This window comes from Cibotium barometz, chromosome 6 (assembly GCF_041138505.1).
Source record: "Cibotium barometz isolate CiBa-2024 chromosome 6, ASM4113850v1, whole genome shotgun sequence".
Classification (NCBI taxonomy): domain Eukaryota; kingdom Viridiplantae; phylum Streptophyta; class Polypodiopsida; order Cyatheales; family Cibotiaceae; genus Cibotium; species Cibotium barometz.
Window position 1 is genome coordinate 56,601,114 of NC_141051.1, and position 72,089 is coordinate 56,673,202.

Below are 72,089 nucleotides of genomic sequence, written 5' to 3' on the forward strand. Positions count from 1 at the left end.
GATTCAGTTGAAGAATGAGCTTCATACTATGAAGAAGAAAAATATATCTGTGAATGATTATGCCTTGAAGATCAAGGGCATTGTGGAATCCCTTGCATCTATTGGTATTTCTGATTGGATGATGATGATAAGGTGGAAGTATGTCTACTTGATCTCGGGCCACAATACAAGGCATTCAAGACATCTATTCAGACTCGGGAGAACATTCCCAACTTTACAGATTTGGTGTCTGATCATTGAAGAAAAGATTTTGGGTTAAGACCAGTCTTCACAAAACAAAGGCTGTTCGAAGCAATAGGTCTTCTACACAAGTGCAGGTAGAGGACAAGGTAGAGGCCGAGCCGTGTGGCCAAGGTGGTAGCCGAATAGGTAATCAGAATTATGGTCAGCAGAGCAATAGTTCCAGGATTCACAACAACAACACACAGGTAGAAGAGGCTAATTTAGAGGCAAGTCATGGTAATTGGCAAAGACATGCAAAGACATCATAATGATACACGAGGCTGTTTTTGCTATGGAAAGCCTAGACGTGTGCAGGAGGCAGATCGCTATAAGAAGCAGAATGACAAGCGAAATGGAAAAGTGCAGCAAAATAACTATGAATCCTCTTTCAAAAATAATGAGGATAATGAGAGGTTGTTTGTTATGCAACAATGCTGTGTCTAGAAATGATGTAGCAATATGTCAGGATGATGTATGGTATGCTGATTCAGGTGCTTTGAACCACATGACAAGTCATAGTGAGTAGTTCAAGGAAATGAAGAGTCTTGAAAGACAAGGTTTTGTTGAAATAGGGGTCGACATTGCCTCATCTGATTGCCCATGTTGGAGATGTACCATTGTCTATGTAGGATGGTAAGGTGAAGTACCTTGCAGATGTACTTCATGTTTTTTGAACATTACAAAGAATCTGGTTTTTGTTGGCCAAATGATTGAGCAGGGTTTGCAGGTGCAGTTTAACCCTAATGGTTGTTATGTAGAAGACTTAAAAGATAAGTGCATGTTGGTTGCAAAAGGCAATAGAGTGGGCAAAATGTTTACATTGAATGTAAATATGTCTGAAGTGAGTGCTGCAATGTTTGCAAATGGTTCACGAGTTGTTGCAAATACATACATTTGACATAAGAGAATTGGGCATCTATACAGACTAAAGAAATTGTGACAGGGCTGCCTAGGTTTAAGGTTAAATGTATGCAGAAAGTATGTGAAGCATGTCAATTTGGAAAGCAACCAAAGCATGTATTTCCACATGACAGAAATGTGAGGAGGAATGTACTAGATGGTGTGCATTCAGATGTATGGGGTCTTGCAAAAAACTACGTCCATGGTGGCTACATGTATTATGTAACATTCATTTGATGACCACATGACGAAAGTGTGGGTGCATTTCATGAAGGAGCAAAGTAAAGTTTTCACTCATTTTCAGAATTTCAGAGTGATTGGGTGAAAAGCAGACAGGGAATTATGTGAAGTGCCTAAGGTCAGATGGAGGGGGAGAGTACTTCTCCAATGAGTTCTCGGATTTCTTACAGAAGAATAGTATTCAGAGACAGTTTACATGTAGATACACTCTACATCAAAATGGCGTTACTAAGCAGAAAAATAGGCACGTTATAGAAATAACACAAGCATTTATGAAAGAGAAGAATATACCACATCGCTATTGGGCTGAAGCTATTTCTATAGCAGTTTATATCACAAACAAGACTCCTACTGCAACCATACATGATGTAACGCCAAAGGAGAAGTTTACTGGCAAGAAACCTGATTCGTCTCACATGAAAGTTTTTGGATGTATTGCATATGTGCATGTGCCAGATGAGTTGCGTACTAAGCGAGATCCAAAGGCAAACAAATGTGTGTTTATTGGGTATTCCCTTGAGCAAAAGGGATATAAATGTTATAATCCTGCTACACGTGAATTGAGGGTAAGCAAGGATGTTGTATTTTATGAGATGAGTAGTTGATATGCTACTGAAAGAAGATGTTGTTGGGGCTGATGTAAGTGGAAATGTGGTTCCACAAAATGCAAGTCATCAATCACAGTCATTGAGTGGACCAGGAGAGTCCTCATGGAGCGGTTTTGTTGATAGACCATGGAGTGGCAAGCTGCGTCATAATACCAGTCCTGGAAATGTAGTTGGTACATCACATAAAGGCAAAGAGAAAGTGGTTGAGCCCCTTGGTATGCCTGATATTTCTGCAAGACATTCTTTTGTTGGTAGAGAGTCTAGTGGCTCAGAGATAAGCCTTAATGAGGAGCTTGGGAGGAGGACATTTGGTGTAAAGAAGGCTTTGGAGCCCATGAATATAAAGTTATAACGATTTGGAAGAGTCAAAAAGCCTATGGAGAGGTTGACTTACGATGGTTATGTGGCACATCACTATGCTTACATGGAAAAAGTTGTGCAAGTGTGTTGTAGAGTCCACATGTTTTGATGAGGCTATTGGAAATGTGTATTGGGAGAAAGCTAATGGATGAGGAGATGGATGAATTGTATGGAAATGAGACTTGGGATTTGGTGCCATTACTGAAGGCAAGAAAGCTATTGGATGTAAGTGGGTGTATAAGGTGAAACATAACAGTGATGGTAGCATAAGTAGGTACAAGGCTAGATTGGTAGCCAAAGGATATGTGCAGACACATGGGATTGATTATGAGGAGATATTTGCCCCGGTTACAGAGATGGCAACTGTGAGAGCTGTGATTGCGGTGGTTGCAGCTAAAGGCTGGTTTTTACATCAAATGGATCTAAAAAATGCATTCTTGCATGGTGACTTGCAAGAATAAGTGTATATGGATCAGCCACCTGGTTTTGAGGATACAAGTCACCCATAGTATGTATGTAAGCTTTTTAAGTCCTTGTATGGGCTCAATCAAGCTAAACAAGCATGGCATGACAAGATTGTTGAGTATCTTGTCACTATTGGTTTTCATATGGTAGATGCATATAACTCTTTGTATGTGCGCAAGAGTGATAAGGGTGTTGTGTGTTGAGATATCGAGCTCCAGTGAGGCGGTGGACACTGATGACCCGCCTGGGGGATAGGCCCCGCACTTACACCACTGGCATGGTTGGTGAGATCTTGGGTGATATGCGGCCAGTGGGATGACAGGCTGTGTGACAGCCACTCTAGAGACTGGCATAGTTATAGCGCCAGCTCATTTAGTCGGGTTCACACTATAGAGAACCCGTGTATGTATTGGTTGAGTACCTTTCATATTGTGTGTACTCTTATCTTGTATATGGTGTGTTGAGTATTGAGTAGAGAAGAAGAAGATTTTCAGCCTCTCACCTTGTGTGTTCTCTATTAGGGTTTTGTGAGTGTGTGTGTGTGCTTGCAAGAGCTCAAGCTCTCTTCCCCCCTGCATCTTTTCATGGTATCAGAGCCTGGTTCGTGCTAAGGGCTGAGCTGCAAGCAAGAGAACCACAGGAAGCGGTACGAGGGTAAGAGCTTCAACTACTCTTCCCTATTGTGTTGGTGACTACACCCTTGTCGGGAGCTCTACGGGAGGCACCGGCAAACGATCTCCGATTGAGGAGCTTTCTTCGCGGGAGTGAAGCTATAGGGCAACTATACAGTCCTACGGACTTCAATTTTTGGGCCGAAAAAGCATTTCGGGCGCGTCTGGACCTCCGTTTTTCAGAAAGCAGGCGATTTCGAGCACTGCGGGTAAGTCATCGATTCTCTGCAGAACTCTGTTTTAAGAACTGCAGGAAGATAGATTGACTGTGCAGACACTGTGGGTGCTGCAAAGAGGTCTACAGTTGCCATTGGGTGTATGTATGTGCATTGAGGTCACTGGTTGTGACATTTGAGTGGATTGCAGTACCGCTGTGCAGAAAATACAGCAGTTTGTGCAGAAAAAACCAGAGTGCAATTTCTGGTAAATTTGTGTGTTTGGCAAGATGTCAAATGATGGGATAACTCAGATTGTGGCTGAGAAGCTTGACAAGAATAACTTCCATGCTTGGAGGTTCAGGTTGACGAATTTCCTGATGGGAAAAGGCTATTGGGACTACATAGAAGGTGAGCATGAAGAGGCACCGGAGATACCGGATATAAATCCGACTGCTGCAGATGTGAAAGAGTTTAAAGACTGGAACCAAGGAGCCAGGAAGGTTATGTATTGGCTATCCATTAGTATACAGGACACCATGATTGGGCACATTCAGGATGCCAAGTCCCCCAAGGAGGCGTGGGACACCTTGGTAAAGCTTTATGAAACAAACACCAAGGCACGTAAGATACAGTTGAAGAATGAACTTCATACTGTGGAGAAAAAGAGCATGTCTGTGAATGACTATGCGCTGAAGATAAAGGGTATTGTGGAATCCCTTGCATCTATTGGTGTGTCAGTAGATGATGATGACAAGGTGGAAGTCTGTCTACGTGGTCTCGGGCCACAATACAAGGCATTCAAGACGTCTATTCAGACTCGGGAAAACATTCCCAACTTTACAGATTTGGTGTCTATGCTGATTATCGAAGAGAAGAACTTGGGTGAAGACCAACAGTCTTCACAAAGTAAAAACAGTTCAGAGCAACAGGCTTTCTACACGAGTTCAGGAAGAGGACGAGGTAGAGGAGGCCGTGGACACGGTCAAGGAGGTGGCCGAACAGGTAATCAGAATTATGGCCAGCAGCAGCAGCAACAACAACAGTCCCAGAATCAACAACAACAACAACACGCAGGTGGAAGAGGCAAATTCAGAGGCAGGGGGAGTCAAAGAGGCCGTGGAAATTGGCAAAGGCAATATAATGATACACGTGAATGCTATTATTGTGGTAAGCCAGGACATGTGCAGTCAGAATGTTATAAGAAGCAGGCTGACATGCAAAATGGGAAAGTGCAGCAAAACAACTATGCATCCTCAAGCAGAAATAATGAGGACAATGAAAGGTTGTTTGTTATGCAGCATGTTGTGAATGCCATGTCTGAAAATGTTGATGCAGCACAAAAAGATAATGTATGGTATGTGGATTCAGGCGCTTCGAACCACATGACAAGTCATGGGGAGTGGTTCAAGGAGATGAACCCGGAAAGACCAAGTTTTGTGGAAACAGGGGATGACACTGCTCATCCAATTGCCCACGTTGGAGATGTGCCATTATCTATGCAGGATGGCAAAGTGAAGTACCTTGCAGATGTACTTCATGTACCGAACATAACAAAGAATCTGGTTTCAGTTGGCCAGATGATTGAGCAGGGGTTGCAGGTCCGGCTTAACCCTGATGGGTGTTATGTTGAAGATTTCAAAGACAAGTGCAGGTTGCAAAAGGCAACAGAGTGGGCAGAATGTTTACGTTGGATGTAGACATGCCTGAAATGAGTGCTGCGATGTTTGCAAATGGTTCAGGAATTGTTGCAGACATAGACATATGGCATAAAAGAATTGGACATGTAAATGTTCAGAGATTGAAGTCTATGCAGACAAAAGGAATCGTGACAGGGCTGCCAAAATTTAAGGTGGAAGGTATGCAGAAAATATGTGAAGCATGCCAATTTGGGAAGCAAACAAAGCATGTGTTTCCACGTAACAGATATGTGAGCAGAAATGCACTAGATGTTGTGCATTCAGATGTATGGGGTCCTACAAAGACCATATCTATGGGAGGCTGCAGGTACTATGTGACTTTCATCGATGACCACACAAGGAAAGTGTGGGTATATTTCATGAAAGAGAAGAGTGAGGTGTTCACTCACTTTCAGAATTTCAGAGTTTTGGTTGAAAAGCAAACAGGGAAATATGTTAAGTGCCTAAGGTCAGATGGAGGGGGAGAATACTTCTCCAATGAGTTCTCTGAATTTTTGAAGAAGAATGGTATTCGGAGACAGTTCACATGCAGATACACTCCGCAGCAAAATGGAGTTGCTGAGCGGAAAAACAGGCACATTGCTGAGATTGCGCGAGCATTGATGGAAGAGAAGAATATGCCGCATTGCTATTGGGCTGAGGCTGTTTCTACAGCACTATACATCATGAACAGGACTCCAACTGCAGCCATACATGATGTAACTCCAGAGGAGAGGTTTACTGGCAGGAAACCAGATTTGTCTCATCTGAAAGTCTTTGGATGCATTGCATATGTGCATGTGCCAGATGAGCTGAGAACTAAGCTGGATCCGAAAGCTAAAAAATGTGTGTTTATTGGATATTCCCTTGAGCAAAAGGGATACAGGTGTTATAACCCTGCTGCACGTGAGTTGAGGGTAAGCAGGGATGTTGTCTTTGATGAGATGAGCAGCTGGTATGCTGCTGAAAAAGAAGCTGTTGGGGCTGATGTGAGTGGAAGTGTGGTTGCACAGAATGCAGGTCAGCAATCACAGTCTTTGAGTGGACCAGGAGAGTCCTCATCTAGTGGGTCTGTTGATAGACCATGGAGTGGCAGGCTGCGTCATAATACCAGTCCTGCAAATGTGATTAGTACATCACAAAAAGGAAAAGAGAAAGTGGTTGAGCCCCTTGGTATGCCTGACATTTCTGCAGGGCATTCTCATGTTGATGGAGAGTCTAGTGGCTCAGATATGAGCCTTGATGAGGAGCTTGGGATCCCAGCTATGAGAACACCTGGTGTAAAGAAGGCTATGGAAGCCATGAATGAGAAGCTGCGAAGATCTGGGAGAGTGAGAAATCCTGTGCAGAGATTTACCTATGATGGTTATGTGGCACATCACTATGCATATATGGCAAAGGTTGTGCAGGTTGTTGAGCCCACATGCATTGATGAGGCTATTGGAAATGTGTGTTGGGAGAAAGCTATGGATGAGGAGATGGATGCACTATATGGAAATGAAACTTGGGATTTAGTGCAATTGCCAGAAGGCAAGAAAGCCATTGGATGCAAGTGGGTGTACAAAGTTAAACATAACAGTGATGGAAGCATAAACAGGTACAAGGCTAGATTGGTAGCCAAAGGATATGCGCAGACATATGGGATTGATTATGAGGAAACTTTCAGCCCAGTTACCAAGATGGCAACGGTGAGAGTTGTGATAGCAGTGGCTGCGTCAAAGAAATGGTCTTTACATCAGATGGATGTAAAGAATGCATTCTTGCATGGGGATTTGCAAGAAGAGGTGTATATGTTGCAGCCACCTGGATATGAGGATGTGGGTCACCCCGAGCATGTTTGCAGGTTGAAGAAAGCCTCGTATGGCTTAAAGCAAGCACCAAGAGCGTGGTCTGACAAGATTTCTGAATATCTTGTCACTATTGGCTTTCATGTAGCCAATGCAGATTTCTCATTGTATGTGAGACATGGTGATAGAGGGGTTGTGCTTGTTGTCATCTATGTAGATGACTTGATCATTACGGGGGACCATGATGCAGAGATCTTTGATGTAAAGATCTTGCTTAGACAGAAGTTCGAGATGAAGGATCTGGGGGAGCTCAGATATTTCTTGGGCATTGAGGTGATTAGGTCACCACATGGTATTGGATTACTGCAGAGACAGTATGGCTTGGACATGTTGTCCAAGTATGGTATGACAGGCTGTAAGCCTATTTCTGTGCCATTGGATCAGAATGGCAAGTTGAGTGCAGATTCAGGAGAGATCTTGGAGGACCCTACTATGTACAGACGCATAGTAGGAAGTTTGATCTACATGACGATCACCAGACCAGATTTGAGCTATGCTGTTGGATTGGTGAGTCAGTTTATGCAGGTTCCACGGAAACCGCATTTGGATGCAGTGAGACGCATACTGAGGTATGTGAAGTCTACTTTGCATTGTGGACTATTCTATGAGACTGGGATAGAGATATGTGTACATGGGTACACAGATGCTGATTGGGCTGGTAGTATCTCAGATAGAAGATCTACCAGTGGATTCATGTTTTCTTTGGGGAATGCTGCTGTGACTTGGAGCAGCAAGAAGCAGCCTACGGTTGCTCTATCGAGTACGGAGGCTGAGTACAGAGGAGCTGCTATGGCAGCATGTGAGGTAGCTTGGTTGAGAAAGCTACTTGCAGATTTGGGTCTATCAGTGGATAGACAAGTTGTCATTTTCTGTGACAACATTAGCAGTATACAGTTGGCCAGGAACCCAGTCTTTCATGCTCATACAAAGCACATAGAGGTCCACTACCACTTCGTCAGAGAGAAGGTCTTGGCAGGAGACCTTGACCTTGTTTATGTCAGCACAGAGGATCAGGTAGCTGACATCTTCACCAAAGCATTGGGTACAGAGAAGCTCCGCAGATTCAGGGCTTCGCTTGGTGTACATGAGATGGAGTTGAGCTCGAGGGGGAGTGTTGAGATATCGAGCTCCAGTGAGGCGGTGGACACTGATGACCCGCCTGGGGGATAGGCCCCGCACTTACACCACTGGCATGGTTGGTGAGATCTTGGGTGATATGCGGCCAGTGGGATGACAGGCTGTGTGACAGCCACTCTAGAGACTGGCATAGTTATAGCGCCAGCTCATTTAGTCGGGTTCACACTATAGAGAACCCGTGTATGTATTGGTTGAGTACCTTTCATATTGTGTGTACTCTTATCTTGTATATGGTGTGTTGAGTATTGAGTAGAGAAGAAGAAGATTTTCAGCCTCTCACCTTGTGTGTTCTCTATTAGGGTTTTGTGAGTGTGTGTGTGTGCTTGCAAGAGCTCAAGCTCTCTTCCCCCCTGCATCTTTTCATTGTGATCATCACCATCTATGTAGATGATCTTATTGTTGGGGGGGTGACAACTTGGAAGAGATTATGTGAAAAGTCTTCTCAAAAAGAAAGTTTGATATGAAGGATTTGGGAGATCTGCGCTACTTTTTGGGCATTGAGGTCATTTACACACCTAATGGTATTTGGCTATCACAAAGACAGTATGTATTGGACATGTTGTCCAAGTATGGGATGGATGGTTGTAAGCCAATCTGAGTGCCATTAGATCAAAATGGCAAGCTCAGTGCGGTTGCAGGTTATGTGTTGGATGGTTGTAAGCCAATCTGAGTGCCATTAGATCAAAATGGCAAGCTCAGTGCGGATGCAGGTTATGTGTTGGAGGACCCCACTATGTAAAGGAAGATTGTGGGGATTTTGATCTATGTTAGGATTCAGCAGGCCAGATTTAAGTTACATTGTTGGCTTAGAGAGCTAGTTTATGCAGGTTCTACGCAAACTACATCTTGATAGTGTGCGATGCACACTTTGATATTTGAGGACCACTGTTGATTATGCATTGTTTATGGAGCAGGTGTACCATTGGAGCTATATGGGTACACAGATGAACTTTGGGCAGGTAGCATCTCAGACAGGAGACCTACTAATGGATTTATGTTTTCATTGGGGAGTGTTGTTGTGACATGGAGCTACAAGAAGTAGCCCACAGCTACCTTTTCAAGTAGAGAGGCATAGTACAGATGAGCTGCGGGCGGTGGCAGCGTGTGAGGTAGCTTGGTTACGCAAGCTACTTGTGCTAATTTGGGGTTGCATGTGGAGAGAAAGGCTGTCATATATTGTGACAATCTTAGCAGTATACAGTTGGCCAAGAACCTAGTTTTCCATGCGTTGACGGCACATATTGAGGTACACTACCACTTTATCAGGAAGAGAGTCTTGGTAGGCGACATTGACTTGGCCTAAGTTAGCACACAAGATCATATCGCTGACATCTTCATGAAGGCCTTGGGAGTTGAGAAGCTCCACAAATTTTGAGATATGCTTGGAGTTCATGAGCTAGAGTTGACTTGTGGGGGAGTGTTGAGAACCTCCTTCTCTCTCTTACACACTGCTTGGGGCTCTAAAATCATTTGCATCTTATATGCAAAACATATTTATTTTTAAACCAATTTTTTCACAATTTTGTAGAAAGCATGTAATGTACAAGGATGAACTCATGTTAAAGGAATGTCAAGTATAGGGTCCCACACTTTGGATCCAGCCTAACGATTGTTCTACCATCGCAAAGGAATTGATCACGAGCCGGTGCACCATCCTTTCTAGTATACATATTACATGCCTTTTTTCTATTCTTACCCTTTTTCCTTGCATGCATGCAATACAAACAAGCAAACTTTGCATTTGCAGTATTCAAGACACCAAACATGCACATTAGTGTTTTCATATCACTTGTAAGATGCCATTCCACTGATTAGTCTCCAAAACCATCCACATTTAAAATTTCACCTGCTTTTTGATGTTGAAGCACAGTAAGAATCTCTCTTATATTGAAAAACATCTTAGGATCTCATGATCCTCTAATGCTGTGAGTGACCAAATTTCATTTTCAGATTGAATGCTGAAGTACGGTGGATCACTTGGCTTTATGGAAGGATCCAATGCCCTTTGTTCATCAATGTTAAACTTATTCTTTCTATTTTTTAATTCATCACAATTTCACTCTCATCAAGCTTTAGTACAAATTTCAATGTGCCACCACATTCTTTAGCAAATATATCATAGAACTTCACCATTGCAGCTTGCAATTTGTACACATCCAAGATATAATTGTTGTTTTGATTAAAATCAAAGGTCACTTCTTTAGCAAAATGCTTGAATACATGCGAGTGCACTATGTGTTTAGGCTCACCAATGAGTTCAAGAACATTGTTATTTAATTGTTGCCTTGCTTTCTAACACTAAAAGGACACAACAAAGGAGTTTCCCTTTTGTTTTGCAACATGGAATGAAAACCTACATCCATTTGTTTGTAGATCATTGCATAGGATTCTCTAGTTCAACAAACTTTGTCACAAATACCTTAAGCATCAGTTTTGGCAGTAAATGCATTCTTCACATCTTGCAATCTTTCATGCACGAGATCGTCACTAATTGTTCTAAACTTTGAATGTGAAAGTGTAGACTTCACTCTCTATCTTGACAAGACTTGTGAGAGTGCTCCATCATCTTGTTTAAGGTTCTTTAGATTCTCAATCTCGGGATGTACACGATGTTTGTAGTTTCCACTATTTTTGGCAATTCAGTAAGTGGTCTTTGTTTCCTTACTCGTTCACGTGCATCCAAATTAGAGGTGGGCCCATCTTACTGTCTTCTCTAATACCACTTCTAATCTATTGTTCTTAGCCTCTAGATCCTTTGCTTTTTGTTTGAATTCAATGTTTTGCAAATTCTAAGCATGAACAACACCGACCAACTCATTGTATTCATTCTCCTTATTAGACAACTGAACATTTAACTACTTGGTTTGAGCTTTCTTTGTCATCATCATCCTTTGTGATGATATTCAAATGCTTTAAACCTAATTAGAAAGCCTTGTTGTGTAACCAAGCAAGCCAGCATTACCCTCAGAAACATATTTGATCAAAGAAGTGAGGCCTGAAAATTGTAGGTGGTTGTTGGGTTGAGGGATTAGGTGGGCAAATTGATCCTTCCACCCATATATCAGCATACTTTCTCCCTAATACCCTAGCCTATTGCATTACATAAGGGTTGACCTTAGAGGCCTTTGTTCTCTTATAGAGAGAAGCATACTCATCATCCAAGTCCATATGTATAAATCGCTTCTTAGAATTATTTTTGATGTTCTACAAACCGTAAAGCAATACTGAAATTGTAATTAGCTTCTTTCTTTGAATATAAGTATAGTAAAACACTATCATTAATTTCAGACACATGTTTCCAATAAAATAAAATTAATGCCCTCTAAACATATCCATACCTCCATTGTGAGCACTGTAGCAACACTTCTTGATGCCCTTCTTAATGCAACAACACTTCCTGGCAGTAAAAGAATGGGGTACAAAAAATCAATGAAGGCAAATATGAATTTTTGATCCCACTTGATGGCACCAGAAAGTCAAATCTCTCTTCATTTTTGTCCATGCATAAATAGTATGTGAGGAAAGAGGAGATTCAGATGAAATCTTAGAGGCTTTCTTGAGAGATTGAAGATTTAAATGGAGGGAAATTCAAATGGAGGCTGGGCCAGAAGAGTGGCTATTGAATGAGGAGAACTCGCCCAATTTCAACCACTATAACTTCATAAAAATGCACTAGAATAAAACTTAAGCGTGTTTATACACGCTGTAAAAAAAACTTTTCAAAATACTAAGTTTGCTTTAAGATATATTTGAGTTTCTTTTTTTAATGCCACTTTTGTCAATCAACATCGTTGAATTCCATGTTGTTTTTTATGTCAGAAATATAGTTGCATAATTCCATATGTTAGAAATATTCTCGTACTTCTTTTCTTACATTATATAGTACTAGATTTTCACATTTATGAATTTTGACTCTCTCACAGTGGTTGAAGTTAAGTGGAATTTAAGCACATTAGAATAAAATAAGCATTGAATTGTTTTAGAAAATATAGAAAAATGCGAATTTAGATTCTAAAAGAAGAGAGACAAACCCAATATAATAATATTATTTTTGCACTTTTCCTAGATTCCAGGAAGAGAGAGAAAGCCCTTAAAGGGCCCATTTGGAGTCTAAATTTTCCCTAATGCATTCATCAAGCAAGCAAAATCCAATAGGTACATGCAAGCAAGAATAGAAAAGAGAAGCGTTCACAAATATTCTATTGCAAGGAAGTGTATTTCTTAGAGTCAAAAATAAGGCCGATTTATATATTCTAGCACCGCTATCTCACAAAAGATAAGTGATTGTTCGAGCATCTAAGATGGCAAAGTGCCTTATGGTAGGTGGGGTAGGGGAAGCCATATTAACCGACGAAGTGGTTAGCAAGCATTCTTATCTTTTTGTTGATGGGCAATCGAAATCTTTATTACCATTTTATAAACTTGTCTATGTTTCTTCATAATGAGACTAAGAATTAATCATCGATTTGTTAGTGCCCTCCTCTAAACATAGATTGATTAACAAAAGAATTATTTATTGCCATTTCGTAAAGTTATCTATGTTTCTTCATAAAAATACTAAGAATCAACCACATCAATTTGTTAATGCCATCTAAATATAGATTGATTAACAAAAGACTTATTCATTTTTCAAACATAATATGGGTGATTTCAATTGAAACTAATAGAATTTTTTTACTCTCTTATAATCGCTTTCCCAATTCTTTTAATTTCTATTTTCATTTATTTATACATCTTTAGGCATTTGAAATAGCAAGAAGGAACTATGTGGAAAATAAATAGCATCGAAAACAATGACTCGTTTAATGTTCCATAATAAGGGACCAAAATACTTTTTGTATATTGAATAAATAGTTAGACCAGAAAACCATAATTCTTCCATCAGCAAAACCATAGTTATTTTTATAAATGGCATGCACGATTCCATATTATTATGCATCATTGTGAAAAAAAAAATACATTCTGTGCATTATGGGTATGCTAGCCCGCGCCGAGAAATATGCATCTATATGGGGATGAGGTGCAAGGGAGCAGCGTAGCACGGACCCATGTTAGGCACACGTAGAAGCACTCACACACTGGGTAGGCACGTTAGGCCTCCCACGTTGCGAGTGAGGTTCCGTGATGCCGAGGGCCTCCGGGGGTTGCCCTCCCCGCCTTGACAGTGAGATTGCCGGAACGTGAAAACGGGACCGAAACGGTGGAAACGGCGGACCGGGGAGCACGTCATTGCGCGTTTACCTTGTGGGGTCTCATCACTTGCCTTCATGCCCGGCCCGGGCCGGTGTTTCCACCGTTTCGGTCCCGTTTGCGCGTTTACCTTGTGGGGTCTCACCCATCACTTGCCTTCATGCCCAGCCCGGCTCGCACTTGATGGGCCGGTGTTTCCACTGTTTCGGTCCCGTTTCCACGTTCTGGCAATCTTACCGTCAAGGCGGGGAGGGCAACCCTCGGAGGCACTCGGCATCAAGGAACCTCACTCGCAACGCGGGAGGCCTAACGTGCCTACCCGGTGCGTGAGTGCTTCTACGCGTGCCTAACATGGGTCCGTGCTCACCGCTCTTTGGCACCTCATCCCCATATAGATGCAGCGCGGGCTAGCATACCCCCAAGGCACCATGGGGCCTTAGATAGTATTCCCACCTCACACTTTCAACATTAAAATTAATTTTCTAGATGGGGAAGTGCACATTTCCCTATGTTTATAAATGTGAGGAAAGGAATTGTGCCACCTCTCCGCCGTACCTTGTGTATGGTCTATTTCTTCACTCGGCATCACGGAACCTCACTCACAACGCGGGAGGCCTAACATGCCTACCCGGTGCGTGAGTGCTTCTACGTGTGCCTAACATGGGTCCGTGCTCCACCGCTCCCTTGCACCTCATCCCCATATAGATGCATATTTCTCGGCACGGGCTAGCACACCCCCAAGGCACCATGGGGCCTTGGATAGTATTCCCACCTCACACTTTCAACATTAAAATTGATTTTCTAGATGGGGAAGTGCACATTTCCCTATGTTTATAAATTTGAGGAAAGGAATTGTGCCACCTCTCCGCCGTACCTTGTGTATGGTCTATTTCTTCACTCACATGCACATGCAAAGAAAAGGCAGTATCATATTCACCTCTCAGCCGTACCTTGTGTATGGTCTATTTCTTCACTCACATGCACATGTAAAGAAAAGGCAGTATTGTATTTAAAGCACTAATCAAGGTTTGATGATGGTTAACATGTTGTGCAAGGATTGTGTGGGGTGTCCTCTATATTCAAAAATCAGATATATGCCTTGTTCCTCGCCGCCGTTAGTGTGAAAATTTTCATAGTTTGAATTCTAATGGTGTTTTTGTCTTCGTGTTGATGGGTAATCAAGATCAATTTTCTCCATTGTTGTTCCATAAAGTTGTTTATGTTTCTTCATAAGAATGCCTCATCAATAAGTTAGGGTCCTTTGAATGTAGATTGATCAACAGAAGACTTCTGCATTTTCCAAACATAATACACAATGATTTCTTTGCTGGATCATGTGATTTCATCTCTTTGGTAATGTACATTGTACATTGTAGAGGCCAAGGAGATCTACCTTCAAGCACACATTGTCGCACCAAAGCTGGTTTTCCTCTACTCACACCTAGAGTTTTCTTCTGGAGATGCATTCCTACCTTTGGAATTGAATGGTGGCTTACATTTGACATGAGGGTAGCCAGAAGGGATTTTGTTTGGAATTGCCTCCGGAAGGATGCCATGGATTTTGTAAAACCTACCACCAGATGGTTCACTTCACTTGTTGCCACTTTGAAGTGTGAAAGCACATAACACAGCCATGACATCTTACTCCTTTGAAGTGAAAATGGACACACTTTAATCACTATATTGCCGCTTACACTCAGAACTCATTGGACAAGAAGCCTAATGTCCACACAAGTGTCCATTGGCTTTAAGATCTAATTGGACAAGGAGCCTAATGTCCACACAAGTGTCCACAGCCTTGCATGGCTGGGAAGTTGATAAGAGTAGAAGTCGTCTCTGGAAGTTATGGAGTAACAGAAGAATGGAGCCTATATGAGGACTTGCGTGGTTGAGGCTTTGCTGTATGATGTCATTCATACAGCAAAGCCTCAACCACAGAAGTCCTCATATACGCTCCATTCTTCAGCGCTAGTAGTCATACCGAAAGGTACCTTCATGTGCTCAAAACGTAGGTATGATGCCTCACCAATTAAGATTTGGTTCACAACACAAATATCCCATAGCACCCAGCATAAACAACTGTGGTAAAGGCCCCATCAACGCTAAAAATACTGCTTTAATCTGCTAGTCCTAACTGCTGTCTTCACAGGCAATCTATGCCCAAGAAAGAAATGCATGGTTGTCTTTTCATTGGTGTACCATTGCACCCACCCCTTCTTTGCACACTCACTTACGATAGGCACAAGCATCCATGCTAACCTTCCTGATAGGAGAATCTTCCTGAAACCAGGATACGAGCACCACGCTACCCCTACATTGTTCTCCTAATTTTTTTCTTCAGCAAAAAAAAAAGAAAAAAAAAACCATGTCTTCAGTGTCATGCCACTCTTAAATGCATGCCCTACCTTCTGACTCTCTCTTCACATTCATCTACATTGCACGAAAGCAGAACCTCTTGTTGCACATTGTGGTGGTACCAACTCCCTTTTCTTAGCATTGAGGTGACTACCACAATTCATCATAAACCAAAACTCGGCTACACAACAAAATCTCATAAACTACATGAGCAAATATGATGACAAACAAAAACTTTCCCTTCAATTCAAAGGTTAAAATAAAGATGCAGCTGGCTAAAAGACTTCATCATAGACATGTCACACACACGCGCGCACGGAAGCACATGCACAGAGAGAGAGAGAGAGAGAGAGAGAGAGAGAGAGAGATGGTAATCTAAAGCACTTCACCTTCTACGGGGGAAAGTGCATCTAAAACCAACTACTGTTAGATGCCAACATTGAGCCGTTGCATTCCAAACAAACCCATGACAAATCCCTACTAGCAAATAATAGTCTGTTCCCTTCAATTTGCTAGGCCAAGTTTGAAGCTTGTAACAATGGTGAAAAAATGAAGTAGAAATCATGACATCGCCAGCACACTTTGATCAACCATAATCCCTTTTCTTATTTAGATGAAAGCAGAGAGCGTTCAGCTTCAAACATCAACACTTATCTCTGATGTGAAGCAGTTTCTTTCCAAGCCTCAGGTGCTCCAAAACAGAAGCATTACGTTATTTTTAAATGGAAATGACATTATACCCCTATGACCTAACTCCATAAACTCGAATTCGCTGCTGAACAGGGGTTCGGCAAGACGGACAGTCTCTGGAACCTTGTCTCTGATGTAGGTCATTGCACTTGACACACAGTACTTGGTGTGCACAAGGCAAAAACACCACAGACATCTCCTCAGTCAAGCACATCACGCATTCTCGATCACGATGGATGTCCTTCTGAGACTGTTGCAAGTCTGCTATCTCTGACAGCAGCCTTGCATTAATTCGTTTCAGCTTTTCTGCAGAGCAGGTGTCCAAATTACTAGAAACCATCCCAGAGCCATTTACCCAGCTCATTGCTGATGGCTGCAATCCCAACGACAACTTGACCCTGGCAATCTCGCTCTCGAGCTTTTGCACTTCATCACGGTAACGCTGGGACTCTGTTTCCGATTTCCTTCGCAATCTGTCTTCCCTCCTCTTGACAGAACGCTCCACTTGCTCTTTTGCTTGCTTCTCCATTTCTGCATGCAGAAATGCTTCTTCCTTGGCCTTTTTCTCCTGTCTCCATCTTACCTACAAGCAGAAGTACAGACAGAGAGGTTTCAGAGAGCATAGAAACCTGAGCCATTCCAAAAGCGTCAAGCCCATCCTCCTAGCATGAAGAAAATACCTATGATGTGTCATTGAGTACCAAAGGCTCAGAGAACTCGAGGACAAAAAATTATCATATATTTGAGTATACATCAAGTGAGTGCATCTGTGTAGAGTCTAGACATCTTTAAGAGAGCCGATATGGAAAAATAATAAGGAAAAATCAAATTGAAGAAAGCATTTCAGACCTTCACCATATGAACCTTGAGGAGGAAAGAGTTCTGAAAAGCTAACCTCTGCCTGTTGCTGTTGTTCCTTAGCTTGTGAAAGCTGTTCCAAGAGGCTAGACAGGTGTCGTTTTCCCTCAGCCAGATCACCTTGCAGCTTTAACTTCTGCTTTTCCCACCCTTGAGCTTTCTTTGTAGATTTCTTCTCCTTTATAGTGACCTCTTGACACACCGAGACAGATTCAGCAGCACTACGCTCTGCAGCTTCCATCTCTTTTCTTACCTTTTCATTTTCAGCTTTCAATCTCGATGCAGTTGACTCAGCTCGCTCTACTTGACTTTCCGCCTTAGACAAAGAATTCTTCATTTCTGCCAACTTCTTCTCAGTGCTCTCTTCCAAAGCTTGTTTTTCCTTTTTGAGGTGCATGTATTCATCCCTTTCCTGCCTGAGAGCTCTAAGTTCAGCAGCGTCCTTTGTTAACCTCCCAGCAGCTTGCATGACTTTCTGCTGTGCCCAATCAGTCCAACCTTGAAGTTGAGGTTTGAGGTACTCTACACGTTGCCAGAGCATATCCATTTTCCTCTCTTGAGCATTTGAATTGATGCACCCAAGAATTTGACTAACTGACACACCATGGTTCGTATAATTGACGGACATCTCATCTTTTAAACTGTTGATTTGAGAGTCACTTAATATTTCTGTGCTTGCACTGCCCACTAGGGGAGCTGTTGCCAGAGAAAGCTCTGGTCCACTTGAAACAAGGGTGCCCACATGCTTAGAAGCATTTGAAGTCATCCAGGCTATGCTTGGTGACAATTGACAGCCAGGAGAAGTGCTTGTGCTCCCTATCTGGAGGTCTGTCTGTACTGGCTGCTTACTATCACTTGGCAGTTGCACACCTGGGCAAATGTTGTTTCTGCCTTTCAACTTAATATCTGCAAAATCAGGCTGGAGGGGCCCTGACAAAGAGCTTCTTGCCATGGTGTCAGAGCATTGAGGAATACATTGAGGACTGGCAACCTGCACCATCTGCATCTCTCGAGAGTGTACTGGAGATGCATCTAGCATGCTGATGTTAGGAACAAGACAGCCAGGCTTCCAATTATGACACTTGCCAAGATGCTGTGGTCCATTGGCGCATTGGGAAGTGTACAATCCAAGCTTTGTGGCATGTTCCTCTGATGTTGGGATCTGCGATAAAGAAAGCTGATAAGAATTCAGGAAACCCGCATTTTGTAACTGTTGTTCTTGAGTTGAACTTACAGCTTCACTATTTGAAAAGGTAGTTGGGGTTTGTACTGTCTTGGAAAGAAAGGGTTTGGCAGAAATCCCCTTGGAGCATGCTACTGCAACCTTGCCCACAAGAGACGAAGAAAAGCTTGGAGTAGAAAAAGCAGAGCGACTATCCTTATGAGAGCTTACTAACAAATTAGAAGGCTGTGCTTTTGCCTGTGGCAGCTGGGGAGTTTGCTGGGGTAAAGGGATAGCACTCACAGCACCAGTAGGAGGCACATTTGACAATGGCAGATCAGAAGATCCTCTTGACTGTGATGGCACTACAGTCGATTCATTTCCATCCTTGAGAGACGACGGCATAGCATCTTCCTCCATGGTGCATGCAAGGAGTACATCAAGGTCCCACATAAGTAAGCACCACATAGCATCCCCTTTACTCAGATAAGGCCGGACCTTTCTTAGCATACAAATCATCTCTGCCAGCACATAACTCTCCATTTCTTTCAGATCTGAGAAAACTGGCTCTGCACTTCTGCCTCTAGCTTCACTATTCTGCAACCATGCCAATGAACCCTCCACTATGCCGGCAAGAGCATCCCTCCCATTCCATCTCCCATTTCTCAGCACTGCATTGAGTGCATCTTCTTGGTTAAAGTCACAAGAAGTGATCTTTTTCACTGCATCCTTGTAAACAACATCCAGCAAGCTCAACAAAATCTCCTCTAGCTGGGCTTCCAAGAACCGATCCCAATCTGAATCCTCTGGTGACTCGCCATGCTCCTGGCCATCTTGAAAGTGTTGAAAACCAGTCTGCAAGCTATAGTGAGAGAGGGGCACATTTCCAAGCGTAGGATAAATGCTAGGAGGGTTAAGGTGTTCCGACAGCATCATGTGTTGTCCACTGTTGTAGCATCCATTAGCATCTGCGACATTTAGGGATCGAGGATCCATGGCACCACTGCTGCAGGTCTCACTAACATTCACAACGATCTTACTACCATCACCACACACTGGTGTTGGCAGAGGCGAGGTAGCAGACTGTTGTTGTTGATCGGTTCTAAACTTCCTCTTGTTACGGCTGCCTTTATCCAAGCTTGAGGCAGGAGAATCAGGTGAAGAGGCATTCAAAAAGCCACTACGCATGGTTCCTGGCAAGCGATTGATTGGAATTCAAGTAATTCAAAATGCAGTGCAGAGACCTAACCCTTTGAAGCGAGGTCTCCGAGCGGTATCTGAATCGAAAGATAGATATGGCGTATAGTGCATCTATGGTAGAAAGAACACATGAATGAAGCATTTGAGGAAGCTAAATAAACGTAAAAACCATACCTGGGCCTTTGAAGGGGAGGCGATGGCCCCGGCACTGGATATGGCGATGAAGCTTTCTGCTTCTGATTCTGATATCGTCTCCTTCTTCTTATACTTCTTCTGCGATGGCTATGGCGATGAAGAAACAATGGCGATGGACGGTGATGGTAAGCTAAATTTACCTGGACACCTGCAACGGCTTTAGCGATGAAGCTTTCACCTGCAACTTCTGCTGCGGCAAGCCCTTCTTCTTCTTCTTCTTCTTCTGCAATGGATTTGGCGATGAATGGAGATGATAATAAGCTTACTGTATTTGATTGTCTTCTTCTCCTCCTCCTGCCCCTTTGCTGTTTGTACTTTTTTGTCATTTCTTTTTTCCATAAAATTCCTTTCGTGCACGAGTATGTACACTGCCTGTAGCCGGTCGCTTCCAATTTTCTCCCGATACCTGTCGGTCTCACGCATCTTGACCGTTCATAGGGAATCTCCTCCAACATTGTACCATATCCTCCCGAGAATAATGTGTCGGTTTGCTATCCAGCACTCACTAATGCGGTCACATGGCCTGCATAAGCATGCATCCTACTTGGCAAAGTGTCACCTAACCATATGGCCACAGAAGCTATCTCCTAACCATATGGCCACACTTGGCCACCATCCAATGTCTAAACTGGAAATTTTTGGGTGCCTAGGTGCCACCACAACGGCTTCTCCTCATAAATCCTACTTGGCAGAGTGCCAAGTCTATATAAACCATCTCCTAACCAAATGGTCACACTTGTCACCATCTAGTGCCACCATCCAATGTCTAAACTGGAAATAGTCGGGTGCTCGAGTGTCAGGACTAGGGGGAGTCGAGCGGTTCAGGGAAGTCTACACTAGTGTGGACAACCAGGGCTATAGTTAGCGGCTAGGATTCTTATATCCAGCGGTTGGTGGGTGGAGAGTTGCCCTATTCTCTTCTAGCAAGTTTCATGGAGGTCGCATGGTGGCTGATCTCACACTGGTATCAGAGCATGGTTCTATCTCCATTCTTCGCTTTCTCTGCGTAATCTCACAGCAGGCTATGCCACCATCACCATAGTTTGCATCAACCCCCCGTGGAAGAAGTTGCGCATAGTCGTAGAAGAAGAAGCGTGTATAGCATACGGTTGTTTCAATCGTTGTACAACCGGCACACCATAATTGTGAGGAAGAGCAAGTGTGCGAGCCCACCTCCGTTCAATAGCATGGTGTAAGGGGAGACCATCACAAGAGCACCCAGTCGGCCACGTACGTCTGTAGCGAACAGCACAGTCGGGCACATAGCCTAGACAACGCGCTGCAGCAATAGCATGGCTGGTTTCAACACGTTGCATAGCCGGCCACACAACAGCAGTAACGCTGTGTCGACGGCCAAGATTTTTTTTTTTAAGCTGTTGTATACAGCCGTGGAGAGAAACAACACCTCTATTTCTCTCTCGTTGCGCTCTCACATTTGGAAGGAGAGAAGCATCTATCTCTCTCTCTTGTATCAGTGGAAGGAGAGAAGCAACACCACGACTCCAGCACCGAGGAGTGTCCACAAGAGCGAAGAGCAATTAACAGAGTAAGACGAGCTGGTTTTAGTCAGGTACTAGTCTTCATCTTATATACAAATTTGATTTGTTACCATGACCTCTGAAGTTTTCGAGAACCCCGAGGGTCAGCAGCATGGTAGTCATCCATCTTTGGATACCAATATGGTGGCTGATCTAGATGTGGGTGATCACTGATTTGTGGATTTACATGCACATACTTTATTAGAATCACGCACACAACGTATTGAACAAAATTCAAAGTTTACAGACCATGCAAGAGACTCTTAAGCAGTTGGTCACTAGTTCAAGGTTTCGGAGTGTCTTGGTTGATGTTCCAGGGGCATCTACTCCTAGGGGGTCAACTTAAGACACCGAAACACCCGGGAATCAGGAAGTGGCAGCTATGCTCAAGAGCATGAAGCCTCCTATGTTCCACGGGGAAGAGAAGGAGTGTAATAAAGATGTAGAGAACACTTTTTTACAAAAGTGGACGGACTTGCACCTTTTGAAGCGGTTTCCTGATGCTGTTCGAGCTCTTGATGCAAGTCTCACGCTTGAGGGCAAGGCCTACAAGTGGTGGATGAGCCTCAACGAGAGTGATCAACCTACAACATGGGCTGCTTTTGAGACACTTTCTTAGAAAGAATTCTTACCTGAGAACAAGAAAGATCGCCAACTAGGATGCTTGGGACGACTGTAAGATGGAAGGTCTTACGTTGACTCAATATATTTCTAAGTATCGCGAGATAATTCTCAAGCTCGAAGGTTTGGATGATTTTCAAAAAGTACGCGGTTTTTTACATGGTCTAGATAATGAATATAAGAATAAGGTTTAAACTCAATATCCTAAAACTTTAGAAGAGGCCATAAAAAGTGCATAGATCTTCGATGATAATATTGAGAAGAAACGCAAGGCCAAGACACCTTGGGTTAGAGCATCTGACTTTCATAGTTCTAAGGGGAACAAACTTACGGAAGGGGGGCAAACAAGTTAATGATACAGTTAAGAAGGCCAAGGGGCCCCTTGTCTGCAAGATTATGAGCGAGCTAAAAAGGAAAAATTATGTTTTATTTACATCATACTGATCATGATAAATAGAATTGTGCAAAGAACCATTGCAAAGATGTCGATAAGGGCGGTAGTAAGGCATTGCACATGGTGTAAGTCTTGCCATTTGAAGCTTCTCAAAAGTTTTTTGAAGTTCAAGTATGTCATACCGATGCCGCACATGAGTGTTATGTAACCTCTACGATGTGGGTACCCTCTTTTGGGCCTTATGATTTAGTTCAGATACATGGACACATCAATGGATGAAGAGTTCGTGTCATGATTAATGATGGAGCTACACATAACTTTCTGAATTATCACTTGGTTAAAAAATTAAAAATTACCACAAAGCCCTATGATCATAAATGCATGGTATCTCTTGCTAATGGGCATGATAAGCACGTATGGGACACAGTGGTTAAGCAAGTACCAGTCAATATTCAGGGGCATGAAATGCACTTAGATTTTCAGGTTATGCATATTATGTGAGCTGATGTTATTTTGGGTCGTGAATGGTTGTTTCATTTAGGACCATCTCTTTCTCGTAGATATCTAGATAATACTTTTGATTTTGGGTTCAATGGTAAACAAGTTTGTTTGCAAGGTGAACACGATGTGCCCCCATCTTCACTCATTTGTTCTGCTGAAGTGGACCGCCTTGTACATGCTCATGAAATAGAAAATCTATTTTTGTGTTACATGTCTCCTTCAATTTTGTCTCATGATGATGCTAGTGGTGGTGGTTTTAATTCCAGTTTGAGTATTAAATCTCTCAATTCTATCATATGTGAACAACATGTTAGTGTTATGCATAATAATGAACAAACTCAAATTTTTCCTAAGCTCACTCAACAAGTTTCTAATTCTTTGCAAAGTCTTTTACTTGAATGTCACGATGTGTTTCCAAGTGACTTGTCGTCTGGTTTACCTCCTTAGCGCAATGTCCACCATGCCATTGAAGTGCTCAAGGATGCTAACTAGTCTGTAAGCCTTCATATCGACTTAGCGCTAGTGAAGCCAGTGAGGTAGAGCGTCAGCTTGCTGACTACCTCGCTAGGGGCTTCATCAGGCCTAGCAATTTGTGTGGGCATCACCAATTTTATTGGTGAAGAAGAAAGATAGGTCTATACGTTTATGCATGGACTATCATGGTTTGAATGCAATCGCGATGATAAAGAATAAGTATCCGTTAGGTGCGCAATACCTTAGCAAGATTAACTTAAGGTCAAGGTATCATCAAGTTCGCATCCACATGGAGGATGTGCCTAAGACAGCTTTTCGTACCAAATATGGTCTAACTAATGCTTATGGATAGCATCTTATGCGTGTATCTTGGTCGATTCGTTGTAGTATTTCTTGATGATATTTTGATCTTTAGTGGCACCGAGGAAGAGAATCTTTATGCGTGTATCTTGGTCGATTCGTTGTAGTATTTCTTGATGATATTTTGATCTTTAGTGGCACCGAGAGGAAGAGCATTTGCAACACATACGATTAGTATTCAACTTGCTATTGATAAAAAACAGAAGAAGGAGGGAGCACACACAAGAGAAGCAAACCCTAATCCATATCCATCAATCATAAAGAAGGAGAGAAGCCATAGTCATCATCTCTCTCACACACACAAAGGAGAACACAACATAGTGTTATGTCCACACTACAAAGTAAACCTAATGTAATGTCCACACCACACATGACCAGCTGGACGCGGTCATAAACACACCACACGATATCCATCTACCATACTGTTACTCTGTCAGCACCCATGTGCTATCCTCCAGCTGTATACGAGCTTGACTTTTCAACACTCCCCCTCACGCTCGACATGTCCATCTCTAGGACTCCCAATCTAGTACGGAAATACTCAAACTTATCCTTACCAAGTGCTTTGGTAAAGATATCTGCAACCTGCTCATCTGTGTGTACATATGTCAAATCAACCTGCTCTCGACATGTCCATCTCTAGGACTCCCAATCTAGTACGGAAATACTCAAACTTATCCTTAGTGCTTTGGTAAAGATATCTGCAACCTGCTCATCTGTCTGTACATATGTCAAATCAACATGCCCATCTAGCACTTTCTCTCTGATGAAATGATAGTGGACCTCAATGTGTTTGGTCCTGGCATGATAAACTGGGTTGCTAGCAAGCTGAATACTACTCATGTTGTCACAATGAATGACAACTCTCATATCACTCTGTAACCTGACATCGTCTAGCAACTTCTTCAACCACATAACCTCACATGCAGCTATGGCTGCTCCACGGTACTCTGCCTCTGTGGTAGATAAAGCAATTAACCTGCAAGCCGCATCTCTGGCGTGCTTCCATGAATGGCTGCTCTGTAGGTGTTTTGTTCAGAATATACACTGCAGTAGCACATGCTTCTGCCCAATAGTAATCTGGCATGCTCTTTTCATTGAGCATTGCCCTTGCCACTTCACATATGACTCTAGATTCTTTCTCTCAGCCACACCATTCTGCTGAGGTGTATACCTGCAAGTCAACTGTCTTCTTATTCCATGCTTCCTCAAGAAATGCTCAAAAGCTTTTGAGGTGTATTCACCACCTCCATCTGTTCTCAAACATTTAATCCAACAGCCATATTGCTTTTCTACAAGAGCTTTAAAATCCATGAACTTTTCCAACACTTCACTCTTCTCTCTCAGAAAGTATATCCATGTCATCCTGCTGAAATCATCTATGAATGTCACATAGTATAGACTGCCTTTGATAGATGGGTTTTGTGTAGGGTCCCATACATCACTGTGTACTATCTCAAGTGGCCTGTTACTCATATTTCCTTCTCTAGGAAACCTCAACCTTGCCTGCTTTCCAAATTGACAGGCTTCACAAACATGCATATGTCCATCATATTTGAATCTAGGCAATCCACTGACAATGCCTCTTGTTTGCATGTTCTTTAATCTCTGTATATTGACATGTCCAATCCTTTTGTGCCACATATCAATATCCTGCACAATCCCATTGCTCTTTGAAAACATGGCTGAGCTCAATTCTGGTATGCCTGCATCCAATTTGAACAACCTTCCTTCCTTCTTGCCCTTGGCAATCAATCTACAGCCATGCTTAAAGTCTTCCACAAAACAGACATTCTCATTGAATCTTACTTGTAGTCCCTGCTCAACCATTTGGCCTACTGATGCCAAATTCTTTGTAATGGATGGTACATATAGCACTTCTGACATATTCTTCACATTTCCATTATGCATCCTCAAAGGCACACTGCCAACATGTGTTATAAGATGCTGAGTATCATCTCCTGTGACCACGTAACCATTTGTACCCAATGGTTGCATCTTCTCAAACCACTCACCATGACATGTCATGTGGTTTGAGGCACCCAAATCCATATACCATGACTCATCTCCAGCATTCTGAGAATCCATTGTCCCCATAATGTGCTTCATTGCAAAAAGATGATTTGAACTCCCATCATTGTTACTAGTAGATGCATAATTTCCATGTTGTGGTCTTCCATTCCTGACATCATTCTGCTTTTTGTAACAATCTTTTGCCATATGTCCAAGTTTACCACAATAGTGACATTCAATCCCATTCAAATTTTGTTGAGGACCTTGCCATCGTCCTCTACCACGAGCACCTGTTCCAACTCTCCCCCTATGGGATTGAAATCCACGACCTCCACGTGGTCCAAATGATGACTGTGAATTCTGAAAATTCTGATTTGATTGTGGTTGAGTAGACCTGTCATTCCAACCAGGTCCTCCACAGCCTCGAGGGGTAAATCTCCCCCTGCCTCGAGAGCCTCTAGATGAGTAAAAAGCCTGATTCCTTGCATGCTCATCATTACTGGATGAGGATGCACCACCTGTAATATTCATACCACCAAGTCCAAGCTTTAATTCTTCCACAATGAGCAATGACACAAGCTCATTAAAGTCTGGCATTCCTCCCAACCTTACTGAGATGGAAGTGTCAAAAGATTTGTATTCTTTGCCTAAGCCACGCAATGTGAGGGCAACCAAATCATCATCATCCATTGGGGCATGAATTGATGATAGTGAATCTGCATAACCCTTGATTTCCTGAACATACTCATGTATACTCCTATTCCTTCGTGTTACACTGTGAATCTGTTGCTTTAGTTGTATCTTCCTTGCACCAGTGTCTGTCTCATACATTCGGCACAATATATCCCATGCTTCTTTCGGTGTATCTGCATCTTGGATGTGAATAAGCAAGGCATCTGTTACACATATTGAAAAGTAATGCAACACTTTCGAAGACCGCTCTACCCATTGCTTGTGAGCCACCAACTGAGCATTATTTGGTTGAGGAGGTAGGAATGGCTCCGGGTCTTCATCCGACACGAGACTCCATAAACCTTTGCCTTTCAAAAAATTCTTCATTTGAAACTTCCACACTTGAAAGTTAGTTCTGTCAAGTTTCTCTCCAACAATTTGTATCGGACCATCTCCCATGTTTTCAAGGTAGTAGATGCACCCCTTTGATCACAATGTATGAAGTACCTGTAATGCTCCAAATCTCTCCAAATCACATCAAATGATTGCAATATATGTGCTTTTAGATCCCACAATGCTTCATCAACAATGTATACTCGATCAAGGTTGAAAACAAATGATACTTCTTCACAAAAAAATTTCTGGTTTTTTTTTCTCGCCAGAGAACCAGTCAAAGATCTTGCTCAAATTCCTTCAAATCTTGTTCAAATTTGATTTTTATGCATTCATTGGCTTCATAACACATTGCTCCAACATATCCTAGAAGGGTTTGATCAAATTCTTCAAGATGAGTGAGAACCACCAAGTTTTGTAGCTCCCTGGTTTGCCTTTTTCTGCATATGTCAGGTACCACCTCTCACTAAAAGTGCTCTATCTCCTTCAAATCTGATCAAAATTCAAAACTTTTTGAATCAAAAGTTTAGCAACTCATAGCTCCATGCTTGTACCAAAGGAATTAGTCCAATTTGATATAGACAAGGATTAATGCCTTGATTAGTAATGCTCTGTTTCTGGACAGAACTTCTGCAAACCTGCAAATCTCTGATAAATAGCTTCAATGAGCTCCAAATACATCACATGAGCTGCCCTAAATGTAATACAACTCTCAATCACACTTTTGCTAAGCACTCCAAGCTTTAAGGCACCAAGTTTGATGTTCAAATGAGTGAGTTAGACCAAAAACTTTTCAAACTGTCTAAGAACCTGCTCCAAAATGTGCCGCCTGCTCTCCTGAGGCTCTAGGAGAGAGGGGTTATCACCATTGAGTTGATAGGATCCTTAGTTATGACCTAATGCATCATGGGTATGAAGGGCAAGCTCCAATTTTGAGTAGTATTGCCACATTTGATCCTCCACGGGGCATATATTCTATGTTTTGGAAGAGTCAAAAAAACCAGAATTTTTCTTTCACAAATCTCCTGAAATACATCAATGTTTCATGCAATGGTTTGCTCCAGTGTTGCTAATACATGTGCCCTTTCAAAATACATGAGAACCTCTGTGTTTCCTTTGTATTTGCCCCAATACATTTGACAAAATACATTCCTTCACAAGCTTTCCATGAAAGATTCAAAACCAGAAATTTTCTGCTTGCTTTATGCACTTCAATCTTCACTGAACCTGCTCTTTGGCACCTGCAATCCGCTCAAGGGAGTTTTGCTACTCTTACCAGTTAGGCCAAGCTTCAGATCTGTAACCGAGGTGAGCTCCATAGCTTTCTTTTGCTCCACAGCTTCAATGGAAATCTTCACAGCTTCTTCTTCTTCTTCCCTCTTCTCTCACTCACTCTCACAACACAACTAATGAGCTCTTGGCTCTGATACCATGATAAAAAACAGAAGAAGGAGGGAGCACACACAAGAGAAGCAAACCCTAATCCATATCCATCAATTATAAAGAAGGAGAGAAGCCATAGTCATCATCTCTCTGACACACACAAAGGAGAACACAACATAGTGTTATGTCCACACTACAAAGTAAACCTAATGTGATGTCCACACCACACATGACCAGCTGGACGCGGTCATAAACACACCACACAATATCCATCTACCATACTGTTACTCTGTCAGCACCCATGTGCTATCCTCCAGCTATATACAAGCTTGACTTTTCAACAGCTATGGCAAAATGCACTTTACGCTAAAGAGAGAAAGTATGAGTTCTTTCCCTCAGAGATCCATTATTTGGGTCACATAATCTCGGTAGAGGGAATTCAGATGGATCGTGCAAGTAGAGGCAATCCTTAAGTGGCCTCATCCAACCACTCTAGAGGAATTACAAATATTCCTTGGGTTGCCAAGGTTCTATCTTAAATTCATCTGATATTATGCTAAGTTAGCAATTCCAATGACATACCAATTAAAATCTAAGGGTCACAACTTTGTTTGGGGTGCTAACCAACAATAAAGTTTTGATTGTCTTAATCTTGCCATATCTACCGCACTTGTGTTGGCAATAGTAGATCCTAATCAACCATTTGTGGTTAAAACGGATGCTAGTGACCATACAGTTGGTGTCGTGCTTCTTCAAGGAGGAAGATTGGTTGCTTTTGAGAGCCAAAAGTCGGATAGAGCTCATCAGAATTATTCTGCGTATGAACGTGAGCCTTATGCCACTCTAGGGAAGTGGAGACATTATCTCTACGGTGCTAAGTTTGAGATTGTCTTTGATCATGAGAGCATCAAATGGTTGACAACTCAAACTAATTTGAAAGGTCGTAAAGCCCGGTGGGTAGAAATACTCCAAGAATTCGACTTTCAATTAAGGTATCACAAGGGCCGATATAATGTCGTGGGTGATACCTTAAGTCACATGCCTCAAGTCAACTCGTTGAGTTTCACGGAGTTGAAAAGTGAATTTTTAGATTCACTCAAAGGAAAGCGTGAACATGATCAGTCATATGCAAAGGTGTGGAAATGTGTTACACACAGGGATCCCTCCCACTCCGCAGAGTAGCGAGTGTGCAGATGATAGTTCCACACCCATCTCTTCTCTTTCTAGGGACGAGCTTAATCGTTGGAAGCATTTTTCCATCGATAATAAGTACTTGTTACACAAAGGAAGAGTGTGTGTACCCTCGGACTCCGACACTAGGTGCCAAATACGTTATGAGTGTCATGATAGTCCAAGTGCAGGTTATCCTGGAATTAGGAAGACCTATGCCTTAGTGAGAAGGCAATTCTACTGCCCTGGACTTCACAAGGATGTCCAAGAATATATTTTGCATTGTCAAAAATGCGAGGTCAATAAGGCTGAGTATCTTAAGATAAGCGGGCTATTGCAACCCTTAGATATCCCTGATGGTAAGTGGGAAAGCATCTTTATGGAATTTATTGTAGGTCACCTACAACTAGCAGAGGCCATGATGCCATTTGGGTTGTAGTAGACAGGTTGACCAAGATGTCTTAGTTTATTTTGACTAAAACCATAGTGAAAACACTAGAGTTAGCTTGGCTTTTCATTGAGAATATCTATCGACTCTATGGGTTGCCAGCCAATATAGTAAGTGATAGAGATCAGAAGTTTAATAGTCACTTCTGGGGCGAGCAATGTTCAAAAGGTAGCATGAGCACGGCTGCCCACCCCCGGAGTGATGGTCAGATAGAATTTATTGTAGGTCTGCCTACAACTAGCCGAGGCCATGATGCCATTTGGGTTGTAGTAGACAGGTTGACCAAGATGTCTTAGTTTATTTTGACTAAAACCATAGTGAAAACACTAGAGTTAGCTCGGCTTTTCATTGAGAATATCTATCGACTTGTTACCATATTATAGTAGTGATGTGTGTGAACACACTTAGGACCACCGGGGCACTTTTTCCCTCACTAGGAGGTTTTTTCCCCCGTGCATTGTATATACGCCCATTATCTTCTAGGGCTTGTCATCTTTCATTTTTGGCACTTATAATACACTACTGTGTTGTGCTCAAGCTTCCTCATCTTCTTGAAGTTGTGTGTGCATTCCTGCAACCCTAATTCCAACAATTGGTATCAGAGCAGGCTTCCTCCTCCCGGGCAGCATCACCGGCACCTGCCGCTTCATCTCCTCCGATTGCAACGAGGTTTCACGAGCGTCTGCAGGTTAGTATATGCCGTCATTTCGCCCTCCGTTTTTGCATTCCAAGTACTGCGCAGGCAAAATCGTCCTACTGTGCAGATTTTCTGTCAAGATTAAAATCTGCAGGACAGGTGCCCATTCGTCTGTTTTGGGCTGTGCTATATAGCACAGGTCGATTTTATACAGGTTTACCTCTTGCAGACAGCATTTACATCTAGTAGTACAGTCATTGGCCATGGCTGACAACAATGATGTATTCCGCATGTTGGCTGCTGAGGATAAGTTGGATGGCACCAACTATCCATTGTGGGCATATATGATGCGACATGTATTGGTAGCAAAGGGGTTATGGAATATTGTGCAGGGTATTGATGCACGTCCTATTGTGGCTGGGAATGCTGCAAACACATCAGAAACAGGTACTGTTGATGATGGTGCAGGCACAAGTGCTGTAGCAGCTGTTCGGGAACCACCACTTTCAGCAGAGCAGATTCGTTGGGATGGTAGAGATGCGCAGGCTCATGCCTTGATTGCGCTGTCTGTCAAACGTACCATTATCCCACATATTCGCTCCTGCAGGACTTCTAAGGATGCTTGGGATGTACTTGCCACATTGTATCAGGCAAGAAATGAGGCTCGTGTTGCTTATCTCCGAAAACAGTTGGAGAATGAGCATATGAACGAAGGTGATTCTATGGATAGCTTTTTGACAAAGATCAAGGATTTCAAAGAGCAGCTCATTTCTGCAGATGAAATCCTGTCAGACAGTTCACTTGTGCAGACTGTTTTGAATGGTCTACCAGATTCTTATCAGGGTTTTGCTTCCACTCTTCGCTTGATGATGAAAGGCAATCCCAATGCCTTATCATTTGAGGAGTTAGTTTCTGTTTTGCTGCAAGAAGACCAGTCAAGGCAAAACAGGAATAGTATGCGTGTCGCAGATCAAGCTTTCGGTGCTAGTCAGAGAAGCGGGAAAGGTAAAGCTGGCTTTTCTTCTAGTAAGCAGAAATCTGCAAATGCTGCGCAACCAAAGAAGGAAGACAAAGATGAGAAGAAGGGTGACAAACAGAAGACATTTTGCAAGTACTGTAAGGGAAATGATCATGTCATCAAAGCGTGTCCTAAGCTGGCTGCGAAAGAGGCTAAGAAGAAAGAGGCTGGTATGGCTGTTGCAGATGCCTCTCCTTCTAACAATGAATCTGCTAATGTTGTGCTAGATACAGAATGGGCATTCAATGCGCAGTGCAGTTATGACCCATCTTTGCATGACACATGTATGTCTGCAGTAGATTCAGATGTATGGTACTTTGACAGTGGTGCCACTAAGCATATCACCTCGCAGCGCAGTTTATTCACTTTCCTTGAGTCTGCTCCCACAGGGAATACTGTCACTTGTGCCAATAACTCCTCTTATCCCGTTAAAGGAGTTGGACAGATTGTGCTGAATGTTGCAAATAGCAACACCTTTACACTTTTTGATGCATTGTATGTGCCAGGGATCAAAAAGAATCTGCTGTCAGTCTCCGCATTTGCCAAAACAGGTTTGGTTGTAAAATTTGTGGATGACAGATGTACTGTTCATGATCTCTCTTGTGGTGACATCATTGTAGCATCTGGTTCACTATGTCGAGGGCTGTATAAGCTCAATATGGATGGCAAATGTGTAGAGGATTCAGCATGTGCTATTATGGATACGCAGGCTATTTCAAATGCAAAACTGTGGCATGCACGTTTTGGTCATCTGAATTTTGCAAGTTTGCTGCGCCTGCAGAAATCTGAAATGGTGTCTTCTTTGCCTAAGCTTGAGGCACCTGTCAAGCATGTTTGTGAGGGCTGCATATTGGGTAAAATGCAGCGTGCTTCCTTTCCCAAAGATGGATCAGTGAGAGCTGAACGCAGATTGCAGCTTGTTCACAGTGATGTTTGTGGTCCCATGCAAACTCCATCATTTGGAAACTACCTTTACTTCGTGACTTTCATTGATGATTTTACCAGGCATGCATGGGTATATCCTTTGAAGGCAAAGTCCGAAGTGTTTTTGTGCTTCAAACAGTTTTTGGTTATGGCTGAAAATGTGTCAGAAAGTAAGATGGGCACCCTCCGTTCAGATCGAGGGGGGGAGTATATGTCTTCAGAATTTAATGCATTTCTGGCTGAGCGTGGGATAAAACACCAATGTACAGTGCCGTATACACCACAGCAAAATGGTGTGGCTGAGAGAAAAAACAGGTCTCTCATGGAAATGGCAAGATGTATGGTTAAGAGTCAAAGTCTACCACATGGTTTTTGGCTTGAGGCTGTCATGTGTGCCACTTATGTACTAAACAGGTGTCCCACCAAAGCATTACAGGTTGTCACTCCATATGAGGCATGGCATGGCCGCAAGCCATCTGTTGGCCATTTACGTGTTTTTGGTTGCCTGGCATATGCATTAGTGCCTGTGCAACATCGCAGAAAATTGGATGACAAAGCTGTCAAATGTATTTTTGTTGGATATAGTGCTGAGAGCAAAGGCTATCGTTTGTATCATCCACAGACAAAGCGCATTTTGGTTAGCCGTGATGTTGTATTTGTGGAAGATGCAGTTCAGCCCTTGGTTTCATGTACTAAGGAGACAGATATCAGCTCACGTGATGTCTATGATACATTGTTGCCTCTTTTCAGTGGTGCACAGTCAAGTGCAATACCTCATGAGGCAGTTTTTCAGCCTATGCAGGTTTTAAATGATGGCACAGATCAGCCTATATCTGATGCAGATGTGCATGATGCACTTGAGGATGAGAGACAAGAGATTGAGGGCTCTAGGAATATGCCTAGATGGCTGGTGCAGACTTTGCGTGACAGCAAGTTGGATGCCCCTTTGTCTAGTCGCACTCGTTCTGGCTCTCATGGTGCCTCTTATGCGTCAGATTGTTATGCATTGGCTGTTTCTAGTATGTGCGATGAAAGTGAGCCTGTTTCATTTGATGAGGCACAAAGTTCAGAAAATTGGATGGCTGCTATGCAAGCAGAATACGATGCTATTATGAAGAATGGTACATGGTCTTTATGTGACTTGCCCCCTGGCAAGAAGGCCATTGGCACTAAGTGGGTATACAAATTGAAGCGTAAGCCTGATGGCACAGTGGATCGCCATAAGGCTAGGCTTGTTGCAAAAGGTTATGCTCAAGAGAAGGGCATTGATTTTGATGAGACTTTTGCTCCCACATGTCGTATGACCACTGTTCGTAGCATCTGTGCATTAGCAGCTCATAATGGTTGGAATGTACATCAGCTGGACATAAAGACTGCGTTCTTAAATGGAGATTTGCATGAGGAGGTGTATGTATCGCAGCCTCGTGGTTTTGTTCAAAGAGGGCAGGAAAACAAAGTGTGCAGGTTAAAAAAGGCTTTATATGGTTTAAAGCAAGCTCCACGAGCTTGGTATGAAAAAATACATGCATATTTGACTGCACATGGGTTTCAGAATAGTCCAACAGAAAGCACTTTGTATGTTAAACGTGTGGATGGTGTACATCTAATCATTGCTCTCTATGTCGATGACATGCTGCTCACAGGACCAAATGAGAGTCATATTGCTGATTTTAAGGCTGGTTTGAATGCCTCTTTTGAGATGTCAGATTTGGGGCATTTGCATCATTATTTGGGGATACAATTTAAGCAGTGTGATGGAGGTATTGCTTTGTGTCAGACAAAGTATATTGAAACATTGTTGCGGAGATTTGGCCTTGAAGACTGCAAGCCTATTGCTACTCCAATGGAGACAGGTTTGAAGTTGAGTCTTCATGATGCTGGAGATCACTTTGATGTCACACTCTATCAGACAGCTGTTGGTTGCCTCATTTATGTATGCATTACGAGGCCAGACATTCAGTTTGCAGTCTCACAGGTGAGCAGATTTATGCATAGCCCAGGCATTAAGCATTGGCAGGCAGTGAAGCGTATCTTTCGCTATTTGAGTGGTACTCGGCATCTTGGGTTGTTTTATCCCAAGGGGGGATCATTGCCGCCAGATTTACATGCTTTTTCAGATTCTGACTGGGCTGGTTGTTATGACACACGCGTGTCCACGAGTGGTTTTTGCTTCATGCTTGGAAGCTCATGCATATCATGGTTGAGCAAGAAGCAGCCTACTGTGGCCACTTCTAGTTGTGAAGCTGAGTACAGGGCAGCTTTCACAGCTACGGTTGAGTGTGTGTGGCTCAGACGCCTTATGGCTGATTTGGGTGTTGGGCAGCCATCTGCCACCACCATCTTCACTGACAGTCAGAGCGCATTGGCAGTTGCGCGGAACCCAGTGTTCCATGCTCGTACGAAGCACATTGAGGTGCACTACCATTATGTCAGGGAGAGACTCTCTGCAGGAGAGATCAGTTTGGCTTATGTGCCAACACAGGATAACCTTGCAGACCTTTTCACAAAGGCTCTGCCTCGTGAGAAGTTCGAAGCTTTTCGCAAAGCTTTGGGCTTACTCCCTTTTGTGGATTCGTCCACATAGCTAGACACTTCCCTATACATGAGTGCTAGCTCTTGTTCACCGCATCACTCCAGGGGGGATTTGTTACCATATTATAGTAGTGATGTGTGTGAACACACTTAGGACCGCCGGGGCACTTTTTCCCTCACTAGGAGGTTTTTTCCCCCGTGCATTGTATATACGCCCATTATCTTCTAGGGCTTGTCATCTTTCATTTTTGGCACTTATAATACACTACTGTGTTGTGCTCAAGCTTCCTCATCTTCTTGAAGTTGTGTGTGCATTCCTGCAACCCTAATTCCAACACGACTCTATGGGTTGCCAGCCAATATATTCAGTGATAGAGATCAGAAGTTTAATAGTCACTTCTGGCGAGCAATGTTCAAAAGGTAGTATGAGCACGGCTACCCACCCCCAGAGTGATGGTCAGATAGAAAGGGTCAACCAAGTACGCAAGGAAATGCTAAGGGCATATGTGAGTAAACGAAAAATGAATTGGGAAGATTACTTTTTATCAATTTTAGAATTTGCCTATAATAGTGTGAAGCATGTCATTAGACTTTAGTCCTTTCATGCTTATGTCTAGGTTTCAACCCCGATCTCCAATAATTGTAGGGTTAGGTACTGAAAGAATTCAAAAGGTTAAATATTTTCTGCAAGATCATCACGATAATCATGATACGCTGAAGATCACTAAGGAAAATGTTAAACGGGCCCAAGATTGTTTACAAGCATTATTCGGACAAAGACCACAGAGTGGCTACATTTGAAAAAGGTGACCAAGTATTTCTCAAAGTTCCTCCAAGTTCGGAAACTTTGAGGATGGGAAAAGTGCCAAAGTTGTCACCTAGGTATTGTGGACCTTTCACAATACTTAAGTGTGTAGGTGAAGTTACCTTCAAGTTAGCCTCTACTAGAACATTCCAAGGTTCACCCAGTTGTTCATGTTAGTTGTCTGCAAAAACAATGACTAGGCAAAGATGGCAATGTGGTGGATATAGGTGTTCTTGTAGATTTGATTGAGCCTTCGGTTTTACAACACAAGCTAGAGTGCATCTTGGATATAGGTTTCTTGTAGATTTAATTGAGCTTCCGGTTTTACCACACGAGCCAAAGTGCATCTTGGATTTTCAACAAAAGCGAACCTTTCACATAATTAGACAACAATGTCTAGTTAAGTGGAAGGATAGACCGAAAGAAGGTTCAACTTGGGAGGACGTTAGTACTCTCATGACCCAATATCCTACCTTTGTTTTCGAGGAAGAAAACTCTTCCAAAAGTAGGGAGTAATGTTAGGACAAGGGTAGGACTAGGGAGAGTTGGGCAGTTTAGGGGAGTCTGGACTAGTTTGGATGACCAGGGTTATAGTTAGTGGCTAGAGTTCCTATATCCGGCAATTGGGTGGAGAGTTGCCATATTCTCTTCTAACAGGTTTCATGGAGGTCTCATGGCTGATGTAACACCGCCGATGCCACCACAGCAGCTACTCCTCATAAAGGGGACCTTACAAAATAGAGCATATCGGTCACCCACAGAAACAACACGAGAGTGGAGCATTGAGCAAATGATTTTCCAACACACCACCTCAGCGTCCTCCCATTAGGTGAAGTACCTCTTTGGTACAATGCTGAGTTGATAAAGATGGTGCTCTAGCAAATCTCTCCCCAGAGTCTTTGTGAAAATGTATGCACAATTCTCTGTAGGTAAGCAGGGATGTTGTATTTGATGAGATGAGTAGCTAGTATGCTACTGAAAAGGATGCTGTTGAGGCTGATGTAAGTGGAAATGTGGTTGCACAGCAAGTCAGCAATCACAGTCATTGAGTGGACCAGGAGAGTCCTCAGCTAGTGGTTCTATTGATAGACCATGGAGTGGCAAGTTGCGTCATAATACCAGTCCTGAAAACGTACTTGGTACATCACATAAAGTGGTTGAGCCCCTTGGTATACCTAATATTTTTGCAGGGCATTCTCTTGTTGATGGAGATTCTAACATATGAGCCTTGATGAGGAGCTTGGGATTCTAGGAATGAGGATACATGGTGTGAAGAAGGCTATGGAAGCCATGAATGCAAAGTTACGAAGATCTGGAAGAGTCAAAAATCCTGTGCAAAGGTTGACTTATGATGGTTATGTGGCACATCACTATGCATATATGGAAAAAGTTGTGCAAGTTGTAGAACCCACGTGTTTTGATAAGGCTATTGGAAATGTGTGTTGGGAGAAAGCTATGGATGAGGAGATGGATGCATTGTATGGAAATGAGACTTGGGATTCGACGCCATTGCCTGAAGGCAAGAAATCTATTAGATGTAAGTGGGTGTATAAGGTGAAACATAACAGTGATGGTAGCATAAGCAGGTACAAGGCTAGATTGGTAGCCAAAGGATATGCGCAGACACATGGGGATTGATTATGCGGAGACATTTTTTCGAGTTGCAAAGATGGAAATTGTGAGAGTTGTGATTGTGGTGGTTGCAGCTAAAGGCTGGTTTTTACATCATATGGATGTCAAAAATGCGTTCCTGCATGGTGACTTGAAGAAGAGATGTATATGGATCAACCACCATATTTTGAGGATATAGGGAATCTCGTGTTTGGAGCTAAGGCAAAGAACTGGGAAATTCACTTAAAGATTGAGTTCTAGGTCTAGAAATGAACTTTAATGAATCTTTGGCTCAGTTTGTCAGTAAAATGAAAAGCATCGTGACCCAGTTAGATGGCATAGATACTAGGATTGGAGATAAATATGCAGTTGCAATCTTAAAAAGCATGCCAAAGGAATACAATTCACTTATCACAACCTTGAACAATCTACTAGAGCCAACATTTGATAGATGTGTCTCCTCTATTTTGGAGAAGGAGAGAGAATTAAAAGGAAGCAATCCCATTTGAGCATGCATTGTTCAACAAAAGCAATTTGAAATGTCATAATTGTGGTAGGAAAGGGCACTTTGAAAATGAATGCAGGTTCAGAGACAAGCCAAAAATAACTTCTGCAACAAGTTTGGGTAGCACAAAGAAGAAGATTATAGATTGAAGAAAAGCGAAGGTAACTTTATGGGGACTAGTTCAACCACCAAGTACGAAGAGACCCCCAGAGATCAGCTCTTCTAAAGAGCAAGGAGGAAAACACCACCACTACCCTAGCCATCTATTGTTGTGAAAGAGGGGTCACCATATGATTAGACACCTATCTTATCATCTTGTTTGTTGTGTGTATCTACCCGACTACTTGAGAGTAACTAGTTGAGCACCCACGGGGATAATGATTGTTGTAACTCAAACCTGACCACATGAGAGTAGCCAATGGAGCACCCAAAGGGGGTAATGACTATTGTAACTCACATATGATCATCCTGAGTAGCCCAAAGATATGGCACCAAGGGGGGGGTGTTGAGAAGCGTGGTGCCATAGAGAATATATAGAGGTAGGGAGTGAGTAGGTGAGGAGGAAGCCATATTGCAAAAGTGGATTATCCCATATGCAAGGACCAAGAAAAGATGTACTATACCTTGTTATAGGCTACCACACCTCCAAGAGGGAAGTGCCTTTTCTCATGAGACACTTATTAATGTCCTCAATTGGAGGAGCATACTTGTTAATCTAAAATGGGATTAACATTCCCCCCTACCTGATGTAGGTTCTGTCCTCAGAACCTGTTATTGCTAAGGTCTAAAGACTTGGTCACCAAACTCATGATGGTAGAACTTTTAGCGTGATTGAAGCTTTTTGACAGTTCTTTTGAATCCTGAGTTTGAGCGCTAGAACCTTGTGCCCACCATGTCTTCGAATGTGACATGCATGTATGCCGAAAGACACCGTATAGACGATGATAATACAACATTATACCCTTGTTAGATGGGCATTGATTCATGTCGAATTGTAGTTGTTCAGCTTGATATCCATCATAGGGCTCTTTGGGTTGATCAATCAGGAACACGCGCAATTTTAAAAATCTAACACTGGCCACAATTGCTGGGCCCGGGATATGGCACCATGCCTGTATCCAATTGAGCCTCTGTTTTCTTTGCTCCCGTATGTTTGTAAAGGTCACTGACATGAAGACTAGGAAATTGTAACAGACATGGGAGTCATGCTGCTTGGCCTCTTGAAACTCCAATGGAGTCCATCTTCTCTTTAGTGGCATGTATAATGGGTCCACTCACTGAGTTAGTGGCACACACATACTTGGTTGTATTATGGAATTGTTAAGAATTCTTTTGTCCAGTCTGGCTGTATTCTAAAGTCTTCTAATTTGGGATGTGTATCATCTGTGATGATAGTGGCATAGCCCCCTTGTGTGTGTACCGGCGGGTGAGCTTTTCTCCACCTGCAAAAGCAATAACTGATCATGAAGGTAACAATTCGGATCTCCAGCAGGTCGACCAATTGTGGATTGGCTAATTTTGTGTGCTGCACCACATTAGACCACAATGTACCCTCTCCAGCCAAAGGGAGTAGTTCTTCTAAATTTGGGCGAGGTGCTCGTAGAGGGTATGGTACATAAGGTTGTTTTGTCAGTGTGACCTTGGAGTAGGCTTCTGGTATAATTCTTCGAGTTGGCTAAAATGGTGTTACTTGCATTAACACTTTGAACATCAGCTTCGGCTTTAACAGTGGATTGCCAGCTCGAATGAAGCCTTCATATTATGCACCTGACAATGAATCCAAAACTGTATCATCAATAGAAGCTTCAATATTGTCTTGGGAAACAATGTAGCGTACCTCCTGAGGTTGTCGCTGGGGAGACGGGTGAGGTGCTAGTATCTCTTTGCTCGCGGGCGAGAGGGTTAGTGGGAAAATCTATATATTGAGGAGTGCGAGTAGAAAAGATGCAGGCAGCCTGAGACTTGTTAGAAGGTGGGGCATTAGGATAGGGATTAAGTAGTTTACTAGCGACATTAGAATATACTGGGTAAGTGGAGATGGAAGATGTAGATGGTGCCTCTTCCTAACCATGACCTGAGCTGGGGGTGGGTGGCTAGGTTTGTGAAATTTAATGAATTCTTGAAGGTCAAGGATATCCTCAGGATTTATGTTAGGATATTCAATATGGGTGGCATCAAAATGTAAAGTACACTGGTTAACATGGATTCTAAGTGTTTGTAGATATTAGAGTATGGTTTCAGAATTCTAAAAGGGTGATATAAAGTAGACTCACAAAAGTTTAAATGCTCGTTGAGTATTGTAGACTTCGAGCCACCCATGGCTTATAATCCATTGATAACTTTGTGCTGCCACCTCGTAGCTGGCCAGCTACCACCTCGTAGCTGGCCACCAGTGTCTCAGGAATGTCATCTAGAACAAACAGGTCTAATATTTTGACACTGTTATCCAGAATTTCAGAGTTTTGTAGTACCTGACACCAACTACAAAGGTTTAACACAATAGGATGTAATGAATAGAAGTAGATATCTTGTGGATTAGTTAATACTATCTCCCCGCAAAATTCCCATTATGATAGTGGGGTCAACATCACGCTCAGTATTCTACTTAATGAGGGTTAGTTCACCAAGGCCTAGGTCCTCAAACAAATTTATATTGTATTGAAGTAAGGAGAGGGTTAGTGTAGACAAAAATAGAGTAAGAGTTTGAGGAGGGGCCTGAGGGGTTACTGGCAAAACTGACCTATCTTCAAGGCTCGCTTAAGGATTAGGTTCATGTCATCCGTAGGCTCTTGCCGTTGTCTTTGGTCCTGTATTGCCAATTGGCATTCCAACTCTTGTAGATGGGAGTCATTGGTGCTGAGGAGGTTTGATATGGAAGTTTTGTAGACCATCCTTGTAGCATCCAACTCCTGGAAGCGCCGTGTTGCTTCCTCTTGGGCACATCGGGCGGTAGCCTCTCTTTCTTGAGCTTCTATGATTCTCTGAAGTCTTTTGGCAACCAGCCCCTGACTGTCTTGTAATTGCTGGGTGACTTGTGCCATTGCCTCTTGGTGTGCTATCACCATTCTTTGCATCTCAACTTGACTGGCACTTATGGTGTCATTAAGGGCTCTCACTTTCTTCGCATGTGCCTTGTTTGTTTGTTCTCTTTCTTGTTGTAAGTGAGTAGCCCTGCTTTTTGCTTCCTTCAAACTTGAGGATAACTACTAGATCTGGCTTTGCAGATCTTCTTGTTTGGCCATGGACGTGTTGGAGTTCTTGTACTTATTGGGCATGAATAGATGTTGTGAGCTTGTGGTTGTGGGTAACCTCTTTCTGGAGTTGCTCCTTCGCGTGTTGTTCTAGCTTGTGGTTGTGGGTAACCTCTTTCTGGAGTTTCTCCTTCGCCTGTTGTTCCAGCTTTTCCTTAAGGTCTATATTCTTTTTGATTCTCTGAACAATAGTTTGGCTTTCGAACCAAATTATTGCTCTCTAGTGACTTGCATCTATTCACTTTCTCCTCAGTGGCCTTCAAAATCTTTATGATGACATCCCGATGTGTGGCCTCGACTGCTGCCAAGTGTTCCTTTAAGGTCTCTACTTGTGTGTTTGACTCGTGAACCTGCTTCCAAAGTGCAATATTATGATCATGTAGCATGTGTAGTGAGAAGATGGCATTGCCATACCTGTAAGATTCCTCCCCAGCCCCTCAAGATGTTCAGTTTCTTCCCCTGTAATCAATGCCCTTTTCAGAATAATAAAAGATCTTGTTTCTACCTATTTTGGCCTAGAGAGAGAAAATGTTCTAAAGAGAGGTAATTCAATTTTTAGATATCTTTGGATGGAAAAATATCCTTTCTTATTAAAATAAATTTTCCCAAAATAAAAGTTTAAAAAGAATTTCCTAAGGTGTATAAGAAATAAATTATAATCTACTCAAAAGACCTTAGCCTAAGGGTCCATATTTTCTAAAAATTTTGGATTAAGGTTCTGAGGGATCAATAAGATTAATCCAAATGTAGGGAGGAGATAAATTGAAGAAATAAAGAAAAACCCCTCACATAAGATGATGAAGAGTGCACTAAGGACCAAAGGAAACATTAAAAAAATAAAATTTTGACACCTCAGAGTGGGGATTCCCTCTCATGAAGGAGGCACCTTTTTTCTCATCATTGCTTCCCAATTTTAAATCAATTAAGTGAGATATTTCATCTCTCCTCTCTCCTATTTCACCTCTCCTCTCTCCTATTTCAAGTCTAGTTCCAAAAAGTAAGCTGAACTGACCCAAAAATGGTCAAAAATTGACCAAACTGATCTAGAAAATTCTAGAATCAGTTTGTTTGATTTGAGGCTCACTTTTTCCTATAAATAGAAGCCTCCCCCTTTGTAAAAGCTTATTAGTGTTTATGCACTGTTAGTCTACTCCTACACCCAAAGCCAATTACATTGAATTCACTTGATAAGTCAATTATTTTTGACTAAATCCTCTCCAAAAGAATTGGTGGCCACTCTTGATCCAAACAAAAGTAGAACCCTCAATCCCTCAAGCCAAAGGAAAGCTCACAAAACTCCATGTAGGCTAAAAATTCTACTTTTTAATTTAAATCTATGGTTTTTTTATTTCTTTGCTTTTTTTAAGTTGATTAAAGTGAATCTTGATGCTATGCCTTGATGAAAAGGCTACCCCCTTCTCTTCCTTAAGAATTTAGCCTTTCTTTATCCTAGAATGAGTAACAAAAACAAATAAATTGATTAAACTTTTCTTATCGTCACTAGAAAGTGAAAATTGAGTATATTAGAGTACTTTACTTCAAATTGGGATTAATTTTAAATTGATATTAGAATGTTAAAAATTAAAAAATGGTCAGCCATACAAAGGAGGTTATGCAAAATTTTCTTGAATTTTATGGAAAATAAAGTTTATTTTTATGTTATTCCAAAAGAGTAATCCCCACCGTTTGTGCATTCTAATAGAAATATTTTTATTTACTCCATGTACATATTCACCTATGAATATGCATGGATATCATTGATATTAATTATTGAAATTAATTTCTATGCCTAAAAAGATGCATAATGAAAATTTTTTTATTATAAAAATGTTATTTCCATTGACTTTAATTTCTATGCATGGAAAGATGCATAATGGAAACTTTTTATTATAAAAGTGTTATTTCATTGAATTTTAATTTCTATTCATGGAAAGATGCATAATAGAAATTTTTTTATTATAAAAGTGTTATTTTTGTTTAATTTAATTTCTATGCATGGAAAGATGCATAATAGAAGTTTTTTTAATTATAAAAGTGTTATTTTTATTGAATTTAATTTCTATGCATGGAAAGATGCATAATGGAATTTTTTTATTATAAAAGTGTATTTCCATTGAATTTGATTTCTATGCATGGAAAGATGCATAATGGAAATTTTTTTATTATAAAAGTGTTATTTTCATTGAATTTAATTTCTTTGCATGGAAAGGTGCATAATGAAATTTTTTTTATTTTAAAATGTTGTTTTCATTGAATTTAATTTTTATGCATGAAAAGATGCATAATATAAATTTTTTAATTATAAAAGTAATATTTTTATTAAATTTAATTTCTATGCATGAAAAGATGCATAATAGAAATGTTTTTATTATAAAAGTGTTATTTTCATTGAATTTAATTTCTATGCATGGAAAGCTACATAATGGAAAATTTTTTATTATAAAAGTGCTATTTTCATTGAATTTAATTTCTATGCATGAAAAGATGCATAATAGAATATTTTTAATTATAAAAGTGTTATTTTCATTGAATTTAATTTCTATGCGTGGAAAGATGCATAATAGAAAATTTTTTATTATAAAAGTGTTATTTTCATTGAATATAATTTCTATGCATGGAAAGATGCATAATGGAAATTTTTTTGTTATTAAAGTGTTATTTCCATTGAATTTAATTTCTATGCATGGAAAGATGCATAATGGAAATTTATTTATTATAAAAGTGCTATTTTCATTGAATTTAATTTCTATGCATGGAAAGATGCATTGTAAGAAAGCATTATGGGCCCAAGGCCATGGACAACTAGTAAGTAGGTGTGAACTCTTGGGTAGAGTATAAATACCAATGTAAATGGGATTATGGCTCATTCATGATAATGTTATCTGTTCCAAGAATCAATGGTGAGCTTCTCTCGTGAGATGCTAAGTGGTGACTCCTTCATGAGCCACTCCCTTGGTGAGGGACTAACCCACCCCTGTTACTTTATTTCATTGGTATCAGAGCATGGCTTTTGATCCATGATTTTTAATTTTTCTGTTCTTCTTCTCATTTCGTGAAATTTCTGCTTCATTTGATTCATGGGGGAACGGGATATAGCTAAGGTAGAGTTTGTGGTTTAAATCTGAGCACATGGACCTAATTTTTTTGAATGAGTGGACCAAATTGGAAAAAATTCACTAATCTTGATTAGCAGTTGTTAATCAAAAACGTTTTTCTATTTGGGAGCTTTCTTGCAAACCCTAGCCATGGAATCTCAACATGAGAAAAGGGCATTGATGAAAAGATGCAGGGGGGAAGAGAGCTTGAGCTCTTGCAAGCACACACACACACTCACAAAACCCTAATAGAGAACACACAAGGTGAGAGGCTGAAAATCTTCTTCTTCTCTACTCAACACTCAACACACCATATACAAGATAAGAGTACACATAATATGAAAGGTACTCAACCAATACATACACGGGTTCTCTATAGTGTGAACCCGACTAAATGAGCTGGCGTTATAACTATGCCAGTCTCTAGAATGGCTGTCACACAGCCTGTCATCCCACTGGCCGCATATCACCCAAGATCTCACCAACCATGCGAGTGGTGTAAGTGTGGGGCCTATCCCTCAGGCGGGTCATCAGTGGCCACCGCCTCACTAGACGAGCTCGATATCTCAACACTCCCCCTCGAGCTTAACTCCATCTCATGTACACCAAGCGAAGCTCTGAATCTGCGGAGCTTCTCTGTACCCAATGCTTTGGTGAAGATGTCAGCTACCTGATCCTCTGTGCTGACATAAACAAGGTCAAGGTCTCCTGCTAAGACCTTCTCTCTGATGCAGTGGTAGTGGACCTCTATGTGCTTCGTACGAGCATGAAAGACTGGGTTCCTGGCCAACTGTATACTACTAATGTTGTCACAGAAAATGACAACTTGTCTATCCACTGATAGACCCAAATCTGCAAGTAGCTTTCTCAACCAAGCTACCTCACATGCTGCCATAGCAGCTCCTCTGTACTCGGCTTTTGTACTCGATAGAGCAACCGTAGGCTGCTTCTTGCTACTCTAAGTCACAGCAGCACTCCCCAAAGAAAACGTGAAGCCACTGGTAGATCTTCTGTCTGAGATACTACCAGCCCAATCAGCATCTATGTACCCATGTACACATATCTCTGTCCCAGTCTCATAGAATAGTCCACAATGCAAAGTAGACTTCACATACCTCAGTATGCGTCTCACTGCATCCAAATGCGGTTTCCGTGGAACCTGCATAAACTGACTCACCAACCCAACAGCATAGCTCAAATCTGGTCTGGTGATCGTCATGTAGATCAAACTTCCTACTATGCGCCTGTACATAGTAGGGTCCTCCAAGATCTCTCCTGAATCTGCACTCAACTTGCCATTCTGATCCAATGGCACAGAAATAAGCTTACAGTCTGTCATACCATACTTGGACAACATGTCCAAGCCATACTGTCTCTGCAGTAATCCAATACCATGTGGTGACCTAATCACCTCAATGCCCAAGAAATATCTGAGCTCCCCCAGATCCTTCATCTTGAACTTCTGTCTAAGCAAGATCTTTACATCAAAGATCTCTGCATCATGGTCCCCCGTAATGATCAAGTCATCTACATAGATGACAACAAGCACAACTCCTCTATCACCATGTCTCACATACACTGAGAAATCTGCATTGGCTATATGAAAGCCAATAGTGACAAGATATTCAGAAATCTTGTCAGACCATGCTCTTGGTGCTTGCTTTAAGCCATACAAGGCTTTCTTTGAAACCTGTAAACATGCTCGGGGTGACTCACATCCTCATAACCAGGTGGCTGCAACATATACACCTCTTCTTGCAAATCCCCATGCAAGAATGCATTCTTTACATCCATCTGATGTAAAGACCATTGCTTTGACGCAGCCACTGCTATCACAACTCTCACTGTTGCCATCTTGGCAACTGGGCTGAAAGTTTCCTCATAATCAATCCCATATGTCTACGCATATCCTTTGGCTACCAATCTAGCCTTGTACCTGTTTATGCTTCCATCACTGTTATGTTTTACTTTGTACACCCACTTGCATCCAATGGCTTTCTTGCCTTCAGGCAATTGCACTAAATCCCAAGTCTCATTTCCATATAGTGCATCCATCTCCTCATCCATAGCTTTCTCCCAACACACATTTCCAATAACCTCATCAATGCATGTGGGCTCTACAACCTGCACAACCTTTGCCATATATGCATAGTGATGTGCCACATAACCATCATATGTAAATCTCTGCACAGGGTTGTTCACTCTCCCTGATCTTCGCAGCTTTTCATTCATGGCTTCCATAGCCTTCTTTACACCAGGTGTTCTCATAGCTGGGATCCCAAGCTCCTCATCAAGGCTCATATATGAGCCACTAGACTCTCCATCAACATGAGAATGCCCTGCAGAAATGTCAGGCATACCAAGGGGCTCAACCACTTTCTCTTTTCCTTTACGTAATGTACTAATCACATTTGCAGGACTGGTATTATGACGTAGCCTACCACTCCATGGTCTATCAATAGACCCACTAGATTGTTGAGATATTCAAGCTCGATGTCAGTGAGCCAGCTATGCTATGTGCTGGCAGATGCAGAATGGTGTGGCTGAGAGAAAGAATAGAGTTATATGTGAAGTGGCAAGGGCAATGCTTAATGAAAAGAGTATGCCAGATTACTATTGGGCAGAAGCATGTGCTACTGCAGTTTATATATTGAACAAAACACCTACAGCAGCCATTCAACAGCAGCCATTCATGGAAGCACGCCAGAGATGCGGCTCACAGGTTACAGGCCAGACATTGGACATCTTAAAGTTTTTGGATGCATAGCCTATGTGCATGTGCCTGATGAAAGAAGAAGGAAGTTGGATCCTAAGGCAGAGAAATGTGTATTTGTGGGATATGCACAGGATCGAAAAGCCTACAAGTGTTATAATCCACAAACTAGACAAGTGGTCATCTCACGTGATGTGGTGTTTGATGAGCTTGCTAGTTGGTATAAGGCAAAAGATGAAGGTGTTATTGAGTCACTGGAAGCAGATGTGCCTGTGAACTTGCCATCACAAGCAAGTTCTAGTTCAACTACTATGTCTAGGCTAGCACAGCAGAAGCTGAGAGTAGCAGTGTACGTCCATGGTCAGGACGTTTGAGGCATGAGAGCGTAAGCACGGGGAGTAGTGCTATGGATAAAGGCAAAAAGAAAGTCGAAGGAATTGGAATCACAGGATATGAGTCATCCAGTTCTGAAAGTTTGGATGAGGAGCTTGGCATACCTGTTTTACGCACACCTGGTGCTAGACAGGACAGATATGTGCCACCACATGCTAGAGTCACAGGTGTACAGAGTGACCCGCAGGCATTGCAAAGATCCCAGAGGGTCAGATATCCTGTTGACAGATTGACATACAAAGATTTTGCTATGCACTATGCATATATGACATCTATGGTGAAGCATGTGGAACCTACATGCTATACAGAGGCTGTTGGAGAGCATGTATGGGAAAAAGCAATGGATGTGGAGATGGACGCATTGGTCCATAATGATACATGGGATTTAGTTGCACTACCAAAGGATAAGAATGTTATTGGATGTAAATGGGTTTACAAAGTAAAGTGCAAATCTGATGGTTCTATTGAAAGACATAAGGCAAGATTGGTAGCAAAGGGTTATGCACAGACCCAAGGATTGGATTATGATGAGACGTTTAGCCCAATGGCTAAGATGGGCACAGTGAGAGCAGTCATTGCTATGGCTGCAGCTAATGGCTGGGAAATGCATCAGATGGATGTTAAGAATGCATTTCTGAATGGAGACTTACAAGAGGAAGTGTACATGGCACAGCCAGAAGGGTATGTACACCCTAGATATCCCACTCACGTATGCAGGTTGAAAAAGGCATTGTATGGTCTGAAGCAAGCACCACGTGCTTGGAGTGATAAGATGAGCAGATATCTTATCTCACTTGGTTTTCAGACTTCTACAGCAGATTCTTCACTCTATGTGTAGAAGACACAGCATGGGATTGTTTTACTAGTCATCTATGTGGATGACTTGATTATCACAGGTGATCATGGTGCAGATGTGATGCATGTCAAGAAAGCTTTGAGTGGGCAATTTGACATGAAAGATCTTGGTGAGTTGAGATACTTCCTTGGCATTGAAGTGGTGAAAGATCATGCAGGTACTTGGTTAGTACAGCGCCAATATGCCTTGGATATGTTGGCAAAGTATGGCATGATAGGGTGTAAGCCTATGAGTACACCATTGGAGCAAAATGTGAAGTTGCGGGCTGATTATGGCGAGGAATTGGATGATCCTTCTATGTACAGGAAGATGGTTGGTAGTCTCATATATATGACTATCACATGCCCAGATTTGAGTTATGCAGTGGGGCTAGTCAGCCAGTTTATGCAGAGCCCCAGGAAACCACATTTGGATGCAGTGAAACGCATCATGAGATATGTGAAGACCACAGCACATTATGGTTTATTCTATGAGAGTTGTAAAAGCTTGGACATACATGGCTACACAGATGCTGATTGGGCAGGTAGCGCATATGACAGGAGGTCTACTAGTGGATATGCTTTTACACTTGGAAGTGCCGTGGTGAGTTGGAGTAGCAAAAAGCAATCTACAGTTGCTTTATCCAGTACAGAGGCTGAGTACAGAGGTGCAGCCATTGCTACTTGTGAGGCTATATGGTTAAAGAGTCTCTTGGCAGATTTATGTGAGCCTCTTGATGGGAAAGTTGTCATACATTGTGACAACATGAGCAGTATGCAGTTGGCAAAGAATCCAGTATTTCATGCGAGGACCAAACACATAGAGGTCCATTATCACTTTGTCAGAGAAAAGGTGCTGGATGGTACAGTTGATCTTCACTATGTGAAGACTGATGAGCAGGTGGCTGATATCTTCACGAAGCCACTTAGCAGGGAGAAGTTTGAGTACTTCCGGACTATGTTGGGAGTACATGGGATGAGCTTGAGGGGGAGTGTTGAGAGTCTTGATATCCCAAGCTCATCTACATCTTCATCGGCAGTACATCATGAGGTTGAGAGGGGCTGTTGAGATATTCAAGCTCGATGTCAGTGAGCCAGCTATGCTATGTGCTGGCAGATTAGGTAGGAACATGTGTGAGACATAAATGACCGCGTGTCCAGCTGGTCATAGTGTGTGGACATTAGCTAGGGTTAGAAGAGTGTGGACACAACTCATTGTGTGTTGTGTGGATTATGGATTAGTGCATTATGCTTTGTGAGAGAGTGGACATGGCTTCCCTCTATGGTTAGGGTTTGGAATATACATTAGGGTTTGCTCCTGTGTGTGTGTCTCCTCCTCCTCTACCGTTCTTTCAACATAGATGAGGACTCTCCTGGTCCACTCAAAGATTGTGATTGCTGACCTGCATTCTGTGCAACCACACTTCCACTCACATCAGCCCCAACAGCCTTTTTTTTAGCAGCATACCAGCTGCTCATCTCAACAAAGACAACATCCCTGCTTACCCTCAACTCACGTGTAGCAGGGTTATAACACCTGTATCCCTTTTGCTCAAGGGAGTATCCAATAAACACACATTTTTCAGCTTTTGGGTCCAGCTTAGTTCTCAGCTCATCTGGCACATGCACATATGCAATGCATCCAAAGACTTTCAGATGAGACAAATCTGGTTTTCTGCCAGTAAACCTCTCCTTTGGAGTTACATCATGTATGGCTATAGTTGGAGTCCTGTTCATGATGTATACTGCTATAGAAACAGCCTCAGCCCAATAGCAATGCGGCATATTCTTCTCTTCCATCAATGCTCGCGCAATCTCAGCAATGTGCCTGTTTTTCCGCTCAGCAACTCCATTTTGCTGCGGAGTGTATCTGCATGTAAACTGTCTCCAAATACCATTCTTCTTCAAAAATTCAAAGAACTCATTGGAGAAGTACTCTCCCCCTCCATCTGACCTTAGGCACGTTACATATTTCCCTGTTTGCTTTTCAACCAAAAACCTGAAATTCTGAAAGTGAGTGAACACCTCACCCTTCTCTTTCATGAAATATACCCACACTTTCCTTGTGTGGTCATCAAATGAAAGTCACATAATACCTGCAGCCTCCCATAGATATGGTCTTTGTAGGACCCCATACATCTGAATGGATAACATCTAGTGTATCTCTACTCACATATCTGTTACGTGGAAACACATGCTTTGTTTGCTTCCCAAATTGGCATGCTTCACATATTTTCTACATACCTTCCACTTTAAATTTTGGCAGCCCTGTCACAATTCCTTTTATCTGCATAGACTTCAATCTCTGCACATTTACATGTCCAATCCTTTTATGCCAAATGTCTGTGTCTGCAACAATTCCTGAACCATTTGCAAACATCGCAACACTCATTTCAGGCATGTCTACATTCAACGTAAACATTCTGCCCACTCTGTTGCCTTTTGCAACCAACCTGCACTTGTCTTTGAAATCTTCAACATAATACCCATCAGGGTTAAACCGAACCTGCAAACCCTGCTTAATCATCTGGCCAACTGAAACTAGATTCTTTGTTATATTTGGTACATGAAGTACATCTGCAAGGTACTTCACTTCGCCATCCTGCATAGACAATGGCACATCTCCAACGTGGGCAATTGGATGAGCAGTGTCATCCCCTGTTTCCACAAAACCTGGTCTTTCCGGGTTTTTCATCTCCTTGAACCACTCCCCATGACTCGTCATATGGTTCGAAGTGCCTGAATCCACATACCATACATTATCTTTTTGTGCTGCATCAGCATTTTCAGACATGGCATTCACGACATGCTGCATAACAAACAACCTTTTATTATCCTCATTATTTCTGCTTGAGGATGCATAGTTGTTTTGCTGCACTTTCCCATTTTGCATGTCAGCCTGCTTCTTATAACATTCTGCCTGCACATGTCCAGGCTTACCACAATAATAGCATTCACGTGTATCATTATATTGCCTTTGCCAATTTCCACGGCCTCTTTGACTCCCCCTGCCTCGGAATTTGCCTCTTCCACCTGCGTGTAGTTGTTGTTGTTGATTCTGGGACTATTGTTGTTGCTGCTGCTGCTGGCCATAATTCTGATTACCTGTTCCGCCACCTCCTTGACCACGTCCACGGCCTCCTCTACCTCGTCCTCTTCCTGAACTCGTGTAGAAGGCCTGTTGCTCTGAACTTTTTTTGCTTTGTGAAGACTCTTGGTCTTCACCCAAGCTCTTCTCTTCGATAATCAGCATAGACACCAAATCTGTAAAGTTGGGAATGTTTTCTCGAGTCTGAATGGACGTCTTGAACGCCTTGTATTGTGGCCCGAGACCACGTAGACAGACTTTCACCTTGTCATTATCATCTACTGACACACCAATAGATGCAAGGGATTCCACAATACCCTTTATCTTCAGTGCATAGTCATTCACAGACATGCTCTTTTTCTCCACAGTATGAAGTTCATTCTTCAACTGTATCTTACGTGCCTTGGTATTTGTTTCATAGAGCTTTACCAAGGTGTCCCATGCCTCCTTGGGGGACTTGGCATCCTGAATGTGCCCAATCATGGTGTCCTGTATACTAATGGAAAGCCAATACATAACCTTCCTGGCTCCTTGGTTCCAGTCTTTAAACTCTTTCACATCTGCAGCAGCAGTTGGATTTATATCCGGTATCTCCGGTGCCTCTTCATGCTCACCTTCTATGTAGTCCCAATAGCCTTTTCCCATCAGGAAATTCGTCAACCTGAACCTCCAAGCATGGAAGTTATTCTTATCAAGCTTCTCAGCCACAATCTGAGTTATCCCATCATTTGACATCTTGCCAAACACACAATTTTACCAGAAACTGCACTCTGGTTTTTCTGCACAAACTGCTGTATTTTCTGCATAGCGGTACTGTAGTACTCTCAAATGTCACAACCAATGACTTCAATGTGCATACATACACCCAATGGCAACTGTAGACCTCTTTACAGCACCCATAGTATTTGCACAGTCAATCTGTCTTCCTGCAGTTCTTAAAACAGAGTTCTGCAGAGAATCGATGACTTACCCGCAGTGCTCGAAATCGCCTGCTTTCTGAAAAACGGAGGTCCAGACGTGCCCGAAACGCGTTTTCGGCCCAAAAAATATTATCCGACACCAGGACAACATAGTTGCCCTATAGCTTCACTCCCGCGAAGAAAGCTCCTCAATCAGAGCTCGTTTTGCCAGTGCCTCCCGTAGAGCTCCCGACAAGGGTGTAGTCACCAACACAATAGGGAAGAGTAGTTGAAGCTCTTACCCTCGTATCGCTTCCTGTGGTTCTCTTGCTTGCAGCTCAGCCCTTAGCACGAACCAGGCTCTGATACCATGAAAAGATGCAGGGGGGAAGAGAGCTTGAGCTCTTGCAAGCACACACACACTCACAAAACCCTAATAGAGAACACACAAGGTGAGAGGCTGAAAATCTCCTTCTTCTCTACTACACACTCAACACACCATATACAAGATAAGAGTACACATAATATAAAAGGTACTTAACCAATACATACATGGGTTCTCTATAGTGTGAACCCGACTAAATGAGCTGGCGCTATAACTATGCCAGTCTCTAGAATGGATGTCACACAGCCTGTCATCCCAATGGTCGCATATCACCCAAGATCTCACGAACCATGCCAGTGGTGTAAGTGTGGGGCCTATCCCCCAAGCGGGTCATCAGTGGCCACCGCCTCACTAGACGAGCTCGATATCTCAACAATTGAGTCTCCAAGTCAATTGGGAGTGAAAGCAACTTTTCAAGCACACCAAAGAGCACCACAAGAGGGGCGGCGAACTGTAGCAGCCCGCCTCAGAAAATGCCATTTTTTAAGCTCACAAAGAGCTTGGCTTACTAAGCTAAGCTCCCCATTGAAGCTTGGGTATGTTCTCTCATGTATGTAGCAATGTTTTATGAAGTATTTCACCTATTTTCCATGAGCAATGGGGCTCCCAATGTGGCTGAAAATCACTACCAAAGCTGCCCACGTTTTTCACCAAAGTGACCCTAATCTTCATCTCCTTCAACAAATTCAAGCATTAAGGCTTCCCGAGTGACATTGGTGAGTTGCTCCATCACTTCCTTACAATTTTGAAGCATTCTTTCAAGCTATGGAGTGAATTAGGGTTTTATTACACATAAAACCCTAATTTTTAGAAATTAGACTTTAATCATGGCCATTCATGCTCTTCTTTATGCATTATGAATGCTTGAATGCGACACATAGCCATTCATTGCTATGTCTTGCATATTGGCATAAGTGAGCATAGCTTTTGGCACATTTGGGGGATTGAATACATACTTCATATGATTTGGATGTTGTTGATGTATGTGGAAATGTATTGACATTGCCATGAGTGGATGTGATGAAGGAAGCACTATGAACCATGTATTATGATATGAATGAGCATGAGTCATGCTATAAATCAATTGTAAGTCAACTCTACTCATTCATTTGAGCTTGTAACCACATTACACTCACGATTGTACCCCACTTTATTCCTAAAATCTAGAATGAAGTAAGGGTACCTTGGCATTTGAAGGAGAGGCCAAGGGGAGAATGTCTTGAATCTTCCTTGCCGTTAGTGCCGGGTAATGCGGTAAGGAAGAGGATTAGGTACTTGGTGGTAAAGAAATGGCCTCAACCTTCACCTTGGATGTAAACTTGGTGAAGGGGTGAGAAGTGCTTGGCTGGGAGATCGGCAAGCATCGATGCGCTTCATCGACCACTTCATTCGACTTGAGCAAACAAGAAAATCCTCTACATTGACTTCTTATGCAAAAGGACAAAATTGATGCCATAAGGTCACATGCTCAGATTGCGAGATCCCGGTTCCCACCGAGCAACGGATTCAGGATACTGGCAGCGGAAGTAACACATCATGCGCGGGTAGGGGTCTCACACTCGGGGCCTCGCCCACAGATATCCGGACAAGAGACTAATCCGTCGGTTTGTCCAAAACCGAAACCGGAAAAACTTCCTTTACCCGGAAAGTATGGGCGATTCCACCAGGATAACTCTTTACTCTAACGTAGTCAAGATCATTACGGATCAACTGATCTGACTGTACCTTTAACGGTACTTGGTCAATTCAAGGAAGAAACTTGCACTTGGATCATTGGGATCAACGCTTTTTTCCCCATCAAGAGCCACAGCCGTTGATTCTTATCCATAGAACAATTTCTATCCGGGATTTACTTCATCTATCGTAATAATAGAAATTAAATCTCGATTTACGGATCCATCAGTCCAGCCTAACCCCATCCGATCCCATGGGTTAGCCAACCGCCCAACCACTGTAATGATGGGATCCAATTTGGAATTTGGTTAGGTTTTGTCTCGGGTACCAAGGAAAAGAGTTCCAAGGCCCCCTAGCCGGAAGTTCATGCAAACATAAAACTAGCCACACCACTTACACACCCAATATGAAATTGCCTTTTTCTTAGCATCAGCTAACTTTAAAACAATCCTTTAATGAAACCATAGTACCACTGATCACAATCTTCCAATTTATCCGGTTGATTCATAATTTTCCATCATTCCTTCATCAGAGTATCTATGGCATCATTGGCAACTAGAACGCTCACCACCTGTCCACACAGGGGCCTTTTCAATAGTTCCTAGCCCATAATACTCGGCAATATAATCACTTATAAAAATTCAAGATGGACTCTCGTTGAAGATCAGCAAGATCAACCAACAGATCCATATACAGAGCCATGGACTCATCCATTGAAGACCAGCAAGGTCAATCAACCAGATCCATGCCCAGTTTCACAAAACAACTCTTACTCCTTGTTCCAATATCTTCCTCGACGCACGCGTGGGTATCCTGGGTGACCCAGAGCCCGAGCACCGTATGGTCAGCACCCTCTAGGATCCTTCGCAAGTGACCTAGCGCTTCACTCATAGGCCGCTTCCTTGGTCCCTCATCCACCGTACCGGAAGCTCACCATTTAAATCGAACCGAGGCTGGTCAAGACCTCGGTCGACCTTGCTACGCGAGACGTATTCCATTGACTCTCCGTCTCAGCAGTTGCAACTTTAACAGTTAGGTCTTCATGACCTTAATCCACAAGATGGTCAAAATGCTTCCCCAGCATTCTTGACATAAAACAGTCATTTACAAACAGTCACAAAATACAGTTTCTAAATCGAACTCTCGTCTTTCCACATTATCCCTCCTTAGTCCACAATACTTATTCCACATTCCATTCAATGTGTACTCATTCTCATCCATTTCCTTATATCGACGACACATTAATTCACATACACATTCACATTCACATCCATACATCCACATTTACATGCATACATCCATTTTCACATCCTCATTTATACATCCACATCCCATATCCACATTCATACATACACATCCATATCCACATCCATACATCCACATCCATATCCACATTCACATCCATACATCCACATTCACATCCATACATCCATATCTACATGTATACCTCCATTTTCACATCCTCATTTATACATCCATATCCCATATCTACATTCATACATACACATCCATATCGACATCCATACATCCACATCCACATTCATATTCACATCCATATATCCACATTTACATGCATACATCCATTATCACGTCCTCATTCATACATCCACATCCACATTCATATTCACATCCATATATCCACATTTACATGCATACATCCATTATCACGTCCTCATTCATACATCCACATCCACATTCATATCCATATATCCACATCTACATGCATACATCCATTATCACGTCCTCATTCATACATCCACATCCACATTCCCATTCACATCTATACATCCACATCTACATCCATTTTCACATACATCCATATCCACATTCCCATTCACATCTATACATCCACATCTACATCCACATACATACATACATCCACATCCACATTTCCATTCGCATCCATACATCCACATCTACATCCACATTCACATCCACATTCCCATTCACATCTATACATCCACATCTACATCCACATTCACATCTATGCATATACATCTTCATGCATACATCCATTTTCACATTCATACATCCATATTCCCATCTCCACATCCACACATCCACATACATACATCCATTTTCACATTCCCATTCATATAACCCCATATGCCTTCACATCTAATCTTTTACATCACATCCATTCTTGCCCTATCACAACCCATATACATCTTATCCTATCACATACACTTCTTACCTCATCCCATACACATCTTATTACATCTTAATTCATCTTATCACCTCTTATCACCTCTTATACACCTCTTATCACATCCTATCACATCTCATATCTATTTATAGAATACAAGAGAATTCTTATATTTGATATAAGATTTCTTTACACATTTACTTATCCATAAATTCGATTTAAGGAGATTAATACTTCCGAAGTAAAATCAATCTTTTATGCATCTTCCTATGCATAAATACATTTTAAATGAAAATGACACTTTTGAATTAAAATTCAATATTTTATGCATCTTCCTATGCATAAATTCAATTTAGATGAGAATGACACTTTTGAATTAAAAATCAAATTTTTATGCATCTTCTTATGCATAAATTCAATTTAGTAGGAATTACACTTTTAGAATAAAAGAATTTCTCTTATGCATCTAAGTTATGCATAAAATCCATTTATGAGAAAAATCACACTTTTAGTATAAAAAGAATATCTTTTATGCATACCTCTATGCATGAAATCCAATATGATAAAAGTAACACTCTTACAATAAAATAATCAACTTTTTATGCATACCTCTATGCATGAAATTCAATTATGATAAAAGTCACACTTTTATAATAAAATAATCAACCTTTATGCATACCTCTATGCATGAAATTTAATATAATAAAAGACACACTTTTATAATAAAATAATCAACTTTTATGCATACCTTTATGCATGAAATTCAAATATGATAAAAGTAACACTTTTGATATAAAAATTTATCCTTTATGCATACTTCTATGCATGAAAATAAAAATGATAAAAATAACACTTTTGATATAAAAATTTATCCTTTATGCATACTTCTATGCATGAAAATAAAAATTGATAAAAATAACACTTTTGATATAAAAATTTATCCATTATGCATACTTCTATGCATGAAAATAAAAATGGTAAAAGTAACACTTTTGATATAAAAATTTAACCATTATGCATACTTCTATGCATGAAATAAAAATGGTAAAAATAACACTTTTGATATAAAAATTTTTCCTTTATGCATACTTCTATGCATGAAAATTAAAAATGATAAAAGTAACACTTTTAATATAAAAAATTATCTTTTATGCATACTTCTATGCATGAAAATCAATTATGCAAAATATAAAAATCAATTTCTCTATGATTACAATGAATATCTTTCAATTAATCTAGGATGATAATTCCTAGAATATGGTAGGAAGTCCTTTTTTTATGCCTTGAATGAAATTATTTTATGCATAATTTTTATAAAAATTTTACCATAGCTCCGCTGCTATGATTGATAAATCTCATTTTTTCTAAGGGATAAAGCTTATCATTAAGGAAATAATTAAAATGATCTCTAATTGGATCATTCATCCATAATGGATTGAATCATCAATATACATAAACTAAAAGCATAGAAAAAAGCCATTAATTTGGCCTCAAGCATAGCTTAATCTTGGGTTAAGGAAAAGCTTTATGAAAAGCTTGATTTGGATTGAGAATGGGTCATGAGTATGACCATTTCTTGATTGAGAGAGAGAAATTACATAAAAACTATTAGAATTTAAACATAAATGGAAATTAACTTCAATAGCATTTATTAAATTATGTAACTCTTCACTAACATTATCAATTCACTTCAATAGCATTCAAAAACAAAAACCATACCAATTAAGCTTCTCAAGCTTGAGAGGGGTTGAGAAGAGAGAAACATTGAGAAATTATAGAAAAGATCAATATTCACTAATTACCTTACAAATTGCTTGATTCTTTGTTCACGGTAGAGGCCCCCAACCAATCAATTGGTTAAGTATGTTGATGGAGCCACTAATGGGGATTGAAGAAAGAGGGAAGCTCCAAAAACTAGTGAATTATTAAATGAATTCACAGTTCTTGGCTTAGGTGGAGTAGAGTAACGATGCATAAACACTATATTTTTTTCAACAAGGGGGAGGCTTCTATTTATAGTAAAAATTGAGCTCCTAACCAAACAAACTGATTCTAGAATTTTCTAAATCAGTTTGGTCAATATTTGACCATTTTTAGGTCAGTTAAGCTAACTTTTTGGAACTAGACTTGAATGAGGAGAGAGGAGAGATGAAATATCTCAATTTTTATGAGTTTAAAACTCATTCAAGCATGTGAAATATGCACCTCCTTTAAAGAACTCCCCTTCCTTACATATGTGTCATAATGGAATCATTTTAATATTGCTCATAGTTTTTTACTAATAGACCTTGTACATTTTCAACTCTTCATCTTATGTGAAATATGGACCTCCTTTAAAGAACTCCCCTTCCTTACATATGTGTCATAATGGAATCATTTTAATATTGCTCATAGTTTTTTACTAATAAACCTTGTACATTTTCAACTCTTCATCTTATGTGAAATATGCACCTCCTTTAAAGAACTCCCCTTCCTTACATATGTGTCATAATGGAATCATTTTAATATTGCTCATAGTTTTTTACTAATAAACCTTGTACATTTTCAACTCTTCATCTTATGTGAGCATTTACTCATTTTTGGATACCCAAAATATCTCATATTTTTAATATTGCTCATAGTTTTTTTACTAATAAACCTTGTACATTTTTCAACTCTTCATCTTATGTGAGCATTTACTCATTTTTGGGTATCTTCTTTTACAAATTGGATTTATCTCCTCCCTACACATGGATTGATGCTATTGGCCCATAGGAACCTTAATTGGACCATAATCCAAAAATTTCTGAAAATCTAGACCCTTAGGCTAAGGTCCTTTATACCCAGTTCCAATTAATTCCAATTGCACATTGGAAAGTTCTTTTTGAATTTCTGTTTCAGGGGAACTTATTTTAATAAGATGAGTTATTTTTCTATCCAAAAATATTCATAATCTGAATATTCTCTCTCTAGAATATTTTCTCTCTCTAGGTTAAAACAGTTAGAAACAAGGTCTTTATATTTCTGAAGAGGGATTGATTACAGGGGAAGATACTAGACATCAAAAGGGGATTGGGGGAGGAATCTTACATTCTACCCCACTTAAAAAATGCGAGATGTCCTCATCTCGCAAACTGGGATAATTTCGCAAGATGCACGAATATGAGACTTAGAGAAAAATTTTAATCAAGGTTAACCACCAAGAGAAGTCTTAAAGAGAGCAAGATTCAAAATAAGAACAAGATTTAAACTTTATTCATTCTCGGAACTTATACAGTAAGGATAGAAGAACTCTTTACACTTCCATAAGCCCGTCCATCATATGATCACAAAAGCAGCACTCACAAGCTGCGCAAGTATAGGGTAACTCATCTATGGGAATGATTCTGCTGGTTATTGCCGCACCTATCTCAGTGGTATGAGGTGATCTAACAAAAGGACCTCTGAGAGGCAAGCCAAAAACGGGGTAAAGGCATATCTTCTCATGAGGAAGAAAACACGCCAGTAAGAAGACCCGCTCAGAAAACCCAAGATGTCTTGATCTCATGACGCAGTAGTATCGGGGACCCAAACCCAAAGCTTCAATAACCATGGCCAAGCGGACATTGTTACGAAAGTGCCGCTGACCCCAGGGTGTTACCCTAGTTATGTTTTGATAGGTCCGCCATTTGGTCTGAGCTACAGAAGTTCCCAAGTGAGGGAAAAGTGAGCGCTCATACTGTTCTATAAAATCTTTCTTCACAAACTCGCTTGCGTCTTGAAGGTGAGAAATCATCATGGATAAAACTAATTCCTGTTGCCAAGCCATGAAGGAGATTAAGAAGAAAGGAGATCGATGGAAGATTACTGTGAGCGACAAGTAAAAGTTACGACTTATATAAAGGAAGGAGCTAGCGTAACCTAGAAGCCAACGGTAACTTGCCACTGAAGTTTTACCGTCTTTCCATGATTTGGGTTTGGCACATTTTTCTATAGAAGGCATTAAGAACTTTGAGATGAGGAGATAAAAGAAGCTTGTAGGCTAAGTCACCTACTTTCATTGAATTCAGATAAGGTTCACAATATCTGGGGGATAACTTCTTATACTCCCCAAGAGATAAAGAACTTCTTTTTGGGCCGTACTCGAATGAAAACCAAAACCGTGGTATCCAAAACACCGATTTTCACTTCTGAACTCATTGTTCTGAATCCTTAAAACAGGTAGGACTCCTGAGAAGTATTGTAGGAAAAGGATCTTCTTTTTTTTTTCTTTTTTTTCTTTTTTTTAAACAGAATCTTTCTTTTATTTTAGAGAGGGAATAATTATAAGATCAAAAGGGAGATTCTTACTCCTATATACCTCGAAGGTTAGGGAGGAATCTTACATTCTACCCCACTTAAAAAAGTGCGAGATGTCCTCATCTCGCAAGGTAGAGGATAACTCTTTTTCTTAAGATCCAATTTTATTCTGGGGTTCCTTATATTCTGGTCAACCCAACAGAATACTGGGATAAATATCCCTTAGAACTCATCAACAATTCATTCAGATCATATCATTCATATCTTTAACATGATAATGGTCCATTAGACAGAAAAATTTCCTTCTGAACATTCCTCCACGGGAATTTTAGTCAAGTAAGTTCTCAATTTGTCATCCCTTAACTTGATCTAACGGTCAAGTATTAATAGTAGCAATCTGACAGCACAATCCACTAATCTCATAGTGATTTGCTGAAATCATTATCATCATTCCAGTTATGAATATCATCACAAGGACTCGACCCATTCATCCTCATTGAGGTTTCACTCAGCTTATTACATTTCAACCAAATTTCAAGGATCATCATTTTTCAATCAGAATCCAAATCAATTCATCAATTCTCAAACAGAATTAAAAATCATATCAACCACATTCGAAATCATCCTTTGGATAGCATTAACGCTTATAATTTTAAGTCTTAGATTTACTCGTATATACTGTCAGTAAAGAGCTGCAGTATACTCTTGGTATATACGGGTAGTCATGGCCCTTGGAATTATAAGGTAAATACCATCATGTCTAGGCCTCAAGCAAGTCAGGGATTCTATATAATTGTGGTACTTCCATCTGAAGACCCAATTACCAAATTACGAATTTTAGTTTGAATATCAATTTGTATGACTTATATCACACAATTACAACCTTTTTGTGTTTCTTGATAAATTTTTGACATATTTGTCTTCTCAGTTGATCTTTATTAACCTGGCTCTGATACCAACTGTGAGATCCCGGTTCCCACCGAGCAACGGATTCAGGATACTGGCAGCGGAAGTAACACATCATGCGCGGGTAGGGGTCTCACACTCGGAGCCTCGCCCACGGATATCCGGACAAGAGACTAATCCGTCGGTTTGTCCAAAACCGAAACCGGAAAAACTTTCTTTATCCGGAAAGTATGGGCGATTCCACCAGGATAACTCTTTACTCTAACGTAGTCAAGATCATTACGGATCAACTGATCTGACTGCACCTTTAATGGTACTTGGTCAATTCAAGGAAGAAACTTGCACTTGAATCATTGGGATCAACGCTTTTTTTGCCATCAAGAGGCACAGCCGTTGATTCTTATCCATAGAACAATTTCTATCCGGGATTTACTTCATCTATCGTAATAATAGAAATTAAATCTCGATTTATGGATCCATCAGTCCAGCCTAACCCCATCCGATCCCATGGGTTAGCCAACCGCCCAACCACTGTAGTGATGGGATCCAATTTGGAATTTGGTTAGGTTTTGTCCCGGGTACCAAGGAAAAGAGTTCCAAGGCCCCCTAGCCGGAAGTTCATGCAAACATAAAACTAGCCACACCACTTACACACCCAATATGAAATTGCCTTTTTCTTAGCATCAGCTAACTTTAAAACAATCCTTTAATGAAACCATAGTACCACTGATCACAATCTTCCAATTTATCCGGCTGATTCATAATTTTCCATCATTCCTTCATCAGAGTATCTATGGCATCATTGGCAACTAGAACGCTCACCACCTGTCCACACAGGGGCCTTTTCAATAGTTCCTAGCCCATAATACTCGGCAATATAATCACTTATAAAAATTCAAGATAGACTCTCGTTGAAGATCAGCAAGATCAACCAACAGATCCATATAAAGAGCCATGGACTCATCCATTGAAGACCAGCAAGGTCAATCAACCAGATCCATGCCCGATTTCACAAAACAACTCTTACTCCTTGTTCCAATATCTTCCTCGACGCACGCGTGGGTATCCTGGGTGACCCAGATCCCAAGCACCGTATGGTCAGCACCCTCTAGGATCCTTCGCAGGTGACCTAGCGCTTCACTCATAGGCCGCTTCCTTGGTCCCTCATCCACCGTACCGGAAACATTACCATTTAAATCAAACCGAGGCTGGTCAAGACCTCGGTCGACCTTGCTACGCGAGACGTCCTCCATTGACTCTCCGTCAGCAGTTGCAACTTTAACAGTTAGGTCTTCATGACCTTAATCCACAAGATGGTCAAAATGCTTCCCCAGCATTCTTGACATAAAACAGTCATTTACAAACAGTCACAAAATACAGTTTCTAAATCGAACTCTCGTCTTTCCACATTATCCCTCCTTAGTCCACAATACTTATTCACATTCCATTCAATGTGTACTCATTCTCATCCATTTCCTCATATCGACGACACATTAATTCACATACACATTCACATTCACATCCATACATCCACATTTACATGCATACATCCATTTTCACATCCTCATTTATACATCCACATCCCATATCCACATTCATACATACACATCCATATCCACATCCATACATCCACATCCATATCCACATTCACATCCATACATCCACATTCACATCCATACATCCATATCTACATGTATACCTCCATTTTCACATCCTCATTTATACATCCATATCCCATATCTACATTCATACATACACATCCATATCGACATCCATACATCCACATCCACATCCACATTCATATTCACATCCATATATCCACATTTACATGCATACATCCATTATCACGTCCTCATTCATACATCCACATCCACATTCATATCCATATATCTACATCTACATGCATACATCCATTATCACGTCCTCATTCATACATCCACATCCACATTCCCATTCACATCTATACATCCACATCTACATCCATTTTCACATACATCCATATCCACATTCCCATTCACATCTATACATCCACATCTACATCCACATACATACATACATCCACATACATACATACATCCACATCCACATTCCCATTCACATCCATACATCCACATCTACATCCACATTCACATCCACATTTCCATTCACATCTATACATCCACATCTACATCCACATTCACATCTATGCATATACATCTTCATGCATACATCCATTTTCACATTCATACATCCATACTCCCATCTCCACATCCACACATCCACATACATACATCCATTTCCACATTCCCATTCATATAACCCCATATGCCTTCACATCTAATCTTTTACATCACATCCATTCTTGCCCTATCACAACCCATATACATCTTATCCTATCACATACACTTCTTACCTCATCCCATACACATCTTATCACATCTTAATTCATCTTATCACCTCTTATCACCTCTTATACACCTCTTATCACATCCTATCACATCTCATATCTATTTATAGAATACAAGAGAATTCTTATATTTGATATAAGATTTCTTTACACATTTACTTATCCATAAATTCCATTTAAGGAGATTAATACTTCCGAAGTAAAATCAATCTTTTATGCATCTTCCTATGCATAAATTCATTTTAAATGAAAATAACACTTTTGAATTAAAATTCAATCTTTTATGTATCTTCCTATGCATAAATTCAATTTAGATGAGAATGACACTTTTGAATTAAAAATCAAATTTTTATGCATCTTCTTATGCACAAATTCAATTTAGTAGGAATTACACTTTTAGAATAAAAGAATTTCTCTTATGCATCTAAGTTATGCATAAAATCCATTTATGAGAAAAATCACACTTTTAGTATAAAAAGAATATCTTTTATGCATACCTCTATGCATGAAATCCAATATGATAAAAGTAACACTCTTACAATAAAATACTCAACTTTTTATGCATACCTCTATGCATGAAATTTAATTATGATAAAAGTCACACTTTTATAATAAAATAATCAACCTTTATGCATACCTCTATGCATGAAATTTAATATAATAAAAGACACACTTTTATAATAAAATAATCAACTTTTATGCATACCTTTATGCATGAAATTCAAATATGATAAAAGTAACACTTTTGATATAAAAATTTATCCTTTATGCATACTTCTATGCATGAAAATAAAAATGGTAAAAGTAACACTTTTGATATAAAAATTTAACCATTATGCATACTTCTATGCATGAAATAAAAATGGTAAAAATAACACTTTTGATATAAAATTTTTTCCTTTATGCATACTTCTATGCATGAAAATTAAAAATGATAAAAGTAACACTTTTAATATAAAAAAATTATCTTTTATGCATACTTCTATGCATGAAAATCAATTATGCATAATATAAAAATCAATTTCTCTATGATTACAATGAATATCTTTCAATTAATCTAGGATGATAATTCCTAGAATATGGTAGGAAGTCCTCTTTTTATGCCTTGAATGAAATTATTTTATGCATAATTTTTATAAAAATTTTGCCATAGCTCCGCTGCTATGATTGATAAATCTCAATTTTTCTAAGGGATAAAGCTTATCATTAAGGAAATAATTAAAATGATCTCTAATTGGATCATTCATCCATAATGGATTGAATCATCAATATACATAAACTAAAAGCTTAGAAAAAAGCCATTAATTTGGCCTCAAGCATAGCTTAATCTTGGGTTAAGGAAAAGCTTTATGAAAAGCTTGATTTGGATTGAGAATGGGTCATGAGTATGACCATTTCTTGATTGAGAGAGAGAAATTACATAAAAACTATTAGAATTTAAACATAAATGGAAATTAACTTCAATAGCATTTATTAAATTATGTAACTCTTCACTAACATTATCAATTCACTTCAATAGCATTCAAAAAAAAAAAACCATACCAATTAAGCTTCTCAAGCTTGAGAGGGGTTGAGAAGAGAGAAACATTGAGAAATTATAGAAAAGATCAATATTCACTAATTACCTTACAAATTGCTTGATTCTTTGTTCACGGTAGAGGCCCCCAACCAATCAATTGGTTAAGTATGTTGATGGAGCCACTAATGGGGATTGAAGAAAGAGGGAAGCTCCAAAAACTAGTGAATTATTAAATGAATTCACAGTTCTTGGCTTAGGTGGAGTAGAGTAACGATGCATAAACACTATATTTTTTTCAACAAGGGGGAGGCTTCTATTTATAGTAAAAATTGAGCTCCTAACCAAACAAACTGATTCTAGAATTTTCTAAATCAGTTTGGTCAATATTTGACCATTTTTAGGTCAGTTAAGCTAACTTTTTGGAACTAGACTTGAATGAGGAGAGAGGAGAGATGAAATATCTCAATTTTTATGAGTTTAAAACTCATTCAAGCATGTGAAATATGCACCTCCTTTAAAGAACTCCCCTTCCTTACATATGTGTCATAATGGAATCATTTTAATATTGCTCATAGTTTTTTACTAATAGACCTTGTACATTTTCAACTCTTCATCTTATGTGAAATATGGACCTCCTTTAAAGAACTCCCCTTCCTTACATATGTGTCATAATGGAATCATTTTAATATTGCTCATAGTTTTTTACTAATAAACCTTGTACATTTTCAACTCTTCATCTTATGTGAAATATGCACCTCCTTTAAAGAACTCCCCTTCCTTACATATGTGTCATAATGGAATCATTTTAATATTGCTCATAGTTTTTTACTAATAAACCTTGTACATTTTCAACTCTTCATCTTATGTGAGCATTTACTCATTTTTGGATACCCAAAATATCTCATATTTTTAATATTGCTCATAGTTTTTTTACTAATAAACCTTGTACATTTTTCAACTCTTCATCTTATGTGAGCATTTACTCATTTTTGGGTATCTTCTTTTACAAATTGGATTTATCTCCTCCCTACACATGGATTGATGCTATTGGCCCATAGGAACCTTAATTGGACCATAATCCAAAAATTTCTGAAAATCTAGACCCTTAGGCTAAGGTCCTTTATACCCAGTTCCAATTAATTCCAATTGCACATTGGAAAGTTCTTTTTGAATTTCTGTTTCAGGGGAACTTATTTTAATAAGATGAGTTATTTTTCTATCCAAAAATATTCATAATCTGAATATTCTCTCTCTAGAATATTTTCTCTCTCTAGGTTAAAACAGTTAGAAACAAGGTCTTTATATTTCTGAAGAGGGATTGATTACAGGGGAAGATACTAGACATCAAAAGGGGATTGGGGGAGGAATCTTACATTCTACCCCACTTAAAAAATGCGAGATGTCCTCATCTCGCAAACTGGGATAATTTCGCAAGATGCACGAATATGAGACTTAGAGAAAAATTTTAATCAAGGTTAACCACCAAGAGAAGTCTTAAAGAGAGCAAGATTCAAAATAAGAACAAGATTTAAACTTTATTCATTCTCGGAACTTATACAGTAAGGATAGAAGAACTCTTTACACTTCCATAAGCCCGTCCATCATATGATCACAAAAGCAGCACTCACAAGCTGCGCAAGTATAGGGTAACTCATCTATGGGAATGATTCTGCTGGTTATTGCCGCACCTATCTCAGTGGTATGAGGTGATCTAACAAAAGGACCTCTGAGAGGCAAGCCAAAAACGGGGTAATGGCATGTCTTCTCATGAGGAAGAAAACACGCCAGTAAGAAGACCCGCTCAGAAAACCCAAGATGTCTTGATCTCATGACGCAGTAGTATCGGGGACCCAAACCCAAAGCTTCAATAACCATGGCCAAGCGGACATTGTTACGAAAGTGCCGCTGACCCCAGGGTGTTACCCTAGTTATGTTTTGATAGGTCCGCCATTTGGTCTGAGCTACAGAAGTTCCCAAGTGAGGGAAAAGTGAGCGCTCATACTGTTCTATAAAATCTTTCTTCACAAACTCGCTTGCGTCTTGAAGGTGAGAAATCATCATGGATAAAACTAATTCCTGTTGCCAAGCCATGAAGGAGATTAAGAAGAAAGGAGATCGATGGAAGATTACTGTGAGCGACAAGTAAAAGTTACGACTTATATAAAGGAAGGAGCTAGCGTAACCTAGAAGCCAACGGTAACTTGCCACTGAAGTTTTACCGTCTTTCCATGATTTGGGTTTGGCACATTTTTCTATAGAAGGCATTAAGAACTTTGAGATGAGGAGATAAAAGAAGCTTGTAGGCTAAGTCACCTACTTTCATTGAATTCAGATAAGGTTCACAATATCTGGGGGATAACTTCTTATACTCCCCAAGAGATAAAGAACTTCTTTTTGGGCCGTACTCGAATGAAAACCAAAACCGTGGTATCCAAAACACCGATTTTCACTTCTGAACTCATTGTTCTGAATCCTTAAAACAGGTAGGACTCCTGAGAAGTATTGTAGGAAAAGGATCTTCTTTTTTTTTTCTTTTTTTTCTTTTTTTTAAACAGAATCTTTCTTTTATTTTAGAGAGGGAATAATTATAAGATCAAAAGGGAGATTCTTACTCCTATATACCTCGAAGGTTAGGGAGGAATCTTACATTCTACCCCACTTAAAAAAGTGCGAGATGTCCTCATCTCGCAAGGTAGAGGATAACTCTTTTTCTTAAGATCCAATTTTATTCTGGGGTTCCTTATATTCTGGTCAACCCAACAGAATACTGGGATAAATATCCCTTAGAACTCATCAACAATTCATTCAGATCATATCATTCATATCTTTAACATGATAATGGTCCATTAGACAGAAAAATTTCCTTCTGAACATTCCTCCACGGGAATTTTAGTCAAGTAAGTTCTCAATTTGTCATCCCTTAACTTGATCTAACGGTCAAGTATTAATAGTAGCAATCTGACAGCACAATCCACTAATCTCATAGTGATTTGCTGAAATCATTATCATCATTCCAGTTATGAATATCATCACAAGGACTCGTCCCATTCATCCTCATTGAGGTTTCACTCAGCTTATTACATTTCAACCAAATTTCAAGGATCATCATTTTTCAATCAGAATCCAAATCAATTCATCAATTCTCAAACAGAATTAAAAATCATATCAACCACATTCGAAATCATCCTTTGGATAGCATTAACGCTTATAATTTTAAGTCTTAGATTTACTCGTATATACTGTCAGTAAAGAGCTGCAGTATACTCTTGGTATATACGGGTAGTCATGGCCCTTGGAATTATAAGGTAAATACCATCATGTCTAGGCCTCAAGCAAGTCAGGGATTCTATATAATTGTGGTACTTCCATCTGAAGACCCAATTACCAAATTACGAATTTTAGTTTGAATATCAATTTGTATGACTTATATCACACAATTACAACCTTTTTGTGTTTCTTGATAAATTTTTGACATATTTGTCTTCTCAGTTGATCTTTATTAACCTGGCTCTGATACCAACTGTGAGATCCCGGTTCCCACCGAGCAACGGATTCAGGATACTGGCAGCGGAAGTAACACATCATGCGCGGGTAGGGGTCTCACACTCGGGGCCTCGCCCACGGATATCCGGACAAGAGACTAATCCGTCGGTTTGTCCAAAACCGAAACCGGAAAAACTTTCTTTATCCGGAAAGTATGGGCGATTCCACCAGGATAACTCTTTACTCTAACGTAGTCAAGATCATTACGGATCAACTGATCTGACTGCACCTTTAATGGTACTTGGTCAATTCAAGGAAGAAACTTGCACTTGAATCATTGGGATCAACGCTTTTTTTGCCATCAAGAGGCACAGCCGTTGATTCTTATCCATAGAACAATTTCTATCCGGGATTTACTTCATCTATCGTAATAATAGAAATTAAATCTCGATTTATGGATCCATCAGTCCAGCCTAACCCCATCCGATCCCATGGGTTAGCCAACCGCCCAACCACTGTAGTGATGGGATCCAATTTGGAATTTGGTTAGGTTTTGTCCCGGGTACCAAGGAAAAGAGTTCCAAGGCCCCCTAGCCGGAAGTTCATGCAAACATAAAACTAGCCACACCACTTACACACCCAATATGAAATTGCCTTTTTCTTAGCATCAGCTAACTTTAAAACAATCCTTTAATGAAACCATAGTACCACTGATCACAATCTTCCAATTTATCCGGTTGATTCATAATTTTCCATCATTCCTTCATCAGAGTATCTATGGCATCATTGGCAACTAGAACGCTCACCACCTGTCCACACAGGGGCCTTTTCAATAGTTCCTAGCCCATAATACTCGGCAATATAATCACTTATAAAAATTCAAGATAGACTCTCGTTGAAGATCAGCAAGATCAACCAACAGATCCATATAAAGAGCCATGGACTCATCCATTGAAGACCAGCAAGGTCAATCAACCAGATCCATGCCCGATTTCACAAAACAACTCTTACTCCTTGTTCCAATATCTTCCTCGACGCACGCGTGGGTATCCTGGGTGACCCAGATCCCAAGCACCGTATGGTCAGCACCCTCTAGGATCCTTCGCAGGTGACCTAGCGCTTCACTCATAGGCCGCTTCCTTGGTCCCTCATCCACCGTACCGGAAACATTACCATTTAAATCAAACCGAGGCTGGTCAAGACCTCGGTCGACCTTGCTACGCGAGACGTCCTCCATTGACTCTCCGTCAGCAGTTGCAACTTTAACAGTTAGGTCTTCATGACCTTAATCCACAAGATGGTCAAAATGCTTCCCCAGCATTCTTGACATAAAACAGTCATTTACAAACAGTCACAAAATACAGTTTCTAAATCGAACTCTCGTCTTTCCACATTATCCCTCCTTAGTCCACAATACTTATTCACATTCCATTCAATGTGTACTCATTCTCATCCATTTCCTCATATCGACGACACATTAATTCACATACACATTCACATTCACATCCATACATCCACATTTACATGCATACATCCATTTTCACATCCTCATTTATACATCCACATCCCATATCCACATTCATACATACACATCCATATCCACATCCATACATCCACATCCATATCCACATTCACATCCATACATCCACATTCACATCCATACATCCATATCTACATGTATACCTCCATTTTCACATCCTCATTTATACATCCATATCCCATATCTACATTTATACATACACATCCATATCGACATCCATACATCCACATCCACATCCACATTCATATTCACATCCATATATCCACATTTACATGCATACATCCATTATCACGTCCTCATTCATACATCCACATCCACATTCATATCCATATATCTACATCTACATGCATACATCCATTATCACGTCCTCATTCATACATCCACATCCACATTCCCATTCACATCTATACATCCACATCTACATCCATTTTCACATACATCCATATCCACATTCCCATTCACATCTATACATCCACATCTACATCCACATACATACATACATCCACATACATACATACATCCACATCCACATTCCCATTCACATCCATACATCCACATCTACATCCACATTCACATCCACATTTCCATTCACATCTATACATCCACATCTACATCCACATTCACATCTATGCATATACATCTTCATGCATACATCCATTTTCACATTCATACATCCATACTCCCATCTCCACATCCACACATCCACATACATACATCCATTTCCACATTCCCATTCATATAACCCCATATGCCTTCACATCTAATCTTTTACATCACATCCATTCTTGCCCTATCACAACCCATATACATCTTATCCTATCACATACACTTCTTACCTCATCCCATACACATCTTATCACATCTTAATTCATCTTATCACCTCTTATCACCTCTTATACACCTCTTATCACATCCTATCACATCTCATATCTATTTATAGAATACAAGAGAATTCTTATATTTGATATAAGATTTCTTTACACATTTACTTATCCATAAATTCCATTTAAGGAGATTAATACTTCCGAAGTAAAATCAATCTTTTATGCATCTTCCTATGCATAAATTCATTTTAAATGAAAATGACACTTTTGAATTAAAATTCAATCTTTTATGTATCTTCCTATGCATAAATTCAATTTAGATGAGACTGACACTTTTGAATTAAAAATCAAATTTTTATGCATCTTCTTATGCACAAATTCAATTTAGTAGGAATTACACTTTTAGAATAAAAGAATTTCTCTTATGCATCTAAGTTATGCATAAAATCCATTTATGAGAAAAATCACACTTTTAGTATAAAAAGAATATCTTTTATGCATACCTCTATGCATGAAATCCAATATGATAAAAGTAACACTCTTACAATAAAATACTCAACTTTTTATGCATACCTCTATGCATGAAATTTAATTATGATAAAAGTCACACTTTTATAATAAAATAATCAACCTTTATGCATACCTCTATGCATGAAATTTAATATAATAAAAGACACACTTTTATAATAAAATAATCAACTTTTATGCATACCTTTATGCATGAAATTCAAATATGATAAAAGTAACACTTTTGATATAAAAA

The 72,089-nt window shown here is 40.5% G+C and overlaps 1 protein-coding gene across 5 annotated transcripts; it reads right to left on the reverse strand.

Annotated features, from left to right (window-relative positions):
• Positions 1-16,410: 16,410 nt before the first annotated feature.
• LOC147637886 (putative E3 ubiquitin-protein ligase RF4) lies at positions 16,411-20,247 on the reverse strand. 5 transcript variants are annotated; one of them, XM_086799716.1, is made up of 4 exons: positions 19,914-20,245; positions 18,612-19,732; positions 17,415-18,539; positions 16,411-17,102 (listed from the first exon to the last, which is right to left on the reverse strand). In XM_086799716.1, exons 2-4 carry the CDS (start codon positions 19,725-19,727, stop codon positions 16,572-16,574), a joined length of 2,772 nt encoding a protein of 923 aa, XP_086655842.1. In that variant the 5' UTR covers positions 19,728-19,732; positions 19,914-20,245; the 3' UTR covers positions 16,411-16,571. The 5 variants fall into 5 exon arrangements, with proteins under 5 accessions (XP_086655842.1, XP_086655841.1, XP_086655843.1 ...); XM_086799715.1 differs by having other exon boundaries at positions 18,612-19,816; XM_086799717.1 differs by having other exon boundaries at positions 16,411-17,097; positions 17,415-19,816; positions 19,914-20,247.
• Positions 20,248-72,089: the final 51,842 nt, after the last annotated feature.

What these genes read in the sequence shown, in the direction of transcription:
- LOC147637886 (XM_086799713.1), bottom strand. Translation starts at nt 19,727, where the DNA reads ATGCGTAGTGGCTTTTTGAATGCCTCTTCACCTGATTCTCCTGCCTCA. An exon ending in AACAACAGCAACAGGCAGAG is followed by an intron (nt 17,103 to 17,414) that starts GTTAGCTTTTCA and finishes TTCTGCTTGTAG; the next exon opens with GTAAGATGGAGACAGGAGAA.